This window comes from Acomys minous (assembly GCF_964271855.1).
Source record: "Acomys minous genome assembly, chromosome: 12".
NCBI lineage: Eukaryota > Metazoa > Chordata > Mammalia > Rodentia > Muridae > Acomys > Acomys minous.
The window spans coordinates 60,605,723-60,677,241 of NC_140493.1; the positions used below are offsets into that span (position 1 = coordinate 60,605,723).

The following is a 71,519-nucleotide window of genomic DNA, read 5'->3' on the forward strand; positions in this document are numbered from 1 at the left end:
CTGGAGTCCGTGGTCAGTTTCATTGTTTGCTTGTGGGCTTCATTTCTACCCAGTTTTTACTGTAGTGGAAATAACATAGTTGACACCATCTTAGGTCAGTCCTGTCTCCTGTCGGCTCTATGAAGGATTTAACAGCAATTAGCTCAGGGTGGGCTCTGAAGCACTCTTCCACAGAACAGAGCCCAGCACCTGATGCCCTTGGGATCGGTTTCTCCAGCCTCCGAGGCCTCCGTTGCTGCTGGCCCCCTGTGCCCACCTCACACCTCCCATCCATCCTTGCAGCGCAGACTCCAGCACTGGGGTGTTGCTCTTCCCTTTTTAGCCTCGGGTATTTGAGTCTGGCTGTTTTTACCTCTTAGCGTTCACATTTCTCTTCAAATTCCACTTCCTGTGATGCTTTGGGTAATAATGTCCCTCCCCCAAAAGGCTCATAGATTCGAATGCTTGGTCATCAGAGGGTGGCACTAGTTGAAAGGCTTAGAAGGTGTGGCCTCATTGGAGGAGGTGGCCTCCCAGGTTTCTAAAGCCCGAGCCAGGCTCTGCGTCCTTCTCTCAGGCAGTGGATCAGGCTGAGCTCTCAGCTGCCGCCCCAGCGCATGTCTGCCTGCTGCGCCATGCACTAAGCCTCTGAAGCGGTGAGCTCCCCAGTTAAATGCTTTCTTTTATAAGAGTTGCCTGGTCGGGGTGCCTCTTGACAGCAGTAGATACCCAACTAAGACCCCTCCCAAGGCAGCACGCCCGGGCCCCCACCGTGTCCTTCCACTCTTCCTTCTGTGCACAGGTGACAGTGTGCACGTGTGTTCTTCGGTTTGCTTATTACAGGACGGTCTAAGTAGCCGGCCAGCCCCACATGGGCAGGCACTGTTATCGTGATTGCCTGCCAATTCTCTCCAGGCTTCTAAGACATCTACGGGGCTGGTAGGATGGCTCAGTAGTTAAAGCAAGAGCTCAGGTGCCCAGGGCTACTGAAAGTCAGGTGGCCATGGCGGCGCCCCTGTAATTGCAGATGGGAAGTCAAAAAGGGGAGTTCTGGAGCAAGCTGGCTAGCAGCGCGGCCCACCTGATGAGTTCTGAGTCAAAAGAGATAACGTAGAAGGTGATTCCCAGTGCCAACCTAAGGCCTTGCTGCTGACACACACACACACACACACACACACACAAATACACACATACCACACACCATATACACACCACACATACACACAAATACACACAAATGCACACATACCACGCACACACACAGACACACATCACACACCACATACACACGCACACACCACACACAAACACACACACACTATACACATACCACACACATCCACACCACACACACATACCACAAACACACACCACACACACCTACACATCCACATACTCACACATCCACACACCCTACACATTCACACACTATACCCACACACCACACATACACACCCACACCCTACACACCCACACATACACACACACCCTACATACACACACACACACACACACACACAACACACGTCCACCCACCCACAGGCACACTGACAGTGCAGTACAACACTTAGCGGCATGGCCAGCCTCACTCTGGATGTCGTGCTCCCATCCAGGCTACACTCACCAAGCACCACACATGTGCACACTGACTTTGTATCTATTTGTTTTATTTTATATCCAAATTCTAATCATTCAGGCATCTAGTTAGGGACGAATTATTTCTCCTTTCCCACTTACGGTATGTGGTTTTATTCTTCTTTAAATGCAGCTTCCAATAGTCTCTAAGCCTGCAAGCTGGGGCCCTGGATTTACTGTGGGCGAAATATCTGCCCATGCCAGCTCATTTGACCCTCCTCTTTCTGCACTGGTTGTAGAAAACCATTTCTTTGTCTATCTGGAAAAGCCATTCATTCAATACAAACCAACAACCAAAGCCAACCTTTTCCATTTTTTTTTTTAAGAAATGAATTTTCTTAATATTTCTAGTTAAAATGGCTTTCCAGGCACAGTGATTTATAACTGACTGACCTGGATGCATTTATGACCCTGCATTCCTCGGAATACTAAAGCGATTTTATCCTTTAAGGAAACGGAGGAAAGGTCCTATTCACAGAAAAAACATTTAAAAAAAAAACTTGCTTTGTTTATTGGGACCATTAAGTATGAGCGCAAAGCCTTCACCAGGTTCTCATGTCCAAGAGTGAAGAGATGTGGTCGGTCTTAAACCGCACAAGGGCCAGCCCTAATGCTGTGACTCAGACTCAACAATTCCTGCCTGAGCATGATGCAGGCGTGCAATGCGCAAAAAGCCATGCCATGATGCAGAGCTGTCTTACTCTGCAAATCCCAGAACTGCAGAAGTCAGTCACCATACCCAGACACCCAGGAAATCGTTCATAATCTCGGACAAGTGTATTTCCACGCAACACAAAGTGTGCACGGAGGCCAGCAAGGTGGGTCAGCAGGTAAAACCACTGATGCCAAGCCTGAGTTTGATTCCCAGGACTACATGGTGGAAGGAAAAAAATTGCTTTTAAAAGTAGTTCTGTGGCCTCTACATGTACACCACGCCAAGGTCATGCCTCTCCCTACGCACACAATAAGTAATTTAGAATTTTTTAAAGTGTGTATGGCAAGAAAAAAATTAATTGTGATGCAAATAATTTCAAGATTCAAGACAAAGGTGTTAATATAAAATGCATATGATATAATATGTATTACACACACACACACACACACACACACACACATGCGCGCGCGCGCGCGCGCACACACACACACACGCACACACACACAGTGTGGGCGGGATATACTACACGGTATGGTTCATTGTATGCTGAAAACTGAACCTATGGCTCAGCGCACACTGAACAGACTTTGCCTCTAAGCGACCCCTGAGCCCATCAGACCTCAGAACCAGCAGTTGCTTCCAATCCACGAACAGGCTGCACATCACAGATTTCTGTGTGACTGGCACTCTCTGTGTTCTTGCAGGGAGCTGGGAACCACACACGGCTTCTGTGAGGCGCTTCCCAGTGGTCACGCCAGCTATGAAGGGAGAGCAGCAACCGGTTACTTATCTGGACTGGTAGTTCTTGGGGTTTGTTTTGTTTTGCTTTGTTTTTGTTTTTTCGAGACAGGGTTTCTCTGTGTAGCCTTGGCTGTCCTGGACTCACTTTGTAGACCAGGCTGGCCTCGAACTCACTGCCATCTGCCTGCCTCTGCCTCCCGAGTGCTGGGATTAAAGGCATGCTCCGTGGGTTTTACTGTCAGTTACAGACTGAACAGGCTTCTGTGGAAATGCAGGAAAGGTCAGGGGACCTTTTAAAGGATTAGACATGGTAGCACAGGTTTGAGTGGTGCCACAACTGTTGCTGGAACGCAATGGTTTTTGCACAGTTGTGTTTTTTTGTTGGTTTTTTGGTTTTGAGACAGGGTCTCTCCACATATCCCTGGCTGTCCTTGAACTCGAAGAGATCTGCCTGCCTTTGCCTTCTGCATGCTGGCATTAAAGGCGTGCGCCACCGCCTGGCCTCACAGTTCTCTTTTGATACACACACACACACACACACACACACACACACACACACACACACACACTGAGAAAAGGCTCCCTCAGTGCACTCTTCCGAGACAAGACTGACCCTAAGGCGACTGCTGCTGCTGCAAAAATTCTTCAAATAATAACTATAGCTTCTGTGGCCACAGCTTCCTCACCGCACTAGCAGTTCTGGCACTGAATGGTGCCAAAGTTAGCACTGAGGAGGGCTATGCTATGGGAGGGAATTGTAAACAAACCAACAAACCAACAAAAAAAAGCAAGCAGGGAAGACTTGGGAAATCGATTCCAATTTTAAAATCCAAAATAACCAAGTCAATTATTCATACAAGAAAAAAACAGAAGCTAAATATGGATGAAGAAGGGTACTACATGACTGCCACTCACATTTATACAGACGCTATCGCTGTGCCAACTGTCAACACCCTTTCCCTCCTGAGATCCGGTGTTGAGGACCTGGGCCTTTCTCGAAGCTTTTCCTTCAGCCTCTGCCACGATGCTTGGCAACACTTGGCCAGTAGAGGGCACTGCAGGGACGCCACGGAGCCTGGGCGTCCTTCCAGGCTGCAGCGTCTTTTGCTCTTAGGATTTGGAGGTCAGCAATGAAGACAGAAGAAGTAGGGTCACCACCCCGCCACCCCCAACTACCCCTCCGTCCGCAGCGTGGGGCGGTTTTCTATAGGGTTCCCTCATCACACCAACGCATGGCTTTACTTCACTAGAGATGACGCTGCCGGTCTCTCCTGGTCACAAGCTAACTCACCTGGACCCTAGAGCTGCCTACACAACTCCAGTCTGAGGCAGGAATGTCCTCCTCTCCTTTTTAGCCCCTGGGAGATCTTCCAGAATTCTCTTTCTCCTGTGATACTGCTGTAGGCTGACTAGGAGCCCGAGTTGTAATTCTTTGTAGTAAACACTACCCCTACAAGTTACTGGTGGATTTTGTTTCCCGACAGTGAATTACTGTCTGACCCCAATGCATGGAATTATCTGGAGAGATGAAAGAAATAAAAGAAAAGAAATATCTTTTCTTAAGATCTTAGGTTCATATCTGCCTCCATTAAAAAAAAAATTAACAAGGGAGGGAAAAAAAGCACGTTATTTAATATACTTTCTGTTCTGTGTAACTTGAGACCACCCAGTAGTGGGGACCTAAAAAGGCAAAGAAAGCTGTACCTATGTATATGTATGGCTGGGTTTAATGGAGAAGGGACTGTCAGCGTAGCTGCCTCTGGGTTGCTTAGCAACCTCTGACATCATCACAACCTGCCACCAGGTGTGTGCCAGAGGCCCAGGATATAAAAGGACAAGCCCACCTCATCTCTTCTCTCTCACTCTCTCTCTCTGGGTGTCTGTCTGTCTGTCTCTCCCTACCACTCAGGTCCCAACGCCCCTCCATTTCCCTTCTCCCTAAGTAAATCTCTCCACACCCGTGTCTGTTGTGTGCCATGTCATTTTTAATCCTAACCAATGGGGCAGTGGCAAGTCCTGTGCTGGAGAGCATCCACTGTGAGTCACAAGCAAGGTGTGTCCTGCGTGGCTTCCCAGCGGCCACAGAGAATACTATGAATAAATAGAACGTGTGTAATAGGTCTCAGAGAAACTTGAAAACGACGCTGTCCTGGCACAGCCATGAAAAGCAGTGTGAGAGACAGCAGCCACTCTCTGGCTCCTGCTATCTGGACCTCTATGGGGACACTTGTCTTTCTATGAATTTGAGATAACCTACAACTTGTGTTGTATTGTTATCTTATGGGCATGGCTGTGGATGTTTCGCCTCCATGGACGCCTGTTTGCTACGTGCCTGCTGCCCATGGAGGCCAGAGGAGGGTGTCAGATCCCCTGGGACTGGAGTTTCAGATGCCTATGAGCTGCCATGTGGGTGCCGGTCTCTGAACCCCGATCTGCTAAAAGAACAGCCAGTGCTCTTAGCCACTGTGCCAACTCCCCAGCCACGACCATTATTTTTAACGAGTCTCAGTATTTGAAAGTAGAGCCATGTCTTTGGCTGTACTCCACTCACTCCACACTGTCAAGCTCGCACGGCTGTCCCCAGCCACCACCATGATCACCTACAGGGACCTCATCAGCAATGACAAGCTGTTCCCATCCATGACTCGCTCCTTGGTGGCAGTGCTTCCGCTGAAGGCCCGGAGGGCGAAGGTACCGAAAGCACAGTCGTCACCGGTGTTGATATTGTCACGAACCATCACTTAGAAGAAACCAGAGGCCCACAAAAAGGCACATCAGAGATCACGTGAGATCACTCAAAGGCAAGCTTGAGGAGCAGAAACCACAAGAGTAAAGCCTTTCATGACGGGACTGCAGAGCAACGTAAGCACATGCTTGCTAATTTCAACAACTGCCAGTTTTTGTGTTTTTTTTGTGAAAACATGGCTCCAGATGGCATGGTTGCTGGACTGTCATGAAGATGGTGTGACTCCGTTCATGATTTTCTTTAAGAATGGCTCAGAGATGGAAAGAAAGTTAACAAATTGGACCTGTCACTTGTCACCATGACTGGCTGCTGCTTACCATCCACACAACACTAGTACTCATGACAAACTGGGCCAATGTCATCGTAAGCTTCTGGTTTGGCGGTGACTTATTTGGAGAGGAAGCACTGTGGTTTTGTTGTTGTTGTTGTTTTGTTTTTTCATTTTTTTTTAAAGAAAAAGCATGTCATGTAGGTTGTCTGAAAATAAAGTATATTTAAATTTTTAAAAAAAAGAAAGAAGGAAAAAAATTCTAGAGAGAAAGAAAGAAAGGAGAGCCATGGCCTCAGTCAGCCTCTCAGGGGTCAGGCCAGGGGCAGCAATGAGGCAGTGACAAAGAAATGCACACAGCTCAATCAACATGTCCCTGCCACATGAAAATGCAGGCCTTCCCATTTGTTCTCCTTCCTGCGAGCACGTGAGGCTGCCCCTGGGTCTTTCTGCATCTCCTAGAGGCGCCCACCTCATACTGCCTCCCTTGTTCAACTGGCCACCACAGCTCTAAAGTTACAGCGTGTGTGTGTGTGTGTGTGTGTGTGTGTGTGTGTGTAGGCCAGACAATAAGCAAGACCTTGCCGACTCCTTCTAACCTAGGGATCACAAGACTTAAACTCAGGCCGGTCACAAGCTTGGTGGCAAGCACGTTTCAATGTGCCCTTAGGGGGTCTCCCCTGGCCCTGGTGACCCCAGGATCACAGGAAGAGCACATTTGAGGCCCCCAGTTCACCCTTTCCTTAATCCCTGTCCCAGTCTCTGCAAGCTGGACGCTTTCCTAAGGACAGAGGCTCAGGCGCTACTTCACACTAAAGTGTTAATGGCCTAACAGCTCACCCTTATCAATGGGCGAGGCTAGAGTTTCAAAGCCAACAGTGAGAAACGTTGAAGAAAGGACTGGGAAACAAGAGGATTTAGGGTACTTAGCTCCTCCCAGGAAGGAATATGTTTACTTCAAAGACTTCCTTAGCTTTTCTGATCTTGCCAACAAAGCAAAACCAAAGTCTCTCTTTTGACAAGAATGGGGAGGTGGCTGAGCTCCAAGCTCTGGCTTCTGAGGCTCTGGGAGACCCAGGAGGGTGGGAAGCGTGAGGTCTCCCGCGTGGCGCTGTGGCGCTGTGTAGGCCACCTGCTGGCTTTCGCTCACCACTCTTGCCACTTTCAGTGTCTAACAGGGTAGTCCCGAAACACACCCAAATTGCTCTGTAACCCAGAGAAGAGCACATCTCCAACGGGTTGCTCAAGATTTCTATTTATAGATTAAAAAAAAAAAAAAGATTGAGTAACTCTTTGCCCTCGACTCTAACCTAGAGCTTTTCTCCCCGTTCAGGCAAAGGCTGCGTCTCTGACATCTTCAAAGCAGGCCTTGCAGTTGGAGTGTGTGGCCACCAGGGGGTGGGAGCGTGCTGTGGCTGGGAACAGCACGCAGGAAGAAGCCGAGCTCACCAGGGAGCAGTTAACCTTAGGCAGAGCCGGGACCTCCGCTCTGCTGCGGCCACAGCCGCCGCCGCCGCCCACCGGGAGTGACCCAGCGCCGCTCTGTGGGCTGAGCTCACCTCCGTCTCCACCTGAGAAAGAGAATCTGTCTTTAGAAAATAAAAAGCCTCAGCAGTGCCCGCACTGCTTTTAAAAACTGTGGTTATTTCTCTGTTGATTGATTGGAGTGGAGTGTGTGTGTGTGTGTGTGTGTGTGTGTGTGTGTGTGTGTGTGTGTGTGTGTGTGTGTATGTGTGTGCCATGCACGCCTGTGCCTGGTGGTCTGAGGACACATGCAGGAGTCAGTTCATCCCTTCCACTATGTGGATTCTGGGGACCAAACTCGGGCTGTCAGGCTTGGTGGCAAGCATCTTTACCCACTTCTAATACGCGTGCCTCTGCCACCTCACACTTCCTTCTGGTCTCCTTGCAGCCTTACCCTCGTGTGACATTTCTAAGAAAGGACGGCTACTCTGGTGGGCCTGGGATCCTGCCTCATTTACCACCTGGGTAAGTGCCTAGAGCAGTGGTTCTCAACCGGTGGGTCACGAAACCTTTGTGGTCAAATGTCCCGCTCCCAGGGGTCACCTAAGACCATCAGGAAACACAGATGTTTACAGTATGACTTCACAGTAGAAAAAGTAGTTATGAAGTAGCGATGAAATAATTTTATATTGGGAGGGGTCACCACAGCGTGAGGAACTGCATTAAAGGGCCGCAGCATTGGCTGGTTGAGAACCACTGGCCTAGAGGGACCTGGTCAGGGTGGGGCTACGGCTGGGTGCTGGAGGTCAAAGATGCTGGGGTCCCTGCTCTGCCCTCCCCGCTGGGACCCACAGGTTAGCTGCTGCCCTCTCCTCACCTCACGTGTCCTTCTCTGATCTCTTTCCCTGTCCTTCTTCCAAAGACAGCCAATTCCCTTTATTCAATGTGACTGTCCCCAGGACGTTGCCACAAATACTTAATTAGCAAACCCTGAATCCACAGCGGGGTACAGTTCATGGGGAACAGACAAATTAGGAGCCTTTCATGACGTTTTTGCCACCTGGTGGATACATAGCCTTTGATGACTTATTTCTGTAATCCCTGACTGAGGCAGGAGGATTGCTGTGAGTCTGTGGTCAGCACAGGTTGTAACAGGAGACAATAACAGCACAATCTATTTAAAAACATTTCACTTAGTAAGTTTTAACAATGAGGTAACTTTTCTGACACACGCATTACAGGCTTTGCTTCACAAAGAGTTTGTGCTTGCAGCCCTATGCTCAGCGCAATGTAAAAAACCAGTCAACAGCAAAAATAACAAACCATGGTTTAGGAAAACAACTGCGGGGGTGGAGGGTGAGGAAGGGTAGTCCGAGAAGCCAAAGCCTCAGAAACTCAGAGTTAGCAAGCCAGAGCCTCACCTTGTTGGCCCTCAGAAGTAGGAAGGAAACAGATTAATGAGGAAAACAAAAGGACCTTAGGACACGGTTTTATGTGACTCTGGAGCCTTCGGGCTGGGTCCCCCATACTGGACTCTTGCTTCCAATGTTGATACTTCTAGAAACAGGGCAACCACCTGGAAAAAAAGTCCCGAGTTGGGGAGACCAAGCAAGGCCTGCCTGTTGTCAGGCTTCTTGGCTTCTTCCTCGCTGCCACATTTCTTTTGCTTCCAAGGGCGGATCAGAATGCTTCTTCACTTCTTTTCTTTTCTCTTTCCTTTCTTTCTTTCTTTCTTTTTCTTTTCTTTTTTTCTTTTTCTTTTTTCTTTTTTCTTTTTTGGTTTTTGAGACAGGGTTTCTCTGTGTAGCCTTGTCTGTCTTAGACTCACTTGGTAGGCCATGCTGGCCTCGAACTCACAGCGCTCTGCCTGCCTCTGCCTCCTGAGTGCTGGTATAAAGACGTGCGCCACCACGCCCAGCCCTCTTCCTTTTTTCTTTTCTTTTCTTGTCTTTCTTTTCTTTCTTTTTTTTTTTTCAAGACAGGGTCTCCCTGTGTAACTCACTTTGTAAAGCAGGCTGGCCTTGAACTCAGAGATTTGCCTGCCTCTGCTTCCCAAGCGCTGGGGCTAAGGGCGTGCGCCACCATGCCTGACTTCTTCGTTTCCTTATGGACAGTTGGTACACAGAAAGATGGAAGAAATGCTCATGTAAATTTTATTTGGTTTTATAGCTGGTTTGGGGGCAGGGGGTTCTGGCTCCTCTGGCCCACTCTGGGGAAGAGGAAATCTGCTTTTAGCTCCACTCAGGGGTGGGAGTGAGAGACAGAGGGGCAGAGAGAAAGCTGGCTTCTGAGACCTGTGCTGTGAACTATTGTTTTCTGAGCCCTAGCCGAAAACATGCACATCACAGGACTCAAAGTGTTCACCTTCTTAATGCATGTTTGAAAATGCCCACCGAAGGCCACTGGGGCTGCAACTAGGCAAGGAGGCACATTTGTAAATCCAGAACTGCTGGGGCTGGTCTGGCACACTGTGTACTCAGATGCTGACTTCTGTGCCCCAGATCTGCTTACAGTCTGGACATGGCCACTGCCATTTCTATGAAGACTCTCCTGTCTTGGTGTTGGGTAAACATTGCTCCACAATTAGCTCTGATTGGTTAATAAAGAAGCTGAAAAGCGCTAGGCCACTGGTGGCACACACCTTTAATCCCAGCACTCGGGAGGCTGAGGCAGATGGATCTTTGTGAGTTCGAGGCCAGCCTGGTCTACAAAGAGAATTCCAGGGTTGTTACACAGAGAAACAAACAAAATAATAATAATAATAATAATAATAATAATAATAATAATAATAATAATAAAATAAATGAAAGAAACTGAAAAGCCTATGACTGGGCGGAGGAGATTAAAAGGCTGGCCTTCTGATCCAGTGAGGGCTCTCAGGTAGGGACCACAAGTAGAAAGAAAAGAGAAGAGGGAAGAAGCCAGGCATGATGGTGCAGGCCTTTAATCCCAGCATTCAGGAGGCAGAGGCAGGGGGATCGCTGCGAGTTTGAGGATAGCCTGGTCTACAAAGTGAGTCCAGGACAGCCAAGGCTACACAGAGAGACCCTGTCTCGGAAAGAAAAAAAGAAAAAAGAAGAAGAGGAGGAGGAGGAGGATCACAAAGAGCTTGTGATATGGCTGACCTGAGAGAACAGAAGCAACCCAGGAGAGACCACTATGACAAGGGGCTCAGGGCATATGGCTGAGACTAGCACAGCCGATTAGAATAGATCACTATCTGCCCAGCCCTAGTGCTTTAAAGCTTGTTGAATAAATCTAATAGGTCTCCATCTCATTATTGGGGAGCTAGAGTGGGTGACTAGAAAAGGCACCCTCAAATTATAGTATATTATTACACAGAACCTATGAGCAACCAGAACCAATGCACAAGAGTGTCTTGGGCCTGCATTTTTTTTCTCTCTCTCTCACATCAGCTCTCATCCCTGGCCACTCAGCGCAAAGCACATATCCAAATCTGTGACTGCTCTGAGCCAGCCACTCTCAAGGAAAGGCCATGGGATCCACCCAGGAGGGGGATAAGGTGCATCTGTGAACTGGCTGGCAGGATGCTAGGTGGGTAAAGGCACTTTAGGCCAAGCCAGGCGATGGGAGGGGTGGACCCACGGGGCTGGCCTCCTGTGAGCTGTCCTCTGACCACCCACAGTGTAGAGACAGAGAGGTAGGTAGCTGGGTAGATAGACAGATGATGGGTGATAAGACTCGCATCCACCGGCGCCAACAGCTTTACAGGAGCCATGAGGCACGGGCTGCCCATCTTCCTTGTCCAGGCCACTGCGTGCTTAGACTTGTCCTGCCAATCTGTTAAAGCATAGTGGGTTACAATGAAGTCCTAGGTGTGCAGACACTTGCTTCCCCTGAGAACTGGTAAAGGCAAATGGTGATAAATAAAGTTTGTTTGTTTGTTTGTTTTAAAGAAAGAAGGACGGATGGTGCAGGAGGCAGAAGATGCCATTTGGACAGCTGTCTGGATGTGGCTTTATCTTCTGGACGTCAGATGAGGACTTGAGGGGACCCTTTGGTGGCAGGGATTCACCATGTGACCTCTCTGAAGGCCTGTTTGAGGGCTTTTTTGAGAACCAAAGGACAGAGCCAAGATCCAAGGCGCTTTCCTTCACCTTCCCTGAGTTTCGTTTTCTGGGTCGACTTTCTTCAGGCATAAAAGATGCACCTCAGGTGGGTCACCAGGTCACAGGGACACCGTTCCATCCTCTGCCATGGTACCCGGCAGCAGTGGGATGGACAACTTTGAGTCAACTTCTGCTAACACGGTTAATGGCGGAAACACCAGTACAAGAGAACTGAAGAGAACTTTCAAGGACAAGCCGAAAGTTGGACCCAGCCAGGCTGGCCCAGTCCTTAGAGACCAGTGGAGAGGAAGCCGCTGCGCTTGGGTAGCGAGGAGCTCCATCCACACTCACGTTTAAAGAGCTCAAGCAACAACAAGTGCTATTTGAGAATTAACAGAAACATTTTTAAAAAATATTTTAAATGAAAATTTTCGTTATAACTGCACCTGAAGTATTTATAAATGACTCGTTACAGCCCCACTTTGTCACAGGATTTTGAGTTTGATGTTGGGAGCACACAATAGGACCATTATAATTGTTTTCTTTAAAGTTGTTATAATCCCTGTATTTTCTCCTCTCCGCCCCCCACCCCCACCCCCGGCCCCATACAGTGCTGGGACAGAGAAGACTGACTCTTAGCACCAACACGGATTTGCTTCCCAGGGGGTTGAAAAGCTGGGTATGTCAGCCCACTGTGCAACTAAATCACTGTGAACTTCACCAGAAATTGTCCCATGCTTCTCAGTATTTAGGAATGAAAGACAGGTTTGTCCATGATGATACGGGTCTGAGTTAGTGTAAGTTAAGGATGATTTCTAGTCATGTGTGGGCACTGGCAACGTCACCTGTGTGTCGCTAGGCTTAGGTTTTAAAACTCTGTAATCTGGGTCTCTGTCATTCTCTGTATTTCCTCACTTCTTCTTTTCTGTCCCCACCTACATGGCCTCAGCCCTCAGTCTGGACGATGCACGTGTCATCATCCTGACTGGTCTATTTTTCGTTTCTGTAACAAAATAACTGGGGTTACATCGCTTCAAACGATAAGGTCTTTATTTGGCTCACAGTTTTAGAGGCAGAATGGTGCCGGATCATGTGACTCCATCTAGCAAGGGCCCTCATGTTGTGTCACAACCCGGGGGACGAAGTCATGTGACAGGAGCACACACGAGAGTGGGTGTGAGCGTGTGGAAGAGAATAGGGAGACAAGGCGGGGACCCCACTTTATAACAGCCTGTCTCGAGAGAAATAATCTAGACTCCATAGACAGAAACAAACTCCTCCTAAAGGCCCCACTTCCCCACGCTGCCACCCTGGCCACCAAATATCAGCATGCGTGTCAGTGGGGACAAACACATCCAAACGACACGGCTGTGGCAGCACCAAGGATGAGGTCCAGGATTGTAATCTACTCCCGCAGTGCTGGCCAGACTTACCTCAAAGAGAGAAGGACGACAGTGAAGAACGCGTGTGAGGTGCGGGGGATGGGGGATGGGCCCCGAGAGGTCCCAGTACAGGGTCCCAAGCCAAATTTGCACAGGCGGCTCTTCCACAGTGAGTAGTGGCTTCTAGTTTTACTACCAGTGGCAACAGCCAGCACTATGGAAAACTCCTACTGTGTGCCAGGCTCTGGGCTGGAAGCTGCGTGGGTTTTCATCTCAGATACGTGTTACAAGAAAATATGAAACAGCCACTAATATTATCTACACTTTACCTATGGGGCTCAAAAGAACCTTGGTAACTTGCCAACACGGATGGGGTAAGTAGTAGGACCAGACTTCACACCAGTGCTGAGGAAGCCCTTCCTCCCCAGGAGAGTCCTGAAACCACGCCCTTTCCCCTCTTCCTTGGCTAGCGACTTAAAACTACAGTGTGCCTGGGTGTCCTGCTGGACTCCACCAGCCAGTGGCTTGTCGTATCAGCCTGGGTGAAGAAAAGAGGCGGGTTCAGAGTCTGCGGTTGTGCTTCAGAGAGGGCAACAAGCTGCTCAGAGGCCTCTCTGAGGTGCTCAGGGTTGCCAAGGTGGATGCTGTGACTGTATCGTAGTCAGCCAGGCCTGGAGGCACAAGCCTGTGATCCCAGCTACTCAGGAGACAAAGGTGCTATAGACTTAAACTCAAGGCCTGCCTGGGCTAGACAGTGAGTTCAAGGCCAGACGGGACAAGTTAATAAGACCTTGCTTCAACGTAAAAGTCAAAACAGGTTTGGGAGTACAGCTCCCCGACAGAACACTTGATTACCATGCACGAGGCCTTAGGGTCAGCCCCCAGAACCATAAGCAAATAACAAACACTAGATTTTAAAAGTTGCCACTGCTGGAGCCCACCATGCCTGCCTGGCTACATGGCTCGCCAAGCTCGGCTGCATAAACCCAAAGACCTGAGTGCAAATCCTAGGTTCAGTTCCCGGTGTGGGACTGTCCCCTGAAAGTTGTCCTCTGAGCTCCACATACACATGTGCACACCTTCCCTCACACACACATCACACACTCGCAATAATAATAAGGTAAATTTTTAAAAAAATTTTTTGAGACAGGGCTTCTCTGTTGTAGCCCTGGCTATCCTGGACTCTCTTTGTAGACCAGGCTGGCCTCGAACTCATAGTGATCCACCTGCCTTTGCACATGGAGAGCTTTTCCCAGAGTCACTGTTCCACAGAGAAGGGCTTGGACTTAGCCAACTCAACAGAGTCAGCAGAACCCATTGCGTGTCCATCTAGAGAGGCAGAAATAGAGAGTGCAAGAGGGGAGGGAGAGGAGGGAGAGGAAGGCGGGTTCCTCTTGGCCCCGGGGTACAAGGCATATGACATCCGTGATGAGAGCTCAGAGAGAAGCCGCCACCAAAAACACGCTCTCTCCGCTGAAAATGTCATCCAGCAGGGAATCCTGCCTCCCGCCGTTCAGTGCCGACTTCACCCAAAGGTCATCTGCTGTCAGGCAGGCCAGGTGCAAAGGCAGGTGGGAGGGGTTCTGGCAGGCCGATTCCCTTCTGGTTTAGCTGGTTTCTGCCTAAGTAAATAAGGTGTGGTCGAGTTCCCTTTGATATCTAAGCGATAGTGGCATATCCTCCGTCATCCTGAAGGGACAGTGACAGCAAACTGTAATATAAGTGGGATAGTAACAAACTCCCCCAGAAAACGGGAGCCAAGAGATGCATGGTATCGGGGTACGGCTCAGGCATTTGGCAGGGCCTGGTGAGAATTGACTTTACAGATGAACAGTCTGGTGGCAAAGCGTTGAGGATCCATGTTGCTGGATGGGGCACTGACCTATGAGTGGCAAGGCTCCTGGCCCAAGCACCCGGAAGATACCGAGAAGGAAGTTCTCAGGTGGCAGACGTGTGGCCCCAGGGCTCTGTGGTTTGTTGTACAGGACAGAAGACACTCCCAAGGATGCACACAAAAGGAAGTGGGATGCAAGGCCACACAAGCTGCTATAGACTCGGGATGGGACCAGGACAAGGACGGGGATGGCTGTGCTGACACAGGAGGCAGCAGCCAAGCCACCAGTTTCACCTTTGTCTTTAACAGGTCAGGCTGCAGGAACAGACCGGCATTAGCTGGGTGACCTATGAACAACCAAGTCCTTACTGCTCGCTATTCAAGATCAAGGTGCCAGTAGAGCTGGTGTCTGCTAAAGTCCTGGTCCTCAGGCGGGCACTGTGCCCTCACTTCGTCGGAAGGAAAAGCACTGTCCTCTGCCCTCTTTCAGAAGTGTGCTGGTTCATCTGCGGGGGCCCCACTGCCTCTGATGGTCCATCTTTTAATACTGCCTACCATACTGGAGATTAAGATCCAACGCCCATGAGTTTAGGGGAACACAAGCACCCAGCTTACACCAGGGCGCTTGTGTCACATGACTTGAACCCTGACTCCCACAGAGAGAAGGGGAGGGTAAAAGGTGGGCGACCCAAGTTAGCACGGATGGTTCTCAAGAGTTATTCAAAAAATGTAATCTCGTTAGGGATCAAATACTTAGAATCGTGTCACACACACACACACACACACACACACACACACACACACACACCTCATAGAGGTCTACCTCAGGAGTGCTGGGAGTAAAGGCATGTGCCACCACGGCCTGTTTTAAAAAACCTTTCTTTCTGTTTTAAGGTTTTTCTTTCTTTCTTTCTTTCTTTCTTTTCTTTTCTTTTCTTTTTTTTTTTTTTTTTTTTGAGACAGAGTTTCTCTGTGTAGCCTTGGTTGTCCTGGACTCTCTTTGTAGACCAGGCTGGCCTCGAACTCACAAAGATCCATCTGCTTCTGCCTCCGGAGTGCTAAGGTTAAAGGCACACGCCACCACACCTGGCTTAAATCTTTCTTATTAATTTAATAATCTTAATATTTTTCTCATTCTTACTTCCCAGCATTTTCTAACTGTACAACAATGTAATTTACCAAGAATGAGTTGATCTCTTCCTTTCAGTCTTTTTCCTGCTTTTCTTGCTTCTGTAGAATTGGCGATGACACGCCAACACATACTGGAAGTGATGGTGACACGTGGTCCTCATGGGAGTGCCGCCGTTACTACACCAAGTTTGCGAGGTCGCTGAGTGTTCCCAGAGTCGCCTCTGCTTTTCGCTCACTTTAAAAGTAGCACGAGTTGGATTTAACCAACCCCCTTTCCAGTGTCTACTGAGATGCTCGGCTGGCTTCCCTCTGTTGATCTATGCGAGTACTGAACTACAGGAGTAGATTTCCTGGTGTTGAATTGCTTGTGAAGATCTAAAATGAATCCTACTGGGTCACAATGCACCGTTTGAAACACTTTATCTAGTGTCATTGCATCTATGTTCATAAGCTTTGAGAGTCCTGCATGCCAGGACAAGGGCTTTGGATTTAGTTGACGAAGAAGGATAGGGCATAATGAAGGTTTGGTTGATAGTTTACCACCTGGAAAAATCTCCTCGTGACCAGTGACTGACTCTCTCTCTCTCTCTCTCTCTCTCTCTCTCTCTCCCTGCCACCGCCTCCACACGCCTGTTCTAGACAGCGTGTTTAATGACTGTTGTAGAGATCCGGTTACAAAATCTTTCATTTTCTCTTACTTGGAAGTCACTGTATTTTGAGTAACCAGTGTTTCTTTTCATGGTTGCATTGCCACTCTGTTTTTGCATACAGTGGTTTGCCAAGAAGGAGCGTGGAACAATTGGAATTATCAACTGTCCTGGGAAAGATGTGTCCCCAAAGCCTCCTGCACAACATTTGCACACAAGCAGGGTGACTGTGCCTGCTGAAATCTCCTGGCATGTTTAGGCACCCTGCTCTGCTGTTAAACTGTACATCAGGTCAGTGTCATGTCCCTTGCTGTTTCCAAAGCAACAGCATCACTCTATGCAGAGGAAGGCACTCCCCCCCAACCCCCATTGCAGCTAAAGTGCTAAAAGGTTGATAAATTTGAGCCCCCCCCCCCAAATTGGGAAACATATTTATTGGCCCTTGAAGATTCCTGGGGAAAAAAAGGCCCAGATGTCCTTTCGAGGTAAAAAGTATAGATAACTCCAGGTATGCAAAGAAGCTGCCTGACCCTGGCTTTGTCCTTGGGGTCCTCACTCTGGAATTCAGGCTCCCATTTCTCCAGAAAACAGATTATACGTGCTCAATAGTTGATTCATTCTAGTCTCATTTTCCTTGATAAAAAAGGTTTAGCTGAGTCCACAGGCAGTCAGCCAAAAACTACATTTCCCAGCCTCCCTTGCAGCCAAGTGGCTGTGTGACTACGTTCCTCCTAGAAGGCTGTAAACAGAAGTGATGTTTGCTGCTTCATGGGCTTCTGTTTTTAAAACCCTGGTACACACTCCCCAGTACAGTTCCCGCTTCCCAAGAAGGGGAAGCTAGGGTAGAGAAGAGTGGCCCCCACCACCTTGCTCTTCCCCTCCGCCCCTCCCCCATTCTCCCCTCTCCCCCCCATCTCCTGTTATGGAGGCAGCTACCCTACTGTAGGGGAGAGTTGTAGTTTCGCAGGTGGGAGACCAGGCACCAGCAATTGAATCTCTCTGCCACGTTTGGGGACGTATCCATCATCATATTAGTGTAGGCCAGGCTCGTTTCCTGGTGAGGAAATTCTGACGACCTGTAATTGCCTATGAGAAAGACGCCGAAGCTTAGCCATTATTCCTCTTTCTCTGGTTGGAGTCCTGGAGAGAGGGGGCAGGTAAAACTCAATTGTGGGGGGTTGGGGGGCAGTGAATATTAGTTATATAATAGGTAAGTATATTCGCTGGGCTAGGGCATAAAGAAAGGCTGATAAATTAACTGACATTACCTAATACAGTCTCAGACATAATAACATAAAGGGGGAAAAAAATCTAAATTACAGCCACAAGGGGAACGTTTAATATCACGCTAACTAGATTATTGCAAAACATTAAATAATTCCAGTGGAGTTCCTGCTTCCCTGCACTCAGATTAAACAACACGTTCTTAGCTTTAATTATAGCAAGAAAACCTAAATACCAGTTCAGGCTTAAAGAGTAGGCTCTCTGGGCTGGCGTGCTTGCCAAAAGCTCCCAGGAGAAATCACATACAGAGACTCTTGTTGAGAAATATTGGTAAAGGGCATAAATTTACAAATCAGTGAAGCAAATGGAATTTTAGCAAATGAATGAAGTGGGCAGAATTTTTTTTTTCGAGACAGGGTTTCTCTGTGTAGCCTTGTCTGTCCTGGACTCACTTTGTAGACCAGGCTGGCCTTGAACTCACAGCGATCCGCCTGCCTCTGCCTCCTGAGTACTGGGATTAAAGGCGTGCGCTACCACGTCCGGCATGGCAGAATCTTGTAGAACGGCCATTCTTATCTCAGGGAGACGCTCTCAAACAAGGTCCAGGGTGCGAAAGGCTGAGAAGACCAAGGAGTTAGAGTCTATGTGCAATCCGCACACTGAGGTAGAGAGGTGGGAGGTGGAAGGTGGGGGTAGGGGTGGGGGTGGGGTGGGGGTGGGGGTGGGGGTGGGGGTGGGGTGGGGGGTGTTCCCAGAGCAGTCAAGCAGACAAAAGACACACGGGGCACACGATGTTCCCAGTGCACAAAACACGAGTGGCAGAGCACTTCAAAAGTAGCTTCCCCATCCATCAGCTCCCCTCTCTCCGCCAATATACCGGGAGTCAAAATAAGAAGAAATCAATCTGCTCACAATTCAGCCGTCTCGGAAGCCAGCGAGTTCTTAAGACACCTTATATGTAGTAGAAAAACAATCAACAAGTAGTTACTCGTAATTAAAGCATAATTGTGTGATTGCTCATCCTGCTTTGGAGAGGCTGTAAACACTCAGGAAATACTTGGTGAATTAAGGCCAAGCCACCAGCCTTCTGGTCCCGCCTTACTTGACTCCTCCCCCTCCCCCTCCCCCATCCTCTACCACCTAATATTTCCTTTCCAGTTGTGTTCTAGGGTTGCTGCTCAGACTGCAACCAAGAAAGTTTGAGAAATGTTTCACGCTGGCCGTGGTGATGCCAGATCTTGAGGGGTGGAGGCAGGAGGATCACGTAGTGAGTTCAAGGTCAGCCTTGGATATTTCATGTAAATCAAGACAAGGAAGGGTTGGTGGAAGGAGAGGGAATGGGAAGCAGAAAGGGGGGAGGGGGAGGGGAAGGGAGAGGAAAATACAGAAAAAGAAAATGTCACCAGGCCCCAGAGGGAGCTAGGAGTGGGCCCTGCAGGGGAGGACAGTGGGAAGGAAGCTGGGTGTCACACTAAGCCTCCTCCGACCCCCCTGAGCAGGGTCAGGAGGTGGAAGCTGCTCCAGCAGACTGAGAGAGGAGTGGGGTGGCCCTGGGAGGAGAAGCTGGGGGCAGCAGGAGGAGCAGGGTGGTCCTGGCAGGAGAAGCTGGGGCAGCTGGAGGAGCAGGGTGGTCCTGGGAGGAGAAGCTGGGGGCAGCAGGAGGAGCAGGGTGCTCCTGGGAGGAGAAGCTGGGGTAGCAGGAGGAGCAGGGTGGCCCTGGGAGGAGAAGCTGGGGACAGCTGGAGGAGCGGGGTGGTCCTGGGAGGAGAAGCTGGGGGCAGCAGGAGGAGCAGGGTAGTCCTGGGAGGAGAAGCTGGGGGCAGCAGGAGGAGCGGGGTGGTCCTGGGAGAAGCTGGGGCAGCAGGAGGAGCGGGGTGGTCCTGGGAGGAGAAGCTGGGGGCATCAGGAGGAGCAGGGTGGTCCTGGGAGGAGAAGCTGGGGGCAGCAGGAGGAGCGGGGTGGTCCTGAGAGGAGAAGCTGGGGGCAGCAGGAGGAGCAGGGTGGTCCTGGGAGGAGAAGCTAGGGGCAGCAGGAGGAGCGGGGTGGTCCTGGGAGAAGAAGCTGGGGCAGCAGGAGGAGCAGGGTGGTCCTGGGAGGAGAAGCTGGGGACAGCTGGAGGAGCGGGGTGGTCTTGGGAGGAGAAGCAGTCCCCTTCAGTAGACCAGGCCCCACTTTGTGGTTGAGCCACAAGAGACTTTTACAGGCCACTTTCACTGGGGCCTAAACAATAGGATTTTTGCTTTGTTTGGGTTTTTTGTTTGTTTGTTTTGTTTTGTTTTTTGTTGTTGTTGGTTCTTTTAGGTTTTTTTTGAGACAGGGTTTCTCTGTGTAGTTCTGACTCTCCTGGACTAGGTTTGTATACCAGGCTGATCTCAAACTCACCAGGATCTGTTTACCTCTGCTGGATATGCCACCGCACCTGGCTCTAGCCAATTTTTTGTTTTGTTTTGTTTTGTTTTTGTTTTCCGAGACAGAGTTTCCCTGGCTGGCCTGGACTCACTTTGTAGACCAAGCTGGCCTCGAACTCGCTGCGATTCACCTGCCTCTGCTTCCTGAGTGCTGAGATTAAAGACATGAGCCACCACCGTCTGGCTTCTAGCCAATTTTTAAAAAGTGACTAGTTCACATAAAATCCAGAAATCTTAACCGTGCATGGTGGTGGACGCCTTTAATCCTAGCACTTGGGAGGCAGAGGCATGCAGATTGCTAATAGTTTGAGGACAGCCTGGTGTACAAAGTGAGTCCAGAATAGCCAAGGCTACACAGAGAAACCCTGTCTCAAAAAAATAAAAACAAACAAACAAACAAAAAATCCAGAAATCTTATCAATGCTGAGCCTGTGCTCTAAGGCAACAAAAGTCCACTTGGAGTCACAGCTTCCTGATTGGACACCTAGGCCCTAAATTAAGCCTGCTAGGATTTACCGGGGCAGCACGATCCCAAACAGTGGCAAGGCAAGGTGGAGAACATGACATAGGAGACTTATAAAGTGGTCAGGACACAAGTAGCCTCATTCTTGCCAGATTGTCCTTGGTTTATATGGACTTCTAGGCCCATCTCTGGGGCTGGTGGTGCCAAAGTGTGCTCTTGGAGCTCTGCAGGCAGCGTTAATGCTTCGCTTCTTTCTAGTAAATTAGGAGATTATGTGGGAAGGACAAATGGGGTTCTCACTGGTGAACTTGGTGGCTTCTGCCCAAGATGGCCCTAGTCATCCCTAGAGTTGAGTCCTGGCAGTCCTGGTCCTCACCACCTAGTTCTTTTGTGTGTTGGTTTAGTTCTTGTCAGGGTCTGATGTACACCACACTGTCCACGAACTTGCTACGTACCAAGGACAGCACTGAATTCCTGGTCCACCCGCTTCAAGCACTGAGAAGCAAGAGTCCGTCCAGATTATGCAGGGATGGAGCCAGAGAGCAAGGCTGTGAGCTGAGACAGCATCTGGGAGAGCTTAGCCCCCTCAAAACACACTCTTGCCACCTCTCCTTGGCCGAGTGGCCTTTAGAGGCCGGACCCCCTGGGTCCATCTGCCACTTCCTCACCGTGGCTCGCCAAGACATAGCCCAGTATTGCCCCTGTCAATCTGAGGATTCTGGAACAAGCCAGTTCATTCTGTCCCGTTCTCTGAGTCTACTCTGATCGTGAGTCTCCACTTCTTGGGGCTCTCCTGAGCTTGCTTACCCCTGTATCCTTTCTCACGTGCCCTAAGGGTAGGGACACTGTCTGCTGTTCTCTGGACCAGCGCCTGGTACATCTGCCAGGGGCTCTACAGAATCGTGGCCCTGCCTCCTTCCTCTGCGACACACTAGGTCCTAAACTCTCCAGTTCCCCTCCTCCTTTCACACCTGCCTGGGAGTTGGCCAGAAGAGACAGCCATGTCCCCTTTGTCATCAGAGCATTCCCTAGGCCTTACTGTCTCCGTTAGGATGCTTCTTTTCCCCTGGAGGCCCAGACCATCGCAGCAGCAGCGCTGGAGAGGGTTTCTTTTCTCTGAGGCTCTGAGGGAGTTGGCTGAAGATGTCAAGTTGGGCTGGCCAGGAAAAATTGAACGCAAGCCAGGCATTAATCCTGAATTGTTTCATACCCCACCCCAAAGTGTAAAAAGAAATGCTGTGATTGACTTTAATCTTACTGCGTTTAAAGCAAATATATTTAAAGCGTTAGTGTTTCGATGTGGAATTCGTTGGTTCGTTTGCTGTTGCTCTGTGTCTTCCTCCAAATCTCAGAGTATGTTTTATGTTTAGAGTCTAAGCCACTTTGAAATGCTCAGTGGCATGTGGCTTGTGGCTTCCCGATGGTCAGGAAGACTAAGTCCAGAAAACGTTTGTGTTTGGGGAGGGTCTCTCCATGGATACTGTTAAAATGTCACCTGCTTACGTGCATCTTGGTGACTTGAGGGCCAAATGCGTGGCCTTGAAGATCTGGCCACGAGGAGGAAATGGCAGCATAGGCAGAGATGCGATTCAGGGTGGGGCAGGTATGGGGTACAGTAGGAAGTGTCACCACCTCCTCTCTCACCAACTGCCTCAATTATCTTTGATGCGTCTCTCAAGGTTCCAAGGTACCAGACAGAATCAAGGGGCAGCTGTTAACCAGATGTGATGGCCTAAACCTGTGCTGCCAGCATCTGGGACACTGAGACACAAGGGTTCTTTCAAATTTGAGGCTACCCTGGGCTACCGCACGAGACTGTTTCTCAAGAAAGCAGAGGTAGCTGGGGAGAGACTTAATTGATAATGTATGTACCACACACGCATAAGGACCTCAGCTCAGGCTCAGGATCCACTGAAAACCCAGGCCTGGTGGTTCATCCCTGGCAAGCCTGGTTCTGGGGAGGCAGGGACAGGTAGGTCCTCAGATACAACTGAGAGACCCTGCCTCAAAAACCAAAGTGGACAGCATGCTAAGGAAGGGCCCCTGAAGGTGACGTTTAACCTACACACACACCCATACCCACACACACATACACCACACACACACACACACACACCACACTATACACCACACCCACATATACCCTATACACACATACATACCACACTATACACCACACACACACCACACCCTACACACACATATATCCTACACACACATACACATACATACACACACATATACCCTACACATACACACCAAACCATACACACACAGCACAACACACACACACCATACCACACACCCTACACACACATATACCCTACACACCACACACACATACACACCACACCACACACACCACACCACACACACATACACCACACATACACACACCACACACACACACCCTACACACATACACCACACCACACCACACACACACACACACACACACACACACACACGCACACACACACACAATCTCTTCCAGGGGGAGGGGAGACCAAGGAGCTGACAAGGGTCAATGGGAAACTGTCCCCCACAATAGTTGGAGCTAAGTGAGGACCAGGCTCTGAAGCTGAAGATGGGAGATAGCCATCTCTCAGGCCTATTTCCCATAACCTTGCTGACCTCTCCCAAGCCCCTGAATGCTGTGTGTAGCATCACTGTCACTCGCCTTGTATCCGATAAGTGTGCATACATCTGTGTCCAGGGCAGCCTGGAAGGTAATTGCAGTGTTAGGAAGCCAGGCCTCGCTTTAGACACTGCCATCAAAGGTCTGTGGGGTTCCCCGCCAAGCCTTGAGGAGCTTCTCCCCGCTTTTTATTGGAGAGGAAGCACGAAGAAGGCAGCAGCTGCCCATAAACAGTGAGTCAGAGAGGAAGCCAGCTCCTGGGCATCTCATTACCATGGAGCTAGAATGGTGGCCCTGAGAACCCTTCCTAGTGGACCAGTGTCACACCTTACCTCAGGGCATGGCTCTGCTGCCAGCTGCTCAGGTTTGGAGCTGCCTTCTGAGTGAAGACCCAAGGAGGCTCCCTGTATCCCTTCTTACTCCACAAGGTGGATGATTAAGACCTCACTTCTTCATGAGTCATACTGTTGTGGCTAATCAAGATTTATTTTATTTTTAATCGGCACAGGATCATTCTTTTTTTTCAAGACAGGCTTTCTCTGTGTCCCCTTGGCTATCCTGGACCCGATTTGTAGACCAGGCTGGCCTTGAACTCACAAAGATCCACCTGCCTCTGCCTCCCAGAGTGCTGAGGATTACAGGCTTGTGTGCTCTTAAATAATACTTTATCATGTTTATTTTTGTCTTTGCCAGCTGTCATTTCTGTTACCTGAACCTTGCTTGCTCCACTGTGCCCTTTCAGGTTCTGGCTTCCTCTTGACTGCGGTCTGAAACATTGCTGTGTCTTAACTGTGTCTAAACATTTCTCCTGAATGTTCAGTCTCTTTACTTGCTTGCAAATGTGACTTTTCTGGGTCATAGGGAGCCTCTCTGCCTTTTTTATTTGATACCATCTTTTAAGGATATTGGAGAAAATAACTCCAGCTTAGGCTCTGGGCTCAGGGAGCTTCCGGGAGGACACACAAAGCTGGTATTATTTGCCACATGAAATGGTCTTGTCTTTTGTTTGTTTTGTTTTTCACTAACCTCTGGGCAGGTTCACAAATACTTTTTTTTTTTTTTTTTTTTTTTTTTTTTTTTTAGTTTTTTGAGACAGGATTTCTCTGTGTAGCTTTGGCTGTCCTGGACTCACTTTGTAGACCAGGCTAGCCTCGAACTCACAGCGATCCACCTGCCTCTGCCTCCCGAGTGCTGGGATTAAAGGCGTGCGCCACCACCGCGCGGCTTCACAAATACTTTTAAAGAATGCATCCATCACTTACTGTCTGTACAGGAGAAATGGAAACCAAGGGTGCTTTCCCCTCTTACCTGCCTTTTAGATACATCCGTCCAGTGGAGAGGAATGAGGGCCACTTGACAACAGGACCGGCTTGACTGTGATGCGGCTTTGGTGGACTCAGGAACCCTTCTGCTTTCTCTTTCCTCAGAGTGTCTGTTACCCTCATCTGTGTAAAACTCTAAGGACCATGAGGGCTTAATAGCCGCAAGACTGAGCCTGAGCAGCGAGGGTTTCCAGATCTCCAGTCAGGACAGGGCAAGGAGCGTAGTGGCAGCGGGCTAACACCACGGCAGGCAAAATACAGGGCCAGGTCATAAGCTGGCGCAGAAGATGGAAGGAACGTGGAACACGGCATCCTGCGGTTCCTGAGCAGTCACCTTGTTAACCTCCTGTCCAGAGATACAAACTCCTCCATTCTGGGGAAACACCTGAAACTTGGGAGCAAAGTTTACACAAGAGAGAAGCCGTGTGTAAGTTGCCCCTTTCCAGGAAGCCTGTGAGGGTAGAGTTAGCCCCGGAGAGAGCTCTGCTCTGTCACTACCCGTGGAGTCAGCCCCTGCCTCACCTGTCACATGGGAGGGAGAGTGGCATTGTTTGTTTTGTAAAATTCCCTGAAACCCTTTAATGAGAAGTTCTTCAAAGGACAGAGTAGTATAATTAATTACCTCTGTGCCAATAGAAGCGGGCTTGCTGTAGGTAGGGCATGGGACAGTCACGGTGTCATAAGCCGTTTACCACAGTAAACAAGACAGGTAAGGTGCAATGGTTCATCTTTTCTGTCAACTTGACTGGACAGGAAATCCCCTAGGAGACATAAGGCTGCCTGCATCTGTGGCAGTGTTTCCAAAGAGGGTTACCGGAGTGTGGGTGGCACCATCCGGTGAGCTGGGGCTCCAGACTGAATAACAAAGGGAAAAGGATGCAGCGCATCAAACCACCTCACATTCCTGCCGCCATGATGGATTGGCAGTCTCCCTCAAGCCGTGAGGCAGAACAAGCCAGTCCTTGCTTAGGTGGCTTTTGTCAGGTAGAAAAGGATTCAAAACGAACTAACAAGTCCTCGGAGGAGATGATCTGAGGAAACCGAGGCTTAACTTTCCGAAGGACTGTGCACGCCTCAGGGGCCTCTCGTCGCCTTCTGCCAACAGCTGGTCTCTCACAGGGACAATCTGGCACTTCCCAGCTGTCCCCTGAGAAGAAAAGCAGGTGCCCAGTACCAGTGTGCCCTGCTCTTTCCACAGGTGGAGCCAGTTCACAAATGTGACCTCTACAGGCTCTGTTTCTTCACAATTAAACTTTATTATACAACCCAACTAGCTTACACAAGAGGGAAAAAAGGTTAAAGGGGGAAAAGTGTGAACCTTCCGGGATCCGTTCCACGGGAAGGGTCCTTAGGTGTCTCTGGCCTGCGTGCTGGTCCAGCCTGTTCACTGATCCACATGTGCTCAAGCCCGGTCTGAATCTGCTGCCACTCTCTCCTCTCTGCCTGCCTGTGTCACGTGGGAAGGGCGGTCTCCTTTTCCCATTGAGGGTTGATTAGAAAAACAATAGTCCAGGTGGAGTCCCCAGGTCTGCTTCCTGAATTCCAGGCCCAGGATGGCTCCACCCAGTCTATCTTAAGGTATCCATGATGTGTCCAAGGGTAAAGCTTGGCAAGGCTGCTTTCACCTTTGACAAAGCTTACAGTCCTTCTCACAGACCTCCCTGTGACAGCACTGCCTAGGGGTGCTCCAGGTGACCGAGAGCCTAGACCAAAACACACTTCCTCCTGAAGGGCTATGGGCTTGGGTGTGTTCCAGTGTGCACATGTGTAGGCACACTCTTGCCACATTTCAATCTGACTTAAAGAAGACAAAAACTGACTGATTGTGATGGCGCATGTCTGTAACCCTGGTCTAGGTGAGTGGATTACCATGAGTTTGACGCCAGCCAGAGCTACATTGCAAGACCTTATTAAAACAAACAAAGGAAATTAAATTTAAACAATGTAGTCCAGGCAACCCCCCACAGTGTAAGTCGGAGCTTAAGCAGGAGTCTATATGTTTGTTATTGATATAATAAGAAGTGGTCCCAAGTCCTTTTGAAATGGAAGTCTCTCCATTGGACCTAAGACCAGACAAGAAATTGAATAATCAATCAAACAACACTGACAGGGGCTGAGTGTGTAACTCAGGGTTAATATGCTTGCCCAATGCTTGTGCAGAACTGAGTTTGATTCCCAGTGGCACAAAGAGAGAAAAATATAAATAAAAGAAGACAGAAAAGATGGTCAGTAAGTCTCTGGAACCAACACAGTGAAAGGAGAGAAATGAATCCTGCAAATTGTCCTCTGACCTCTGACATGATGTGGTATGTGAGTGTGTGTGTGTGTGTGTGTGTGTGTGTGTGTGTAAAATAAAATTTCATTTGTATTTTTTTAAGAAGAGAAGAACTAAAACCAAGTTGTCACTAGAACCTGAATTATTATTGGCTAATGTTGCTACATCTCAGCCTGCTCTCAAATATGGCTTCTTTTGCTCTTCTGAGGCCTGCTCAAGTAGCCGCAGCAGAGACCAATGTCCCTCTGAGTTCTCAATACCCTGGCATGACTTTGCAATTTGATAACTTAAAAAAAGGAAGGCGAGAACACGCAACACAATTTCAAAATCCCTCGGGCACTGGCTTTGTGTTTCTCGGATGCCATGACATGAAGGAATGCGGGACTCTTCTCAGTCCCCCCCTCCCCCGTGGTCCCCACACTAGCCAGATGCTCTCAGGCAGCTCACAGTCCTGCTGCCACACCCCACGCCGACGGCCCCAGCCCCCCAGAGGGTCCTTCTCTGCACCCTTCCTGAAGTCTCCAGAGGGAAAGCCCCAAAGTAGGTCAGGAAGATGTGAGAGGCAGAAAAAAGCTGGCAGGCCGGGCATGGTGTGTTCTTTTGTGTGTGTGTGTGTGTGTGTGTGTGTGTGTGTGTGTGTGTGTGTGTGTGTGTGTGTTGTGTGGTGAGAAGGGAGTTGATAATAGACACGGGTTAAAATGAAATAATTCCTGACTTCGTCCAAGTGTTTTGGAATGGGAAAGGAAAGCTAACACTGACGTGGGGAGGTTACTGCTAGGCAGGTGAGGCTCTGAGCTCTGGGGGGAAGAAGCGCCTCATCCAAAGACTGCAGTGTGGTCGCCGTCACTTCCAGTCCCACCTGTTCCTGGTAGGGCTCATACTGGAGATAAAGGAGGAGTAAAGGATGGACACCTGCATCCATGGGCTGCTGAGAAGGTCCTGTGAACAAAACCTGGTCATACTAGCATGAGCACTGGATTTTAACCATCATGCGTTTAAAACAAGTGGGAATGCACGGTGGTTGCTTTAATTCTAGCACTTGGGATGCAGAAACAGGGGCTCTGGGAGGCAAGCTGCCTAGCTAGACTGGCCAGAACCGGTAAGCTCCCAAGAGAACTTGGCCCTGTAAATAAAGTGCAGAACAATCAAGAAAGACGCCGAGATTCAACTTTGGGCCTCCACACGGACACATGTGCGTGTACGCCTACCTGTTCACACATACAATCTCACACTTTGTCACAGGATAGGATGCAAAGTACAGCGAAGCTGTTCACTTCACAGTGACCAGGAAATGCAGGAGAGAAAGGAGAGTATTAACATACAGGCAGTTTCACTAGCCAGCTGTCGGGGACCTAGCTTAAGGCATGACCTGGCACCGGATGTGTGCGGCCAATAAAGGGACCCGCCCCTCAGCTCTCTGTTCTTGGTGCTCCCTCTCTCTGTTCCCTTTGCATGTCCCCTGTCTCCCCCTGTTTCGCCCTCTCTCCCCTTCTCTGCCTCTAGCCCATCACCATGTTCTCGCTCCTCCCCCTCCCCCTAATAAACACCCTTTACACCAGATCTGTTGCATGGTGTGATTTCTCAGGGGCATAGCTTGGCTTAGCCCACAGGTACCCATCACTCACCCCCTATCTCCCCACCCCTGCACCTCACCCCCACCACGCTGCATTAAACCTCCTGCTGTGGAGGTTTGAATGAGAACGCTGCAGAGCTCATATATTTGAACGCTTAGGGAGTGGCACCATTTGAAAGGATTAGGAGGTGTGGCCATGTTGGAGGAAGTGTGTCACTGGGTGTAGGCACAATTTCCTTAATTGATTCCTCAATACCTTAATATTTTATTATGAGCATATTAAATGAGCCTACCTTCTTTACACCCCGACAATTGTTTTCCAAACAATAGAAAAAGGATATTAAAGGACACAATAATGAAACCTTAAGGATATTAAGGATATATTCTCCTGGTGTAGTCAGTACGACCTTAGCAAACCAGCAATCCCACCAAAGTTGCTGCTGGAACCTGGAGCCTCAGCTGGAGTCTAGAGCCTTGAAGCTTTCCCTGGAGCAGTTCGTATGTCCATGGAGCAGTTCTCTCTAGGAGAGTCTCTTGAAGTGTTGATGAACAGCCAAAACAACCCCAAGTCTTTTCTCTCTTGTTTTGGGCATATGTACATGTGTGTGTGTGTGTGTGTGTGTGTGTGTGTGTATGTATGTAATGTATATATACTTGTATATGTACATATGTGTGTGTGTGTGTGTATATATATATGTGTGTGTGTGTGTATATATATATATATATATATATATATATATATATATATATATATATATAATCCTCTCAGAGTCTCTACTACGATGTTTTCAGCTGGCAACATCCAAGCTCCCCCACGAAGTGGTTCAACATCCTGCTCTCTCACTAGTCTATTCCCCATCCCACACTTGGGATCAACACAGAAACATGTTTATCTCCTCTTTAACTGGGGGTGGGCTTTGAGGTTTTAGAAACTCATACCAAGCCGGGAGCCTTTCTCTCACAGCACCATGTCTGCCTGCGTGCTGCCACGCTTCCCGCCATGGTGACAATGGACTAAACCTGTGAAAGTGTAAGCCCGCCCCCAGTGAAATGCTTTCTTATGATCATGGTGTCTCTTCCCAGCAATGGGACACTGACTAAGACAAGAGCCCACTCCCCACTGATCTAAAACCTCCTCTAGGCCCCGTCTCTTAAAAGCGCCATCTTAGCCAGTGAAAGGGAAAATTTTTAATTAGCATTAAAGCAACCAGAACAGCAGAGCTCTCTAACTCATAAGTGCAGGTCCACAGGTATGCTAGCCCAAGGTCCCAGATGATAAGTCACAAAGAATGGGGAGATAGGAGACAAAGGCCTACTGAGTGTTCCAGGGACCGGCTGGCCATAAAAGATAGGGAGAATACACAAGGACAAATTCCTGAGAGAAACAGGTACCGGACATGGTCGAGACCCCTCATCCGATCTTATGGTGTCTGCTTAATCCCCCCCCTTCAGGCCCAGGTTTGAGTTTAACCAGATGTGTCGTTAGCTCAGATAAACATCTACCCTCGGGTTCCAAGAAAGACAGGAACCAAGGACTGTTCCCATGTGATTAAGTCTGAGCCTACCCCAGATCTGCCTATGCAATTTGCTGATGTTCAAATGTTTGAAACAACCAATCGTGTGTGGCCGCGCCAAAACTTCCCACTCCCCCCGACCCTTGCCCATATAAACCCCTAACCCCTGGGCTTCTGGGTCGACCCCTCTGTCTCCTGCGTGAGATACGTGTCGACCCGAAGCTCCGCCAATAAACTGCTTCATGTGTTTACAGCAAGACGGTCGTTTGTGTGTCTTTGGGTGCACGCCAGCCCGAGGCTTGAGTGAGGGTCTCCCTTCGGGGGTCTTTCAGCCAGTGTAATGGCAAACTCCTTTAATCCCAGCACTTGGGAGGCAGAGGCAGGTGGATCGCTGTGAGTTCGAGGCCAGCCTGGTCTACAAAGTGAGTCCAGGACAGCCAAGGCTACACAGAGAAACCTTGTCTCGAAAAACCAAACCAAACCAAAACACAAGAACAAACAAACAAAAAAATCCCCATCTTCCTCAAACCAGGCTGAAGACAAACCTTTAACACACAGACCTTGGCCGACCTTGGGGACACTCCAGATCCAAATTATAGCATTCTCCTGTTCCTGCTACTTTTTCTCTTACCATGCACTGCTGAGGGGCGGAGGGGCCCATTTGAAACTTCCCCACACTGTGGTACCTCGCTTTTGTGACAATTTTTCTGGGCAGGGACATATGAACAAAATGTCTGCTCGCCTGAGACAGGACAATGGTTCAAAGAAGCCATTCCGCCAAGTCGAGGTAGTAAGCCCATGTGTTTCTTCCTACAGATGTGAAGAAACTGATTCGTGAAAACTGCACCCCCAGAGCTCTCTGCACAGTTTTCAGGCAGCTGAGCCAACAGCAGCGGCTCCTCGCCCCAGGAGTTGTTAGTGTGGGCTAGCCTTGAGGAGGGGACCGCTGGATCTCATGTCTTCCTAACTTCCTAGGTCGCTGAGCGCTAACCTAACTCTGACCTTCCTCTTCCTCTGAGAAGAGACACAGCCACATGGCAACCCCACAGAACCAAGCAAGGACACCTCCTCATGCTGTGTTACCCCCTTACTAGACACCTCCTTCTGCTGTATTACCCCTACCTGGAGGCACAAATAAGTGTGGCGACAGGAGAGTCCTCAGGGTGGGTGTCCCTGGTCAGGCTCCAGGTGCAGAGAGCACTGCACCACAGCGCCCAGCCATGTGGAGAAGGGCTCTGGGTCATTTTAACCGTTTCTGTGCTGTGTCGCCTTAGGAAAGGTCCTTAGCCTTTTGTTTTGTTTTGTTTATAGCCATCTTTTTTTTTTTTTAAAGATTTATTTATTTATTATGTATACAGTGTTCAGCCTGCACATGTGCTTGCATTCCAGAAGAGGGCACCAGATTTCATCACAGATGGTTGTGAGCCACCATATGGTTGCTGGGAACAGAACTCAGGACCTCTGGAAGAGCAGTCGATGCTCCTAACCTCTGAGCCGTCTCTCCAGCCTGGCCCTTAACCTTTACATTGATGAAACAAAAGTGACACTGCCTCACTGGGCTGATAAGACCAGGGACAGGGCTATAACTGCTCAGCCTTCCTCAAGGGACTTGTTCCCAGCACTGCAGACAGGGCTTTTCTTGACCCAGACAGTACTCAGTCATGAAGAGGAACAGGGCCATGCCGGGTCCGAGAGCTTGGCTAGGTTTTACTTCTGAGCTCAGCTGTCAGGAGAGTGGACAAGATCAGAACAGCAGCTTCTGGGCCCCCTGTGGTGATGATGACACAGGGCCGAATGAGAACTCGGCCTGTCCAAGGGTGTGCCTTTGAAAAGGCATTTTCCTATGTGTTTTTCTTGGAGTTTTGACTTCCGTTTTTTTCCCTAGGCAATTGCAGCAGACACCGGTCTCTCTGCTTCTCGCACAGGCTCACTGGCCTCTCTGCTCCTTTGGTGGGTAAAGGTGTATGGTTGAGTGGCATAGCCTTTCCTCACACAGGACCCTGCTTATCTCGGCAAGACCCTTTTGTTCTTCCATTTTGGAAAGCCAAATCTGTCTGTTGAGCATAGAAGTGGGTTAGTAAGAGCTCACTGCCTCCTCCTGACTTACACTGCTCTCCTACACACACATGAATACACACACACACACACACACATATGAATACACACGAATACATACACACATACGAACACACATTCATGAGCACACACACACGAACACATATACATGAATATATACACATACACATATATGAATACACACACAGACACACATGAATATACACACAGGAGCACACATTCATGAACACACACATCACACATGAACACACACACATGAATACACACACAAACACATACATGAACACACAATAAACAGACATGCATGAATACACGCACATGAACATGCACACACATGAACAAACACATGCATGAACACACACGAACACACGCATACATGAACACACACATGAACACACACAAACACACACATACACACACACATGAACACACATTGCAAACTATCTTCCAGTCTTGCCCATGAGGTGCAGTGTTCAGGATAGAGACAAGGCCTGCACAATGTGGACCTCCCTAGAGCTGTCCACCCAAGGGATGGTTGCTCCTCTGAGGAGGAATTTTCCTTTTCCTTTACTCCCTTTTGTGAAGAGGCAGATGAGGCAGGGACATCTCTCAGCACTGAAAGGTGGCTCTGAGAATGGCCTGGAAGTAAGTGGGGTCCCCTGGGGACCTTTACCTAAAGCAGCCCGAGCATCCTAACGGAGGTCAGTGTTGATGCTCATAATCAATCAAGTGTGTATGTGGATGCACGTATGTTCTGTTCATACGAGCTGCCGTGGAAACAGCTGCCCTGCGTTCCTTTCATCATCCGGTTGGCAGAGAGTAGAGAGTGGCTTTCACAGGCCTTTCCAGAGGGGAGCGTAAACGTAGCTGTAGTGTTTGAATCAGAGTGGTCCCCACTGCCTTACAACTGGGTCCCCAGTTGGTGGACCGGCTTGGGAAGGAGTAGGGCTGTGGCCTTGCTGGAGGAGGGGTGATGCTGGGAGGGGGCCTTTGAGGTTTCAAAAGGCTCCACGCCCAGCCTACGCTCTCTGCCTCCTGCTACGGTCTGAGAGGTGAGCTTTCGGCTGCTCCTGCTGCCACGGCTTCACCTCATCGTCACGGACTCTCTGAAACTGTAAACCCAAACAAATGCTCCCTTCTGTAAGATGACCTGGTCACGCATTTCCTCACAGCAGCAGACAGTAGCTAAGACACTCAGCGAGTCCCGCTGCCTGCTCTTCAGGCATCTGGATATTAACACTTCATTTGTGGCATCAGGCTCGGTGAGTGGCTCAGGAGAGAGGCTCAAGAGACGAGACCATTTCATGAACACATTCTTCCTTTGGGGTACTCTCTAAAAATATTATTGTTTCTTAAAATTTTACAATTGGGCTGGGCGGGGTGGTGCACACCTTTAATCCCAGCACTTTGGAGGCAGAGGTAGGCAGATCTTAGTGAGTTTGAGGCCAGCCTGGTCTACAAAGTGAGTCCAGGACAGCCAAGGCTACACAGAGAAACCCTATCTCGAAAAACCAAAACCAAACAAACAAATAAAAAACAAAAACTTTAAAATTGTTATCCCAAGGCCTTATCTCAAGATCTACCAGCCTTGTGGGGCCTGTAGCTTGAATATGCCTCAGAGACCATCTGTCAGGGCTGTCCTACCTGAGGCTTACAGGACTCAGGCACCCTGGATAGCTATGAATGCAACTTAACACAAATTGTAAGCTTAATGTAAACGTTATGCAGTGTGTGCATTTGTGTGCATCTGTGTACACATGTGCTTGTGTGTGCGTGTATGTCTGCCTGTGTGTGTGTGTGTACGTGTGTGTGTGTGTGTGTGTGTGTGTGTGTGTGTGTGTGTGTGATCTTCTCATAACTTTGGTGCAGGATTCTCTCTTGTGAACTTTGTAGGTGATATGGTGTCACAATGACAAAGGTATTGATCCCTAACGTCACATGTGAATGAACAGGGCCCTTACCAGCTCTCTTTAGGGGAAAATTTTCAAGGAAAAGGGAGTTTGTGTTTAAAGTTTTTACTGCATTTTGGTTTATTTATGATGGGGCCTCTGCACTGTGCCACAGAGCACGTGAGGAGGGAGCCAGAGAACAGCTTGCGGGAGCTGGTGTTTTCCTACCACTGTGTGGGGCTTGAAAATAGAGGTCAGGTCACCAGGCTTGGCCAAGCAATGCCTTTACCCATAGAGACATCTCATAGTCCCAAGTTTAATTAACACTTACTTTTTGGTGACACCCTGAATATTGTTCCTTCATGTAGCTCAACTGTGATGAACACTTCCCACACATGGGCCTGTGCTATGTAGGACGTTAGGTGGGCCCTTGGGGGCATGCTAATGTTTCTAGCACCTTTAACCTCCCCAATATACCATAAGGCGGGTGTTACTATCCCCATCTTACAGATGAAGAAATTGAGGCTTAGGGAATTAAATGCAAGAAGGTCTAGATCCTGTGGCTTTTCTTGCTGTGTAGTAAGTATTCACAAAATTAGTAATGTCAACAGTACCCGTTGCTGGCTACAGTACCTATAGCTGGCTACAGTGTTGGGTTTTTTGTTTTTGTTTTTCGTTTTTTTTCTCTGCAGTCTTAGGTACATGGAAGGCTGAGACAAGAGACTTTTCTTTTAAAACAACAGATCACTGTGGGTTTGAGGCCAGCCTAGGCGACATAATAATACTGTCTTTAAAAGAAAAAGTCAGCCAGGCCTCAGGTCCTCTTGGCTTGGCTCTCAGAAGCCAGCACAGCCACTGCCTGCCGTGTGGCCATATCTGTGGTACTGCACATGGCCTTTCATGGCCAGCAGGAGACCTTATCTGATACTTCACCTTCCTCTTCCCAAGGAAGTGCATATTACCTTCCTTGACGGGGTCATCTGATTGGGCCAGACCTCCAGGGAAATCTCCCTTGGGTTAACTCAGTCAACTTTATCTCATCTATAAATGTATTTTTACTTCATCTTTGCTGTATTTTGTGACCTACTGACTGGAGCAAAAATTCTGTATGTTCTTATATCCTGCCCACATTCAAGGGACAGACATTTCACCACAGGACAGCGGCTTGGGGAGCATTGCAAAATTCTACCTGGGTATCCACCTCGTCCTTGGTTATTCAGCCTAAAGTTACAGACATTGCTTCTCAGCCTAAGCCGGTAAACAATCACACACACCCAAAGAAGGAAATAAACGCAAAGTTCGAAGAAAAGTAAAAGGGAAAACAGTGTCTGTGGTGCAGATGGTGGGGTCGAGGAGGCGACAGTTAGTGGGAGACTTGAGAAGTAAGGTTTCAACGGGATGGTCAGGAAGATTTGCCCCCTTGGCTTTTGTGTCTCCATTGCTAGCACTTGTCTGAGAATCACGGTACACCCTTGACAGCGTTCGCCCACCGCGGACCATATGAATATTTTCTATGTGAAGAAAGGAAAAATACATTCTAGACACAGGGAACGTTGTGTATAAAGTCCAGAAGTGTGACGCCGCATTTTAGAAATGTCGGTTACTCTTTAAGCATGCAGGCGGAAGAAGAGGAAGCACTGGCTCTGTTTGAGAACTGTAGCTCCCAGGGAAAGCATAATTAGCCGGGAAGGGAAGATAAATGGAGTAGGAACGTTCACAAGAGACAGTGCCGGAAGCTGTGTGGTCCAGGTGAGAGAGGAGGAGGTATCCACGGAGACAATGGAGGCGGGGCAGATGGGAGCAAATGCTGATGTAGCAGCACGCTTGACAGAATTTGAGGGCAAGGCAGTTGTGGAGGATGACCACAGAGGGTGTCTAGCTTAGGGGAAGACCACCAAAGAGATGGTTTGAGCAGGAAGACAGAGAGACAGCAGAGGTCTGAGGTGCAGGCCATGTGGGCAAGAAATAAGTGGAGGTAGGGAGAAGGGCAGCCGCAGAGACCAAGGATGCCCTGCCCTGTGCTAAGGCCTATATTCCGACAAAGAAGGACGGCCCAGGGGAGAGAGCTCCGTCCTGACCTCTGGGGCTTCATGGAGGTCTCCAGCTTAGATGGGCAAACAAATATGGAGACAAAAGATGACGCTCGAGTGAAATCTTCTAATTTGATGACTTGACTAGGACTCCCTTGGGAACATGTGATCTTAGGAAAATATTGATGAGCAGTTTCTAGTCATAAAAGCACCATGGTACCTGTACCCTCCTGTTAGATGGCTCAGAAGGGAATAGACACCAGGGAAGGGGAGGAGGAGGAGGAGGAGGAGGAGGAGGAGGAGGAGGAAGAGGAGGAGGAGGAGGAGGAGGAGGGAGGGAGGGAGGGGGCTAGAATGACAGCTAAGTGGTTAAGAGATTGTCTGTTTTTCCAGAGGACCTGAGTTCAATTCCCAGCACTCACACAGCAGCTTACATCTCTCTGTAACTCCAGTTCTAGGGGATCCAGCACCCTCGTCTGAACCCCAGGGATCAGGCATCAATGCGGTGCACAGATATACATGCAAGCAAAACACTCACTCACATAAAAATTAAATTTTTTAAAAACTGGGATAAGTCATGACAAGGAACAGTCACATAGGTCCATGCACAGGGCAAGAGAAGACAAAAAAAAAAAAATCACAAGTCATGGTGTGAAGGTATGGTCTTTAAACTCACAGTTCCCTAGGAGCACACGCCAAGGAAGGTGGGCAGTGTTCCATGGTCCTAAGCTGCTGTGCCCAGGAAACCCTTGCTGGCGTTTCCGTGTCTTGAGAAATGAGTAAGACCCACCCACCAGTGTGATTTAAGCAAACATAAAACTGAAATTAGCACAGAGAACAGACCATCACAGATTTCCTCATGGCATAGCAAAGAGTTGTTTTCACTGAGAGCCATTCTTTTTGGTGGGGGAAGACTTTGGGTTAAAATGTATCCTTCTCTTTTGAGCTCTGTAGTGAAGAGACTGGAGCCACACATTCACCAGCTCTTCCTGGAAGTCGCGGCACGCCTGTGACTCCTCTCCCTGTTTTCTCATAACGTGAAGAACAAAAGAGTGTTTTTCATCGGGGCGTGGGGGCGGAAGGGCATTTCACAAGAAGGAGGGTCACCGTGGAAAAACAAACTTTTAAAAGGAGACAGATCTGCTTTCTGTTCCCTTTTCTCTCCTGGTCCTCAGACTCCACCAAACAAACTGAACAAACAGGAGCGACCGCTCTGCCCTGCCAACGCTTGGATGCGGTTCAGGACTGCCTTAAAGTGGACAACATACTTACTTTAAAAAAAAAAAAAAGCAGATTTGGATAGAGCCAGGCATGAGCACGTCGCCGTCTCCCAGTCATGGGACTCATTATCCAGGACTCGAGGCCAGGAGCGACCACTTAGCCGGGGCCTACATCAGCTGAACCCCAGAGCTGAAAAACCAAGCAGTAAATTTCCAGTTTTCCTGTACCCTGAAAGCCAGTGTCTTGCTGAGTAGCTGGCCAGGTATTCACATTCCTGGTAACATGGCAAAGCATCAGACACACACACACACACACACACACACACACACACACACACACGAGTCCTCTTGTTTCTCTCATCCATGACCCCCTCCCCCTTCTTTTGGGATGGCATCTTGGAAGTGAACGCAGCTGAAGACATGTTGGTGAGATGATTCCTCCTCACTCGCATTCTGTAAGGAGGTGCCTGAGATCGGGTTCGAACAGCAGTCAATGGATGAGAAAATAATTTGTGAGAACTTAGAACAAAGAGGCAAATAGGATGAAGAAGAGAGGCCCAGTCTGAGGGAAGGACAAGAGGACCAAAGCCAACAGCAAGGGCAGCACTGCAGAGATACCCACCAACCCCATAAATGTGTGCAGCTTCTGTGTGCCTGTTTAAAAAAAAAATAGGAGCAGGAGAGGTGGCTTGGTGCTAGGAGTGGTACCCCCACTCTTTTTTTTTTTTTTAAGATTTATTTATTATGTATACAGTATTCTGCCTGCATGCCAGAAGAGAGTACCACATCTCATCATAGATTGTCATGAGCCACCACATGGTTGCTGGGAATTGAACTCAGGACCTTTGGAAGAACGGTCAGTGCTCTTAACCTCTGAGCCATCTCTCCAGCCCGGTACCACCATTCTTAAGGAGTAGATAGATGAGTTTGGCTCCCAGCACCTATGTCAGGCACTCACAACGGCCTGTACCTCCAGCCTCAGGAAAGCCAACACCTTCTGTTGATCTCCACAGACTCTAGATATTGGACACGCTCCCTCCAAAGGTGGTGTAACAAGGGCAGAAGGCTCCTTGTTGGAGCCTCAGAGACTTCCTGTTTGTTTCATGGGAGCAATGGGTTAATAGTGTCTGAGGCCTGGCACACAACGGTGCTGGGAAGGAAAGGCAGATAAACATTCTTGCACATGTGTGAGCTGAACAATGCTTTAGCGCTTCTGCAAAGGTTGAGGGTCAGAGGCCAAGCACCAAGGACTCTGCCATTGGAGTGTCCCAGATCCACAGTGGCTGGAGTTGAGTCCCAGCTCTTCCTTCTCCGTTGGGGACCTCTGAGAGGTAAGACAGGCGCGCAGTTCAGGTTGGGAGACAACACGGTCTCAAACAGATGCCCAGAAGTCATCAAGGCTTGCTCACGCTGATTCTGGTTTTTTTTTTGTTTTTGTTTTTGTTTTTGTTTTTTTTTGGCTGGGTAAACAAGTGCTGACTTGACTCCAACCTCTATACAAGGAAGAATTTGTAAAGCACACCTGTGAGCAGACGGGGTTGTCTTCTGCTGTTTGACGTGAACCCTTTCACAAAGCAAAGCTTTCACCCAAACCATCCCTTTGTCCTCGTGTCACCTACTCGGCAGAGAGACACCATTCACTACAGAGGCTGGCACTGAACTCACCTTTGGTTCTCGCCTGGCTTTACAGTTGTAGATTTTGACCCACATAAGCATCGCTTTTTTTCAGGCCTGAGCCACAGGGGTGCAGAAGGCCAGATGTAAACCATCCTCACGGCTCCGTGTTCCCAAGCACCCCTCCTTCCTGCCCAGTAATATGAGGCTCCCCGTGAGTGAGGAGTCTCCAGAGAAACAGAATGAGTGCGGGCAGAAGGTTGTTATGGGATTGGTCCATGTAATCACGTAGACTGAAAAGGGCCACTGATCTGTGGACCGGACAGCGAGAGAAAATAGTGACATGGCTCAGTCAAGAAGTAGGAAGTTCGAGGTTGAGAGGCCAGCACCATAGGCCTGAAAGCCCCTATAGGGACACAATGTGGGAGCTCAAGGGCCGAAGAACTTGGAGTCTGAAGTCCCAGGGCAGCTACAGGAACAAGAGAAAAGAGACAGGCTGAGAGCTCGGTCCCCTCTCCCTGTAGAGGATGCTCCCACTGAGGGCACGGGCTCCTGCACTTCGCTGACGCACAGGCAGTCTTCTCTGGCGTTTCAGGCTCTCTCCACCCAACAAAGCTCACGGCCACAGTTAACCATCAGTCTCTTCTGCTCCCCGTGGGTCTCAGCTGCTTGCTCTCATGGTGGTAGATAACTCAACTGCTCTGGGAGCGAGCTGCAGTACCCGCCCTCCATTCTAACAGGAAGCAGGTTCCAGCACCATCCCCTGACTGGCTGCTTTCTGTGAACTTTCTCTTTCCTTCAGAGCAAGGTGTCTCAGTAGGCTGACTGGCCATGTGGTCAGGGCCTCAGCAAAGCAGCGTGGCCTGCAGTGGGGAGGAGAGGGAGCACTAGACAGTTTAGATGTAACTTGACATTTAATTCAACTGTGGATCAGAGTAGAAAACAAATATTCATGTGTTCACCCAAGGGGGCAGGGAGGACGTTTTTTCTGATTTTTTTAAATAAAAAATTTAAAACAGGTTATCACTGTGTAAGTTGGGGTAGTTTTGAGCTCACGATGTAGCTTTGGCTGGCCTCAAGTGCACAGCAATCAATCCCTCTGCCTCAGTCTCCCAAATGTTGAGATTACAGACAGGTACCACCGCAAATCTCTTTGAAAAAAATCACCATTAAAACACCTGTTTGTAGCCCGACTCGGTGTCGTGTGCCTGAAATTTCAGTAACAAGGAGGCTGAGACAGGCACACACATGCACACATAAAATAATAACGATGATGATGATAGTTATATGTAAATATATTTATAATATATTATACATAATTATAAGTATAATAAAGCAATACTGTGTAATGATTATTATTTAGTGTTATTTAATAGATTTAATGAGAAGCTTCATAGCTTCCATTTTGAATTCCAAGGCTACCTATATACAGCTCATTAAGTTGTATAGACTTTGGGTCTAGTTAATTTGGAAGTGTGATTTTTTTTTTGCAAGGTTTCTTAGTCATAAAGCTTGTTAAAATAAAAAAACAATAAGATAAGGAATCATGGAAGAAAGACAGGAAGCTAAAAGGAAGGAAGCAAAAAGCGGCCAGCAAGATAGGTCAGTGAATACAGGAGCTTGCTGCTAAGCCTGATGACTTGGGTGCCATCCCTGAGGCCCACATGGTGAAGGTGGGATCCTACCTGCCACAGGTGGTTCTCGGCTTCCGCACGTGCAGGTCTGTGTCTGCCTCCACGTGTCCAGTGCTGTGTCGGCCTCCACGTGTGCAGCGCTGTGTTTCTCTCTGCCTCCCAACTTCAACTCTTGCTACACAGAATAACTTGTTTGTTTGTCTGTCTTTTCGTTTGTTTGACAGGGTCTCATTATGTAGACTAGGCTGGCCTGGAAATCACAGAGATCTGCCTGCCTCTGCCTCCCTAGTGCTGGGATTACAGGCGTGCACCACAATGCCTGGCAAGATAAATTTCTTTAAATATAATTTTTTTAAAGAAAAGAAGAAAGGATAAGATTGGATAAACATAAACAGAGAAACAAAAGAGGAGGCCAGTCTATATTAGTCATGTCGAGGCACACAGGCATGGTACCACAGTCCTCTGGCCCCAGCACTCTGGAAACTGAGGCAAGAAGACCATGACCCGGAGACCAACGTGGATAACATAACAAACTCAACTCAAAAGTATGAAAGCCCAGCAGGTGAAGATGTTTGCCACCAAGGCAGACAATCTGAATTTCATCCCAAGACCCCACATGGTAGAAGGAACACAACATCTCGAAGTTGTCCTTTGACCTCCACATCCATGTGTGGTGACACCAGTGCGTGAACGCATACTCATGTGCTAACAAGAAACAATAATAGTTTAATGAAATTAAACTAAATTGTTTGTTTGTTTGTTTGTTTGTTTTTCGAGACAGGGTTTCTCTGTATAGCCTTGGCTGTCCAGGACTCACTTTGTAGACCAGGTTGGCCTCAAACTCACGGTGATCCGCCTGCCTCTGCCTCCCTGAGTGCTGGGATTAAAGGTGTGAGCCACCACACCAGGCCACAAAAGCTGTTACACAGAGAAACCCTGTCTTGAAAACAACAACAAAAACAAAAACAAAACAAACCCCAAGCAAACTGAATTTAAAAGAAGACAATGTAAGTTGGTTAAGCCTCCTATGGTTCAGCTTACTTACTAATGAGCTTGCACAGCATGCACAGGGCCTGGACTTGATGCAACAAGGAGGAACAGTAGGTTGTGCACATCTGTAATCTCCACACTCAGAAGGCGGAAGTCCAAGAATAAGAAGTTCTCTGCCATCCTTGGCTACATGATAGCAAGTTGAGGCCAACCTGAGACACACGGGATCTTGTCTCAAACATAGCAACAAAAGACGTAGTCCAAAAATAGGCACTCAAACCATTAGATTCCTGTGGTGGTTTGGATAAGGTATTTTGAGTGTTTACCAGGGAGTGGCATTTCTTGAGAAAGATTGGACATGTAGCCTTATTGGAGAGAGTGTGTCACTTTCAGGGTAGGCTTTCAGGTTTCAAAAGCCCACGACAGGCCCTCTCTCCCTGCTGTCAGCGGATCAGGGTGTAGAGATCTCGGCTCCTTCTCCAGCACCATGTCTGCCTGTGTGCCGCCATGCTCCCCACATGATGATAGCGGACTAAACCTTGGAAGCTGTAAGCCACCCCAACTAAACGCTTTATAAGAGTTGCTGTGGACATAGTGTTTCTTCACAGCAGTAGAAAAGGGACTAAAGACTGTTCCTTTGGAAAGCACACCTACTCTGCGCTTGCTCAATAGGATGTCTGTGGCCGCAGCAGCTACAGATGACCTCCTTTGGGTACCTGGGCTCTTAACTTCACTGTATCTTGGCCTTGTTTCTTTTTCACAGTTCTATGGATTAAAGATGCCCTTGAATATATGAGGCTAGACTCATTTACTGAGCTATGTCCCCAGCCCTTAAGTTCCGGTTTTCTACGTTTTAAAAACATTCTATGCAACATTATTAGCAATATGCAAATTAAAAACAAAAGCCCAAACTGCCGGGTGTGGTGGCACACGCCTTTAATCCCAGCACTTAGGAGGCAGAGGCAGGTGGATTGCTGTGAGTTCGAGGCCAGCCTGGCCTACAAAGTGAAGCCAGGACAGTCAAGGCTACACAGAGAAACCCTGTCTCGAAAAAAAAAACAAAAAACAAAACCAACAGCCCCATCAGACTCATGTATCTTGTAAACGCACCTCTTTCTTGAGGAACCTAACTGTCTAAGACACTCGAAAGAAACTCAACCAGGATTACAGTGTGACTTTGCAAATAAATAGGTTTGCGATTCCGTATGTCTCAAGTCTATCAGTTAATTAAATGTGTCTCTCCCACGGCCAGCTGAGTGCTGCTACCCCTTCTACCACCTCGGCTAAGGCCACCAGAGCAAGCCGGGAGGTAATTTCAGACCCAGGCTCACAGCTGTGCCACTATGTAGCCACTACGGGCAAACTTGAAAATGACTCACGCGGATAGTATTGACATGTCATCTTCCTGCCGCTGAGCGCGTGGCTCAGCTCTGCTGACACGCTGGCTTCTCCTCAGCCTTCTCTCTGAGCCCCAGTTTTGTGATGAGGTGCCCTGCTGCATGGCGCCACTTCAAGGCTCAGTCTCTCGTTAAATGAGGCTTATGCAAAGGATGGAGGCCTCAGATGCCAGGGTGCGCGCTGTCTTGCTGAATCATTTAGTTATTTTTTTTTTCATTATGACTTTCTGTGATGCAGTATTGTATTGTTCCAGGGTTTTGTTTCGTTTTTTTTTTTTTTTAAATCACTGATTATATAATGAATCCCAATTCTGTGCCTTCAAAATTGGTCTGCACTGTTAGAGACAATGGGGAGGGGTCTGTTGCCTCAGCACCCCAGCGCGCCAGACACTCTCTGGACTCCACCTTCCCCTCCTCTGCCACCAGGCTGGCTGCTCTTGAAAGAGCAGTCTAACATTTACCACCATTTGCCAGGGAACGGGTGAAGAGGCTCGACAGAACGCTGCCTTCGTTTTGCACAAAGAGAAGATTCCGGGATAGTTGGACATTTTCTGCTGTGTGAGGCAGCAGCAGCTAGCTACCTCCAGTGGGGCTACCTGTGGCCACCGCTCTAGTTTCCTCTTCAAAGTTACATTTTATTTTATCATTTTGTGTGTGCTAGAGGCTAGGGATGTATCCCAGTGTGTATTTGTGGACAGGGTAGGTACATCTTTTTGGTTTTGGTTTTGGTTTGGTTTGGTTTTTTTGTTTTTGTTTTTTGTTTTTTTCGAGACAGGGTTTCTCTGTGGAGCCTTGGCTGTCCTGGACTGGCTTTGTAGACCAGTCTGGCCTCGAACTCACAGAGATCCACCTGCCTCTGCCTCCCGAGTGCTGGGATTAAAGGTGTGCGCCACCACTGCCCGGCTGGACAGGGTACGTCTTGCTGGAGTCCGTTCTCTTCTTTCACCATGTAGGTACCAAGACTTAAACTCAGATCATCTGAGCTGGCTTCAAGCATCTTTACCTGCTGAGCTATTTCGCTGGCCCACCTCACTCATCCCTAAGTGCTTAAAGTTTGTGGTTTTGAGCCATGTGTGGCGATGCAGGACTTCAATCCCAGCATTTGGGGGGCAGAGGCGGCTGGGTCTCTGTGAGCTGGAGGCCAGCCAGATCTACTTTGTGAGAAGGTCTCAAAACAAAGTCAGCAGCCTTTACCTCAAGATTAAGGCTGCAGCTAGCTGTGGCCATGTCTGAAATTCCAGCACTCAGGAGGCTGAGGGACAAGCTCCCGAGTTCTAGCTTGGGTCACACGATGGGTTCAAGGCCAGCCTAAGCTATAAAGGAAAATTGTTTCTAAAAGCCAAGAGCCGAGGATGTAATTCAGTGGGAAAGTGTACTCTTTAGGCCCCCCACCTCCCCACACATACAAGATTAAGGCTAGCATGTAAAATACACACTCCCAAGTACAAGCAGGTTACAGATAAGCGTCTTCTAGTTTATGTATGTATGGGACATATTTAGGATAATACGTATTTGTTGTCCGTCTGAAATTCAAATTTCCTGACACTTTTTGATTTTACTTGCTGACAGAGGCACTGTGACAAGAAGCACATCCTGTCCTCTGGGCCTGTCCTGCTACGTCTCCAGAAACACACCCTGCAAGAAGATAGGGGGGGGGTGGTAAAGAAGATTGGGGCACAGGAGGCAAAGGAAGAATCTGAATCACAGGTGTGTGTGTGTGTGTGTGTGTGTGTGTGTGTGTGTGTGTGTGATATTTACATGTATGTGCCTGTGTGTGTGTGTGTTTCTGTGCTTGTGCAAGTATGTCCCTGTCTGTGGTGTGGGTATGTTTGTGTGTGTGTGTGCTCACACTCCTGCGTGATGGCAGAGGAGAGAGTGAGTGGTACTTGTGGCCCATGCACACACAGGTACAGACGTGCACGCGTTCAGGTGTGCCTGTGGTGCTCCACCATTCTCCGCCTTACTCCTTTGAGGCAAGGTTGTTGGGATTTGGTCAGGTGCTGTGTATTCAAACGCTAAACACTGGGCCCCAAGAACTGCTTGCTGCTCAGATGAGCGCGCGCACACACACACACACACACACACACACACACACACACACACACACACACCTTATTATGTAAACCTTGCTCCTCAGTTTAAAGTTACTTGGTTAATAAAAATAGCTAGAAGCCTGTAACTGGGCAGAGAAGTAAGTGGAGCTTGGGTTCCCAGCTTGGCATCAGCTGGGGACCATGAGGTGGGAGAGGAAGCCGGAGAGAAGGAAGTCGCCATGGGGCAGTACAGACCACGAGCCCTCGGCCTTGCGACCTGGCCTTACGGAACAGAAGCAGCCCAGGCAGGAACAATTAGGGCAAGTAACTTGGGCTGTGTTGCTGGGAAATAGCAAAATTGCTTAGAGGGTTGATACCTGCCCAGTCACTGTGCCCTAAAGTTTATTATAAATATAAAAAGTCTCTGTCTCGATTACTTGGAAACTAGCTGAGGTGAGAACCCTCTAGAGCCTAGTAATTATTCCATAGCACAAGGTTTCTACCCAAACGTCACATTTTTTCTGACTCTGCTGGCTGCCAGCAAGCCCCAGTGATGTTCCTATCTCCCTCAGCACAGGGGCTGAGGCAGATGCCTGGGTCTACTCTTGGCTTGTTACGTGGGGGTCTGGGGGCTGGATTCAGGTCCTTGAGACTACAAATTAAGTGAGTTTTGGTTGGTTGGTCAGTTTTTTGTTGTTGTTTTGTTTTGTTTTGTGGGCTTTTTAAAGACTGGTAGCCCTGGTTGACCTGGAATTTGCTATGTAGATCAAGCTGACCCTAAAGTCACTGACATCAGCCTGCTTCTGTCCCCTAGATACTGGGATTATATGCACATGCCACCCTAGAAATGTCTCTCCAGTCCCAGAATTTGTTCCTGTCTAAGTCTAAGTGGCAGTTACGTTCATGACGTTCATAAATAGGATCAAATCTTTCATGTAGATAGCTGGTTTTCCCCCTGAAACTTTAAGTCCTCTGCAGGTAAGGATGGAGGGCCAGGAAAGGAGCTGCCTGGGTCAGCGGAGGTGACCCCGTGCCACACGCAAGGTGCCACGTTATCTCTTGAGTCTTTGATTCCCAATGGGAAATTCAAAGGGTTGGATTAAAAGCCCTCTGAGGTCCCGCTTGAAGCTAAAAGTTGAATGATTCTGCATTCCAAATGCCAGAAGCTTTCAAAATACATTATTGAACAAAAAAAAAAAATTTTTTTGAACACCAAGGATTTAAAAAAATTCATCCTGAAAATGTCAACAAATTCCCTCCCATCTGAGTACAGATGCCATCGCCCGAGCTTCTGCTGTTAAGCTGAAGATTCCGTGCAAACTTGTCACCTAATTAGTACCCAGGTAAAAGGCTCGCCTGGCAGAATATTCTAATGGAATGTTCTGCTTGTCTCTTGTTTCTGAACAAGCTCTGCAAGATCCAGAATTCTAAATTTAAGCTGTAACACAGGTCATGTTATGCGGCCGACTGAAAGTGATCTTGGGTACAGAAAGTCAGTGGCAGGCAGCCTTCGCTCTCGTGAGGTTTTAGTACTGAACTCGGGACCACAAATGTCCTAGGGCTACCCCTAAACTATGGCCCCCACTGAACTACATCCCCTAAGCTGCTCTAGCTGACCTTGAACTTGCTCCTGTCCCTGTACACCTGGAATTTTAGCTCCTTCTGCCTCAACTGCCACAGAAGCTAGAAAGATAGGCCTGTGTCTGTAGTGAGAATTTTGGTATCTTTAAAATCCCAGATATGTTATGCAAACATGTTTTTGTTTTACTCCCAGGGGTGGGATATAGGGGCTGCCACAGCACAGATTATTTGTGGGTGCTCTGGTGGGGGTGGGGGTGGGGTGGGGTGGTGATTCTGCCAGCTGGAGCTAGTTTAATTCCGGGGCCTCTAGAGAGGGTGTAAAAAGACCAGAGCCCCAAGAGAAGAGGCACGGCTGGTCTTCCTGCTGGGTCCTGCTGCTGCTGCTGCTGCTGCTACTGGTTTGTCAGGTGGCTGTGAGAAAAGAGCCGATAAGAAGAAATTGGAGAGAATCTGAGGAGATGAAAATTGGACTTGCCTCAAGGAACTCAACACTCCTTATCAACAGGAAGTCGTCTTAAAAGATCTCAACGCCCCCTCTCTCCGCTAACCTTCTGTCCCTCCTACCTGGTGCTGGAAGGGATTGTGGTGCAGAAGGGTGGTAGACAGGAAAACCCAAAGTAGCGTAAACAAATACACCGACAACGTGTGTCACCAGGTGAACGGAAACGCCGCTAATCCAGCAGTACAGGCTGATGAGAAAGACGCTCAGGCGAGCAGAGGTTGCACTCTTTTCAAATGATTCATCAAAAGCCTATGCTGTCTGCTCCCCACCCCGACCCTCAGGCCCACCCCACCTAGTATCCTTCTGGCTGCATTTCATTTCTCTTTGACTGTTTTTCTGGTTTCTTCTTCTTCTTCTTCTTCCTCCTCCTCCTCCTCCTCCTCTTCTTCTTCTTCTTCTTTTTTAGGGTGTTTTTGAGGTGAGGGTTTATGTAGCTCAGATTACGCTTGCATTCACATGTAACTGGGGCTGACCTTGAACTCCCGGGTCCCCTGCTCCAAGGGCTGGGATTCCAGGTGTGCACCAGCGTGCCCAGCCTTCCAGACTGCCTTTCTATCCTGTTTCAGAACCCAACTTCCAATTTCCTGCTAGACTCAAATATAGTCCTACTAAAATTCCCTGTCGTCGCCCCTCTGCAGGCTGCTTGCTCTGTTGGCCGATGGTTTTGGCCGCCACCAAGATTGTTAGCAAAAACTAGAAGGCTGGTGGTGACCCTCACTCTGAGCCCCTCGGCTCTGCTTCCCACGCCTCTTCAGCTCACATCCCCTTTATCCACACTCCAAGGCTTTCCCACCCACTCCCTCCAGACCACAGCTCCCCTCAGTGCTGGTCCAGGTGCCTGCCGCTGCTCCTCCCCCGCCCCCCTGTACTGAACTGAACTCATTCTCCACCACAGAGGCCACTCCCTCCCAGGCCTTTCCTTGTCACTAATGCCATCTCCCCATCCATTGCTACTTCCGAGTCTGTGGAAACGGCCCCTCCTCCCTCCTCGCCCTTCTGGATCTGTTCAAGTGTCAATCTGGGCAGGCTTCCCTGACTAGTCACTCCCCTGCCTCAGTCCACCCAAGACAGAGCAGACAACTAATTCCTCCTTGTGTCAAGTTCCTCGAAGCTTTGTTTCCAAAACCCTGCTTAGGAGCAGCCACCTCTGCAGCCCGGCATGTTCCTCGAGTCCTGCATGGGGGGGGGGGAGGGGTTGTCCAGTCTCCATAGGCCTCAGGCTATAAACATCTGGGGAGGGGCGCTCATTAAGAACGGGACGGATCGTCTTCCCAACAGTGGCCAGCAGGCTTATGAGAATGCTGTAATGAAACTCAATCTTATTTTCATATTTATTATTCTATATAACTAATATGCTAATAAAAGCACATTAAAAATAAAATACGAATGACTTGCTTTTGCCCTTCTTTACCAAAGAAGCCTTGCAGGATACAGAGTTCCGACTTGGTAATTTAAGTTCCTTGCTGGCTTTCGTCATTGGCTTCCGGCTTCCTTTGCTACAGTTGAGAGTCTGGTTCTCAATCTGTGGGTCACCACCCCCTTTGTGATTCTAACAACCCTTTCTCAGGTGAGGTCGCCTGGGACCATCGGGAACACGGGTGTTTACATTACGATTCCTAACAGTAGTGAAATGACTTTCTTTAATCTTATGGTTGGAGGTTGCCACTGTGCTAAAGGGTTGCAGCATCCGGAAGGCTGAGGACCGCTGGCCTGCTTGCTTCTGTCCGCTCCACTTGCTTTGTTTTTTGAAGATCTTGCTTCGTCTTGGTCTGCACAACTTAGCTATGCTGGTTCTAGGTCTTGGTCTCTTTTATTTACCTCCCTGCACAGCTTCCGTGAACCTGTGGGTCGAAGGAGCGTCAGGTAAGCTCGCAATGCTTCCCAGCGCTTGTCTCTTCAGGTAGCTATTTTCGATTTTTTTTTCCTTCTGGGAGACCAATCAGAGGACCGCTGGGCTCCTCCACCCTGCAGCTCTCCACGCCTCTCCCCTTCTCTTCCGTGTTTTCTGAATGGTCTCTGCTGCAGCCTGGCTAGTCTCTACTGACTGGCATGGCTGTCCTCTGACTCTTCCTTCAGCTGCGTCTGAGAAATTGAACGTTTCCCTTGAGTGTCACTTTGCGGAGCTCCATTCGGTCTTTTCCAGCTCTGCTGGGTTACTGTCACGGGTCCCCGGCCCACATTATCTGTCCTTTTTTTCTTTTTTTCTTCCTTTCCTTCAAGTTGAATAAGCACAGTTGTCTTCATAGACTCCAGCTAATCATTTCAACCTCAGAACTGAGAGTCTTTGCAGCTCTTTTTCTCTAATTCATTCTCTCTCTGCCTCTGTGTCTCTCAGTTTTAAAAATCACACACACACACACACACACACACACACACACACACACACACACACAGAGCATTGTGTAGAGGAGCAACTTGCAGAAGCTGGGTCTTTCCTCCAATAATGTAGGTCCTTGGAATTTAACTCAGATCAAGAAGCCATCTCACTAGCCCTGTTTTGTCTTTTGCCTGGGGAGGATATTTTTCCCCCTGTGGGGAGCTGCTTTTGGAGAAAGGGTGTCACTGTTTAGCTCTGGCCAGCCTGGAACTCACTGTGTAGCTGGGTTTGCCTTGGGCTTGCTGCTATCAGTCCTCTGGTGTTGCCTCCTGAATACTGGCCTCCCCACCACGTGCCACCAGGGACCAGTCCTAGCTAGCTGGCCTCCCCACCACGTGCCACCAGGGACCAGCCCTAGGAATCATTCTGATGGATTGTTTTTGGCAGAAATCACCTTTACTTGCCTGTACCAGGTGGCCAAGCACTTTTTATGGGTTCTTTCTTTTCCTTTTTTGTATGTGGGGTCATGTTCTGTAACTGGCACAGGTCTGGTATTTGCTGTGTAGCACAAAATGACCATCAAACTCATAACAAACCTTCTGCCTTAGTCTTTCTTACAAGCACTCAGATTATATGTTGCCATATACCTGGTTCTCCTAGTTTCTTTCTATTTAAAAAAAGAATTGCCAGGCGTGGTGGCGCACGCCTTCAATCCCAGCACTGGGAAGGCAGAGGCAGGTAGATCACTATGAGTTCGAGGCCAGCCTGGTCTACAAAGCGAGTCCAGGACAGCCAAGGCTACACAGAGAAACTCTGTCTCGAAAAACAAAAAACAAAACAAAAAAATATCAGTCGGGCAAGGTAACAGACACCTTTAATCGCAGCACCTGGGGAGGCAGCAGAGGCAGGAGGATCACTGTGAGTTCAAGACCAGCCTGGTCTACAGAGTGAATCCAGGACAGCCAGGGCTACCCAGAGAAACCCTGTCTCGGGGGAAAATAAATAAATAAATAAACACACACATATATATGTTTGTTTGTTTATTTATTTGAGATAGGACCTTTCTTTGCATCCCAAGCTGACCTAGACTTCTCTATACAGTTGGAGATGACCTCAAACTCTCAGCAATTCTCCTGCCTCAGCCTCCCCTGTGCCAGGAGCATAGGCATAACCACTACACCTAGGCTTGAGGTTTCTTTTATTTGGTTTCGCTTATTTAATTTTTTGTGCAGCACAGCAGTCTGGGTTAGAAGCTGTGGGAGCGCCAGGCACAGCCAGGAATTCTCCAGCCCGCTCTGCGCCTCCTGGTGACTTCCCGGCCTGGTGGTGAACCTCCTTCAGTCACCCTCGTCCTGTGGGGTTGATCTGTGGAGGGGATTGGGGTGACCTGAGAGGCCCCCAGAGGCAAAGCTCAAGTTACACAGGCAGGCCCCGGGATACAATCCCCAGCTTCCTGCCCCTTCTTTCTTCTGAAGTGAGGCTTTAGCTTTTACTGTTTTGTCTGACCTTTGCTACCTGTAAAAAGGTGGGTCAGAGGGTAAGGGCCTCGGCACCCAGCCTGGTGACCACAGTTAGACCTCCAGGCCCCATGTGGTGGAAGGAAGGCTCTCCCACAAGGATCAGCTCCTGAGAGTTGTCCTCTGACCTCCACGGACTGACACACACACACACACACACACACAGACTAAGAGATAAGACCTGCATGGGAAAGAGAGACAGTGAGAGACTTTTAAAATTTATTGCTTTATTGTAGTGTTTCTGGGAGCTTCCTTCTGGGCCTTTTCTGGTCACTAAAACCCTCATCCCAGAATGTTTTCCTGATCGTCCTGTTTCTCAACTGAACTTAGAAAGCAGAAAGCCCGTCTGACTGTGCTCAGAAATGTGACATATGGAAAAAGCAAGCATATGTTTCTTTAAAGTCTTCTGTACCTCAGGAAAGATTCCTGGCCAGGTTCTCTTTTAAAAAAAAAAAAAATTCAAATTATGGAAACTTTTTTTAGGAACAAATTTGAAAATATCTAAGAATTTACTTTTTAAAAAAATGCAGTTATCTAACCATGATTGGGTTATTATTAATTTTTAATATTTTATGTAAAAATTGCTTTTCCAGCAAAGTCTGCCATCCAGGAATCCAGGAGTAAGAATAAAATTACATAGTCCAATTACACAGCAAAAACATTGTTATTGTTATTTTTCTTTCTTAAAAAATACTTTAATTTTTATTTTATGTGCATTGGTGTTTTGCCCACATGTATATCTGTGTGAGAGTGTCAGATCTTGTAGTTACAGTTTTGAGCTGCCATGTGGATGCTGGGAATTGAACCCCGGGTCCTTTGGAAGAGCAGTCAGTGCTCTTAACGGCTGAGCCATCTCTCCAGCCCCCATTGTTTTTCAAGACAGGGCTGCTCTGTTGTTGTTGTTGTTGTTGTTGTTGTTGTTGTTTTGTTGTTTTGTTTTTTTTCCCAGCTGTCCTGGAACTCACTTTGTAGACCAGGCTGGCCTCAAACTCAGAGATCTTCCTGGTTCTGCCTCTCCAAGTGTTGGGATTAAAGGTGTGCACCACCACGCCCAGATATACCAAAACATTTTACCTTACCTTTGAACTATTAAACAATGTAATCTCAAAAGTTACCAAAACCATAGGTGTAGCTATTATTAATACAGTTAAATCTATACTACAGATGTGACTCTTGAGTTGCCAGTGCCCACATCTGTTTTCTTTCTTTCTTTCTTTCTTTCCTTTATTTTTGTTTTTTCAAGACAGGGTTTCTCTGTGTAGCCTTGGCTGTCCTGGACTTGCTTTGCAGACCAGGCTGGACTCAAACTCACAGAGATCTGCCTGCCTCTGCCTCCTTAAGTGCTGGGATTACAGGTGTGCGCCACCATGCCCAGCTCAGCTGTCCTTTTTCTAAGTCAGTCCGCCAAACTGCACACCGTTGCTCACCCATCCTTAAATCTATATTAAGACATTTCCCTAATAAATCCCACTATTAGTTCATATTGAGTCAATCTAATATTCTTGTCAGAGCCTAAGAATCCCGCCTGTGGCTGGCAGGACGAGCACAGGTGGATAAAGGCGTGTGTCATGCAAGCCTGAGACCTGAGCTCAGTGCCCATGTAAATGCAGAAAGAGAGCTGACTCTGCACAATTGTCTTCTGACTTCCACACCTCTAGGGCCGGGTGTGAGTGGCACACACCTTTAGTCCCGGCACTGGGAAGGCAGAAGCAGGTGGATCTCTGTGAGTTCAAGGCCAGCCTGGTCTATATAGCAATTTTCAAGCCAGCCAGGGCTACATAGTGAGACATTGTCTATGAGAATCCCACTTTCACCCCTCTGACTTAGCAACTCATAAAAGGAGACAGAGGGGTCACACTGCCAAAAATGCAAGGGCTATGGAAACAGGAGGCTTAGGATTTGAGGCTAGCCTGGGCTACTCCTTTGGGACCCCCACAACATGAAAACTCTCTCTCTCTCTCTCTCTCTCTCTCTCTCTCTCTCTCTCTCTCTCTCTCTCTCTGTCTTTCTCTTTCCCTCTCTCTCATCTTCCTTTGGGTTTTCACCTGAAGGCTCATATGGCCTGTAAAACTTTTATTTAACTGTTATGTTTCCTTCCTGTTGTCTGTCTTTGTCAAGTTTTATTTCTGACCCCAGGCAGGACTCCAGGAGAGGACAGGGAAAGTTCATTTCTCTATAGAATCATTATTATTATTACTGAGACAGGGTCTCACCTGTCAAAGACCTCCGACTTGCTATGTAGTTGAGGCTGGCCTTGAACCCACGTGCTGGGATTCCCCACATGCCTAGCCCTTCTCGTTACTTTAGCACTAGTGTCATTCAAGAATCTTAAAGCTGGCTGGGTGGTGGTGGTGGTGGCGGCGGTGCACGCCTTTAATCCCAGGACTCTGGAGGCAGAGGCAGGTGGATTGCTGTGAGTTCAAGGCTAGCCTAGTCTACAATGCGAGTCCAGGACAGCCAAGGCTACACAGAGAAACGATATCTCGAAAAACAAAACAAAACAAACAAACAAACAAAGAATCTCAAAGCTGGAAAACCCAGCCCCAACTTATTACTATAACACAGCTCTGCAACTCAATACAACCCTCCTCCCTTCTTTTTCTTTTTTCTCTTTTCTTTCTTTTTAAAATTTAAAGACAATGCCTCACTATGCAGCCCAGCCTGGACGATAGTTCTCAATTCTCCCGCCTCAGCTACCCAGACTGCTGGGATTACCACCACAACCCAGCGTTTCCTTGTCTCCTCCCCTTAGACTCCTAAGTGTTTTTAAATTTGTAAGGTTTTCCTATCTTAATTCGTAAACGGACTTAACAACTGAACTGTAGGTAAAAGAGTTTCCATCTGCTTTAGGAGGTCCTCTGCAAACCCTGCTGGCTGATGGAAAACTGCCCTGGCAGGACTCGGAGGTTCTTCTGTATGAGGAGGCGGAACAAGAAGATCCACCAGCCGTGTCCGCCCAGCAGCAGGAACTGAACACATGGGGAAGCAATTCCATAGGCAAATCTGTACTGACTCCATCACACAGGCATTTGGGTTTTAGTTGACTATTTAGGCCAAGCTTTGCTTTATCCCCTTGGCTGGCTTCGAACTCATGGCAGTCCTCCTGCCTCAGCCTCCCAAATACTGGTTTTACTGGCATGAGCTATCTAGGCAGCTCGCCTATAGGCAGCCCATCTATATATGCCTCTGTCAGCCATGGCCTTCCCCTCCACTGAGTGGCCCCTGGCAGGCTATCTCCTGGGGCATCTCAGGTGGCCAAGACAAGGTCACAAAGAGCGTTTTCATTGCTTCTGGCTTTTACTTTATTTTATTATTATTCGGTGATGTTTATTTTGATTTTTTTCTTTTTTTGTGGGTTTTTTGAGACAGGGTCCCTCTGTGTAGTCTTGGCTGTCCTGGACTTGCTTTGTAGACCAGGCTGGCCTCGAACTCACAGCGATCTGCCAGTCTCTGCCTCCCAAGAGCTAGGATTAAAGGCGTGTGCCACCACGCCCGGCTATTTTGATTTCTTAAGACCGTTTCTTTAGGCCCAAGCTGACTTCAAACTCACTGCGTAGCTGACGGTGACCTTGAACTCCTGAGCCTCTTGCCCCAGTTCTTTCTTGCTCCTCCAAGCACCGAGATTACAGATGTGAGCCACTGTGCGCGGCTGGGACGCTCGCTCTCTGTGAGCGACTCTAATGTACTTTACAGATGTGAATTCTCTTAAGGAAACCACAGTGGCCGCGGTCAGGAAATGGAAGCCTAAGCGAGAAAGCTAATAAGACAGTGCCAGCTGCTCCAAATGAGTTTAATTTTGTAAGTCCTATGAAATATAGGGTAGATTTTAAATGACTTGCACACGTGCTGGTGCGCTGGCATCCATCTCTAAGAAGTCAGCAGAATGGCAGACGTAGTGGATGCTTCGAGGTCTGTGGATGTCTAAGCCAGAAATAGCAAAAAAAGATTCAAAACCAGAGGTCCCAGCTTTGCATGGTTCCTAGATGAACTGTGGGCTGATTTCACCAACAGCGTTTATATGCGCTTGAAAATGGAAAGTTGTGGACTGAGGGTGAAACTCAATGCGACCAGAGTCACTTATTAGCACGTGAGGGAGTCTGAGTGAGATCCGAGCTCAGAAGCAAACAGAAAAACAAAAGACAAACATGAACAATAGGAAGAGAAAAAGAAGGAGACGTGGATCGCTGAGTCAGCCCAGCGTCGCCAGAACCAAGTGCACATTTAAGCCACGTCAATTTAATAAAATTATTCAAGATATAAATCATCCATAAGAGGCCAGAGGAGGTGGTTCAAACTTGTAACCTCAGAACTTGAGAGGCCGAGGCAGGAGAGGCAGGGACAGCTGATGTTCGGGCCAGGCAGAGCTACGTGAGACCAGGTCTCAAAAAAGTAATTAAATGAACAAAATTGTAAATAAAAAAATCATATATATACTCACAGCATAGTAGCCCGTGTCTGTAACCCCACCATTCAGGAAGTCGAGGCAGAAGGATTAGATTCAAGGGCAGCTTGGACTACAAAAGACTTTGTCTCAAAAACAAACAAACATGAAACTATACACACTAAACCCCATTCCTTCTTTGATAAAGCTGTTAAAATACTGCTAAATATTTTGTTAAGTACTAATTGGTTTGATCCTCACCCCCATAATACAACAACAATAAATAAATAATAAAAGCAATAACCCCATTTACAGGTAAGGAAACTGATGCACCAGGGAGCAGGCCCAAGGTCATACACTTAGTATTCCGCTTGTTTTGGGACAAGGTGTTGCTATGTAGCCCTGTTCTGGTAGTAGCTGTAGTCCAGACTGGCCTCAAATTTGGGGCAGTTCACCTGCTTCTGCCTCTCGGGTGCTAGGATTAGCAGCATGTGTGATGGTGACGCCTCGTCCCAGCTGGGCTCCGCCGAGAGAGCAAAGCTGACCTGAGACCTGGACTGTGTTTCACAGGGGTAGCTTGGGGGTCGGATAAAGCATCATACCGCAAACAAGGGTAGCTATGGGTTCGTGCCAGCAAGGAGGAACTCACTGGGGACCACATCGCTCAGAGAGCTGGCCCAGGGGTGCGTAACGTTTTTATTAGACTTGGAAAGAGGCTCAGGCTGATCACATTTACAGATGGCAAAAGGCTGGGTGGGAAGATGGTTCATATAGTAAGTGACAGAATCGTGACTCAGAGAGGTCTTGGCACATGGAAATAACAGACCGGAGCCAACCAGATACGATTTAATAAGGGCCCGTGGTCAAATCTACACCCCAGTGCCAGCAGCAAATACATGTTGGCACGTCGGTGTGTGAGCGCGAGAAAAAAAAAAAGTAGTTCCTTTGATAAGGCCTCCTATAGATTGAGTTCAAAGTCACACATGTAGGGAATAGGGAAACGGTCCCAGCAGAAGAGCACGCTGCTCTTACAGAGGACCTGGGGGGGTCGGCTGCTCCTGGAGTCCTGGAAGACTCGCCCCAGCCTAAGAACCAATCAGTCAGCCTCTCCGGGACCTCAGCTTTAAACAATACCAGAAAGTGAACCATGGGGTCACAGGAGGAGTGTCACCAAATTTGACTCACATTTAACGGCCACAGAAGCAACTTGGAGAGCATTGGTGTAAATCACAGGACTTGCCCAGTAGGAACTGACGGGTGCGAAGCGGCAGGGCCGGGGCTGTTACCCTGAAACAGTCCTTCTGTTGCGGAATGAAAGGTTAAGAGATTGCACCTGTCCACTTTTGCCATCAGAAATATAAAGCAAACTGGTACATATGTCACAGTGACATGTACCTCTTATCTGTCACCTGGCCTGTAGCCATCAGAAGACCCCACTGACTGGGCGGGGCACCCTTACTTCAGAATTGCTCCATGTAGGGTCTGGCATGGTGGCACAACGCCTTTAATCCCAGCACTCGGGAGGCAGAGGCAGGTGGATTACTGAGTTCGAGGCCAGCCTGGTCTACAAAGCGAGTCCAGGATGGCCAGGGCTTCGCAGAGAAACCCTATCTCAAAAAAAAAAAAAACCAAACCAAACAAAACAAAAAAAGCCCTGTGTAAAAGGTTGGGTATCGAGAATTGACTAAAACTCCATTTTTACTCTATTTAAACTCTACTTGAAGATTGTACCCCTTCCAAATTCCAGGATCCATTCTGTCTAATGACACCCCGGCGTCGTGAATTTTATTGTCGCAGTTCTGTCCCCTCCGGAATAAGTTGGTGTAATTGTCCACACTTCTGCTAAGAGAAGAGTTCATATCCTTGACTTCCAGGCAGCGCATGAGTCACTTACCTACCTGTAGAGTGCCTGATTTCCTGACAACCGGTCAGTCCTTCCGCACTGCCTCACTTCCTGGCCCTTCACACCTGTTTGAATGAGCTGGCGGCGGTACACGCCCAGCAGTCATTCCTGAGCCCTGTGCTCATAAAGGTGGGGATTTCCAAACAGCAGCTGCTGTTCGTTCCTCCTGTTGCCTGTGTGAAACACAGTGGCTGGGAACGCAAGCAGGTTTGAGTGCTGTCCTGACCGACTGTGTGTGTGTGTGTGTGTGTGTGTGTGTGTGTGTGTGTGTGTGTGTTATGGTGCTAGAGACTGAACATAAAACCTTGTACATGCAAGGCAAGTGTTTTACCATTGAGCTCCAGCCCCAGCTGGGGGTACATGTAAGATCTTGTCTCAGTAAATGTCAGTCACCCCATCAGTACCACAGCGGTTATGGCGAGATTAGCTACATAAGATAAGGCGTGTAACGTGCTGAGTGTCTTGCCTGGCACACACAAGTGAGCAATACGCAATGCACATTTACTGTTACAGCTGCTCTGTATAGTCCAGAGCAGATCCATGATCACTGAGCTTTCATTTCAAGTGAGTTTATTAAGCATACAGCAGGCAAAGGGTGAAAGAGTAAGTCGGAGGAGTAGGCAGAGAGAAACAGCACAAGATACCCACTCATCATGAAACTGTGGGTTTACAAACATCCGGCAGAAACCAACCGAGGAAGCCTAAGAAAGGGAGTCGGCTAGTGGCAGCGTATTCCCCCCTCCTACCACGCCCCCCCTGCTCCCCACCCCCACCTCACCCCCTCACAGTCACCCCCCACCCCCGAGAGGCTTCCCGGTGAAAGCGCAAGGACAGAGAAAGTCATCAAACCAGGTGTTTACAACCGTCCAGCAGAGACGGACTGGGAGAGCTAGGCAGTCAGCTGGATGCCCACCTGAGAGTTTCCTTGACCGAGGGTCCTCTCCGTCCCACTCACAGATGAGCTTCTGTGGCTTCTGTGGCTTCTGGGCTGAACGCCCAACTTCCTCTTCCATGCCAGACACCTTTACACCATAGGGAAAGCACCAGCTGCCTCTGTTAGGAATGGTTCACCTCCCGGGTGTTCTCAAGGATGCTGTGGCTTTGGTGTCTTTTCCCATGGGCTGTTTTGGAGTTCTCCTCTCTCCCTCCCTATCATAGAGTTCAGAAGACAAGAAGTCCTAGAGGGACATTTTGAGACAAACAGGCTTGAATCTGAAATGGGAGGAAACAACCACACTTGCAGAGCCAGCTCCTTAGTGAGCTCAGACAGCACAGACACTTTATCAATATACACAGTATGTTCATGTCATACTAAAGGAGATTTTTAAACCTATTAAGTTATTTTTTACCACACAAGTGGACTGCTTTAATACAGTTGGGGCCAAATGCAATTTTTAAAAAAAGTTAGTTCACTCTAAAGGCTTGGCTGTTTAACTTTAGAGTCTTATCTTTTCGCCTGGTAGCTTGGCTATCTCATATTCAGATGCAAGATCCCTTTTTATATACCCTTTTTAGTGTTTTTACTTCCCTCTTTGTTTTAACTCTAGTTTTTATTTTTAACATATTTAAACTATGCCTGAGGTTTTTTGTGGGTTGTGTGTGTATGTGTGTGTGTGTGTGTGTTTTTACTATACTGTTCTCCTCTTAAGGATTTAGAACCCGGTTCTTTAGGCATAGCTGCTCCTCAGTGCTCTGGAGCTGGGTAGGGATGCTGATAAAAGGGCTGGGTGGGCCCCTCCCCCAGGTTCACATAAAGAGAGGCCTGTGGCATTGCTTTGGGGAATACAGCAGCCCTCATAGGAGGAGGTGTTCACAATGCTCCTGGGTGGTACCCCTTAGTCAGCCTTATCTGAGTTGTAAGGCCTGGAATTCGGAAGACACCAATCCCAAATAAACAAGGACCAAAGACATGAAGCAATTAAGATGCGGTCTTCACAAAATCTGTCTCAGGAAGAGTGGCCAGTATCTTTGTTGAATAACAATTTTTTTAATTATAGAAGAGACAGATCTGGGTAGCAATTTAGTGGGGAGGGCTGGCGGGAGGGATGGGGTGTTCAAGAGAGTCTTTGCCTGATGAGCAAAATACTGATCTGAAGTTCCTTTGGGGTCCCTTATGAAAATAAAATGTATATTCTCAATTGATTTGTTACTCTAGTAACTTCCATGCTTTTCATTTTTGAGTGTTTTCTGGAAAATAGGGCTTAATCTTGGAGAGGTGAGCAGCGAGTCATGCTATGAAATTTGACCAGTTGTCTCTTTTTAATTGTTTACACTTTTAAGCTTTAGTTGTCTTTTGCTTTTTGGTGTTTAAGACTATCTAAATGAAATGGGTGTGGTGGCTGGCGCATGCCTGTAATCCCAGTGCTCGGGAGGCAGAGGCAGGAGGATCTCTGTGGGTTCAAAGTCAGCCTGGTCTACAAAGTGAGTCGAGGACAGCCAAGGCTACACAGAGAAACTCTGTCTCAAAAAACCAAAACCAAAACAAACAAACAAAAAGCTTTTAGTGTCTTAAGGAGAGAGGTCTGTCTGTCAATCACACCATCTACAGTGATGAGGTAGGCTCCTTCTGACCATGCTGCTCCTTTGAAAGCCTCAGGAAGTCTGTTTTCATGCCCCTCCACCCTGAGGATGTGTGCTGGATAGGGCCCAGTCTCCACAGACTCCAGAGCCTGCCACTGACCAAGCCAATCGGTGATTTAGCAGAGGTCCCCATTCTCTCTCGGGGAGGTGCACTTGACTTTGGGGAGCAAGAACCAAAGTATTGTCTGTGCTCTCTGTTGGCTTCATCCCTGCAGGTGGAGGCCTCTTGGCTTTGGCTGCTGAATGCCTTCATCAGTCTTATAAGTGTAACTTCTATGTAATATTTAGAAAAACTTACACAAAAATCCAACCATTTAAAATAAACCCTGATTTTGCCAAGATTTAGTTTCCACCAGTAGTTAAAGCCCAATGAAATTAGGAAAAATATGAGTACTCATCTTGATTGGATGTGCAGTTTTATTTTTTAATTAATTTTTCTCATGTGCATTGATGTTTTGCCTACATGTATGTCATCTGTGTGAGGGTGTAAGTTACAGACAGCTGTGAACTGCCCGGTGGATGCTGGAACTTGAACCTTGGACCTCTGGAACAGCAGCCAGTGCTCTTAACTGCTGAGCCATCTCTCCAGCCCCATTAAAAATATTTTTATTATTATTTACATGTGCATGTGTATGTTATGAATATATAAATATTCATATATATTGATAAGATAATAAGATGCCAAGTGACAGATAACATATTTTATGAAGTTTATTGAGTACAGGGAGAGAAGGAAACAGGGGAGGAGTACGAGAGAGAGAGAGAGAGAGAGAGAGAGAGAGAGAGAGAGGTGGGGACCGAGACAGAGGAAGAGTGAGAAGAAGAGAGAGGAAGAGGAAAAGGGCGTAGAGAGTGACCACGAGGAAGGTTTGTCCTTTTATGTATGTAGCCCTGGGCAGGGCGCGCCCCTGTGGCAGGTGGGCAGACTGAAGCAGAACCCTAACAGTGTTTGTCTATATTTGTGCAGGTGCCGGTGGTTAGAGAAGTCCCCTGGAGCTGGAGATGGAAGCAATTGTGAACTGCTTGGTGTCAGGACTGGGAATTGAACTCAGGTCCTCTGCAAGAACAACATAAGTTCTTAACCCCTGAACCAACTCTCCAGCCCAGTTTCGTTTTTTAAATTCTTTGTTTGTTTGTTTGTTTGTTTGTTTTTTAACATTGCCATGAGCACGTCAATGTAACTTTAGGACTTTTAATAATCTCTGATCATTAAACATACGTCATAGTCAACATACACCATCCTCCAAAACCCTCATGGGACTTGCTGGGGTCTTCTCCAACTTGTTTAGGCATCCTGATTTTGTTTTTATAAGGCCACTTATCTTTTACCATACTAAATTTTTTCTTATATATAGTCTCTTTTCTTTTTAATGATTCTTATTTTTTTAAGCCAAAAATTTTTACCTCAAACATATACTTCCTGCAGAAGCTCTGCCCTGAGATGCTAGCTCTTCTGTGGAGAGAAGAGTCAATGAGCAGCTCTGGCTGCCAGTCTAAGCCTCCCCAGTCAGTTTCCAACAGATAGCAGTTAGCACCTCCGATGAGGATATTGGCTTTCCACTGCCTACTGCTCAATACTCATAAGCCTCGCTGGAGAGGACACTGACGCACCTGACCCACCTGACACACCTGACGCACCTGACACACCTGACGCGGGGAACTCCAGCTGGCTGCTCCGCTAACTCAGTCAGTTCCTGATGGATGGTGGCCGTGAGCCCCAATTTGATGATGCTTTGCTATGGGCCGCGCCTCTTCATCTGCCCCTCACTATTTCCCTTTTAATTTGGTTTCTATAAACTTAATAACCTACTGGCTACTGTAGTAACCCTCATACAGAATACAACTACACGGGCATTTGATTACTGAACTTCGCATTGATCCGAAGCTGGAAAGTGAAACAACAACAACAGCTGGAGATAATGTGGGTTGCTCTCTTAAATATCAGCACGAGGAGGCAGAGACTAGTTGCTAAAGTGCTCGCTACGCCGAGGCCCTGAATCTGGATCCCCAGCATTCACCTGAGAAGATGGGTGCACTTCAGTCCAGGGCCTGGGAGGTGAGACAGGAAGCTGCCTGCAGCTCATCCTGGAAGGTGAGACAGGAAGCTGTCTGCAGTTCATCCTGGGAGGTGAGACAGGAAGCTGTCTGCAGCTCGTCCTGCAAGTGATCTCCAGTTTCAGTGAACGACCTTTTGGGTTGTTTGTTCATTTGTTTGTTTGTTTGTTTTGGGTTTCAAGACAGGGTTTCTCTGTGTATGACTTTGGCTGTCCTTGAACTTGATTTGTGGACCAAGCTGGCCTGGAACTCAGAGACATCTGGCTGCCTCTGCCTCCCAGCTGCTGGGATTAAAGGCGTGTGTCACCACTTGACTTAAAAAGGTAGAGGACAATTGAGGGGGACACCCCATGTCAACCTCCTCCATACATGTGCACACATGTGCTTAAGCACACACACACACACACACACACACACTCAGATGTTCACAAATACACTCCCACAAAGAATGGAGAGACTGGTTTTCTTTGTTGGTTTGGTTGGCTGGTTTTTGGTTTTTTGAGACAGGGTTTCTCTGTGTAGCGCTGGCTGTCCTGGAGAAGACTTTTCTAGATGCATTATGTGTGAAGAGGAAGAGAAGAAAATAATTCCAAAATAAAAACTCATAGATTTAGCCTTCTGAAAAAATAGATGTTCGATATGAAAAAAAAAATACATAAAGGCCTGAGATACAGAACACCTGTGTGTGGCCCTGAATTTAAGCCCTAGTACTGAGCAAAGCAAGCAAGAAAGATAAAGACTAAAGAAGGGAGAAAGAGAAGGAACAGATGATAAATGCAAAAAAGGATAAACAGGGAAGCTCTCTGTGCTCTAAAACACAAAGAGTTAAGTCCTTTGTAAGACTGAGACCTCTAGAGAGATCTCTAGTCTATTCCCAGAGTCCCTACTAAGAGACAGAATCCATTGTAGATGCAAATGCATAGGAATTTATTGAGCTGACGTGATGGGGTCTGCCAAGCTCTTTCAAGCTGGAGACCCTGAGAAGCAGAGGCATGGGCCTTTTATAGGTTTTAGACAAAGAAATGAGTTTTACAGTGTGTGATTGGTTGAAGCAGTCACAGGGGCGTTAGGAACTTTCTTAGTTGGGAGGGGTAAGTACATTCCTGGGAAAGTGGAAAAATTTGTTTTTTGTTTTGTTTTGTTTTGTTTTGTTTTTCGAGATAGGGTCTCTCAGTGTAGCCTTGGCTGTTCTGGATTCACTTTGTAGACCAGGCTGGCCTCAAACTCACAGGAATCCACCTGCCTCTGCCTCCCAAGTGCTGGGATTAAAGGCGTGCTCCACCATGCCTGGCGGAAAGTGGAAATTTTAAACGCAAGCTGTAACACAAACTCGCTGTCCTTGAGTCCAGCTGGACTCTGCCACACACATAGTGATCTGATATGACTGTCTGTCCTTGGTTCAGGCTGGACCCTACAGAAGCTGTCTGTTCTTGGTTCAATCTGGGCTCTCCAAGCGGAGGTGATTTACAGACTTTGGCCTTAATGGGGGTCCTTAAGGGAGGACTGGGTAGGCCAGCTTCTACATTCTCCCAGACCTTGGCCTTTATGGGGGTCCTTATGGAGTGGGGGCTGGCTTCTTTACCTTAATGTATAAAGATCTTTTAGAGGTCCTTGGCAGAACACTGTCCGTGGAGCACGAAGTCAGCCTCTTCCTCAGGACGGCTCTGACTGTTGCAGGATACCCCAGTTTGGGCAGCAGGGGATCCCAGCTGCCTGTACCTGCCTCCCAGCTGTGTGTAGTTGTACCTAAGCTGGCATGGTCTCATGGTCTAAGGAGACATTGGAGCATACAAAAGGTTAGCAGAAGAGGCGGGACTTACACAGCTGGGGGACGTTGCCACCAATGCTGGGGGACACTTTCTGGTGGTGTGGCTGGTTTGGGCTCTCCCCTACTCCCACTAGGACTAGTCTTCTGCCTCCCTTTGGTTGTTTGAGGTAGGGTAGCCCAGGCCGGCCTTGTAGTCAGCCCTCCACCCTCAGCCTCCTCAGAGCTGGCATCACAGGCATGCACCAGCACATGGAGCTTTCGAGCATTGCATCTTGAGGCAAAGAACAGCACATTTCAAGAAGGACTGTCACCTCAGAAGCCACACCACCCCGAGAACAGGGCGTTAGGGTTGTGAGAAGCTACCTGCAGAGCTGTCTACAGACTGGTGAAATGCTGCCCTGTGGCCAGGCTTGCCATGTGCAATCACTGAAGGCAGCCTCCACACAACAGATAGCAGCCACTGGGGAAAGACACGGAAGCTTCAGGAGAGCCCTGACTGATTGTTAAAAAAGGAATGGTGCCTTTTAGGGGAATGAACTCTCTGTACCTGGACATAGTGAAGCTTACAGCACCCCCCCCCCCCACACACACACACACACAGCGAGCCGTTCAGTGCACCAGCGCTTGCCAAAGATCATGGCCACCACTTTTTCTCCTTTTTACCATCTGCCTCTTCTTGTCTTTATTCTTTTTTTCTCCTTAGCACACATCACCACCTAACATTTTGTGTGCCTCACTTATTTTTTTTTCCTCTTGTCTATGTCATTTTCCTTCCCCCCAACGCAGACCCCCCCGAGGACACCAAGGACTCTGGCTGTTCTGTGATTGTTCTATCCCCAGTTTGTGGGACACGCTTGGCACACAGTAGGCGTTCATACTACATGAGTAATGATCAGGGTATTGTAGAAGGTCCCACCCTGGCCGACAGGGGAGGATAATTCTGGCCTTACAGCATCAACACCTTGAATTTCCCAAGGCCTGAGGAGCACCTACAGCGCCTGTGTGTGAGAATTATGGGCTGTCTCGAGAGGCATGTAGCCAGCGCATCCGGGCCTCACATGCAAGATCCCTGAGTGAGGAGAAGAAGTGGCCAGTGCAGAGCCAGAAAAATCTGAGAGCTGTGGCAGGAAGGAAGGTTTGAGTGAGGGGTGGGGGTGGGGTGGGGGGTCTGGTTCCGAGGCACACTGGGAAGGATCTCTGGGGCAGGAAATGGAGCCTTCAGCACTTACTTATGGTCCCTGAGACCTGAGCTTCACAGCAGTGTGCAAAACCAAATGTGATCACGGCCCCCAAAGCCACATACGGAAGTTTAGCACACAAATATTTATCCCCCTTACAGTGACTATTGTGTTGTTTAAACTTAAAAAGTAAGGTTTGGGGGCTTGAGTGATGGCTCAGCGGTTAAGAGCACTGACTGCTCTTCCAGAGGTCATGAGTTCAATTTCCAGCAACCACATGGTGGCTTACAACCATCTATAATGTGATCTGATGCCCTCCCTTCTGGCCTGCAGATGTACATGCAGGCAGAGCACTGTATACATAATAAATAAATAAATATTTTTTTTTAAAAGTAAGGTTTAATGTGCGTGTGTGTATGTGTGTGTGTGTGTGTGTGTGTGAATGTATGTATGTATGTGTGTGTGTGTGTGTGTGTGTGTGTGTGTGTGTATGTGAGAGAGAGAGAGAGAGAGAGAGCGCACATGTAGTAGAGGTTATAGGAAGGAATCCTTTTTCCCCCTCCTATTGGTGTGAGCCGTGGGGAATCTATGTCTGAACTTCGATCTTCAGGCTTGGTGGTGTTCACCCTTACCTGCTGAACCCTCTTGCTGGCCTGCTGTTACATAGTTTGCAGTCATTTTGTGTAGGATTTTGTGGAACTCTGTAGGTTCTGGAAAAGCAAAATGAATTCAGAAAAACAAAAGTTCTTCTAGAGACAACCCAGCCCAGAGCTCAAGGGCCAGAAGTCCCAAGTGGCTGAAGCCTCAATCAGAGGCACATTTATTTATTTATTTATTTATTTATTTATTTATTTAGGCTTTTCAAGACAGGGGTTCTCTCTGTGTAGCCATGGCTGTCCTAGATGTGCTTTGTAGACCAGGCTGGCCTCGAATTCACAGAGATCCGCTTGCCGCTGCCTCCAGCGTGCTGGGATTAAAGGCATCAGAGGCACTTTTGAAATGCGTGTTGGTGTTGAGGGCCATGGAGGGGAGGGGGAAGCAGGGCTGTAGGGTGGGCAGAGGCCAAGCTCTTGAGAGGTGTTGCAGTACCTAGGTTGAAAGATGGTGACCTAAGCCAGACGTGGTAGCTCACCCTCTAATTTCAGCTCTCAGAGACTAAGTAAAAAACACTGCCATGAGTAGGAGGCTACCAAAAAACGGCCTGGAGTTCACAGAAATCCACCTGCCTCTGCCTCTCAGGTACTGGGATTAAAGGAACGGGCTTTACACCCAGCTCTGTTGAGTATTCAAAGATAAAATAGACAGGATATTGCGGTGGATTGGATGAGGGGGGTTTAGGGTAAATCTGAGATTTTTGGCAAGTGCAATTGGCGGTGGGTGGGCAACTGCGGTTTTCTGTGTTCAAAAGCTGGGGAGAGGCAGATTCTAGGCGTGGCTCCAGGTGAGGCTCCAGGCGTGGCTCCAGGCGAGGCTCTAGGGTCAGTGTGGAACCGAGAAACCAAGGAAGATGGAAAGCAATGAGATGGGCACATCAGCTTGGAGTTCAGCAGAGGTGTCAAGGACACAGCTGTCAATGCAGGAGTCACCACGAAGAGGTGGCCCTACAGCCAGTGTCTGGATGAGAACACCCAGAGTGAGGGGCCGACAGAGAAGATGGCGTCCTGGGAAGGCAGTGTGTGTGTGTGTGTGTGTGTGTGTGTTCTGCTTAGGAGGAGCCCAAAGGATGGACAGTGAGGAGGGAGGGACCAGAGGAAGGGCACCACCTCAGGAGGGGGTTTCTGACAGGACAAGTACAGGGACAGGACCTCAGCCTTGGCAGGACGCAGGTGAGTGACCACTTTGCCAGGAGCCGATTTTTGTGCAGTTAAGGTGATGAAACATTGGTCTGGTTGTGTTTGGAAGAGAGCAGGCTAAATGCTGTGTGGTGGTCTGGATCTTATCATACACGGCCATGCATTAGTGGGAAAACCTGAAATCCAAATAAAATCTGGCATTTAGTGAACATTCTGGTGCTCATTTCTTGCTTTTGTCAAATGTGCCATGGTAACAGAAACTGTTAATATTAGAGGAGGTTGGATGTAGGGGGTGTGGGAGCTCTCTGAACTACCTCTGCAACCAAAGGAGGGAGGAGAGATGGAGGAGGAAGGGAGAGGAAGGTGGGAGAGAGGGAGGGAGGGAAGGAGGGAGGGAGGGAGGGAGGGAGAGGGAGGGAGAGAGAGAATGAATGAGGGTTCTCTGTTCTTTCAGGATAAAATCATTTGACTGTGGGTGAACCTGGTCTCAGTTTCAGCTTTGGGGCCAGTGGTGATGGCACAGGACTGTAATCCTAGCACTCAGGAGGCAGGCAGATCTCTGTGAGTTCGAGACCAGCCCGGTTACAGAGTACAGGACAGTCAGGGCTGGATTACACAGAGAAACCCAGTCTCAAAAAAAGAAGAAAAAAAGTTTCTGCTCTCAGGAAGGTAGGTCAGCAAGCAGGTTCCTTCCATGTTTTCTCTTCCCAGACCCTGACTTCCTCCATAACGGAAGTGTAAGGAGAAACAAGCCTTTTCTTAAACCCCCATACCCCTCTCCCCAAAAGAAAATAGTTTTCAACTCTTGAGCTAGAAAGATGGTTCTGTCGGTAAAGGGGTTTGTCTCAGGGCTGGACTGCCTAGGACCCACAGCGTAGAAAGCAAGAGATGATGCCCAAAAGTGGTCCTCAAACCTTCACACCTGTCCTGTGGTGTGCAGAAGCGTATGTACACACACAAAGCAAATCAATTAAATTGTCAGTTCTTTCTCCTTCTGAGAATTATAATCATAGATCGTAGCACCACCTCGAACTCTGTCCATTTATACAATTACGACTGACAATTTACATTGAAAGAAAAAAACAAAAATATACAGACTTTCAGTTCCTTGGCTATGATTCATTTTCAGTGCTTGGCAGTGTCTGCCCTGTACTTGATGGTGTCTGAAGCTTGATTAGTCATTAAGACTTTAATGTGGGTGAGTTTATCACGGCTTCCTGACAGCGGGGCGGCGAGAAGTCAGAAAGCCAGGGCTCGTGACCTCATAAACTAGTCTCGGCCTGGAGTGCTTTAGCAAGGGACTTTATGGATGCATAGACTTGGCTTTCGTGGTTTTTTTTCTTGCGGTTGATGCTTTTTCCTCCCCATCCTCCTCCTCCTCCTCCTTCCTTTCTTCCTCCTCCTGTACCAATCTTTTCAAAAATTAGCAAAATTGGAGCAGAGGTTCTCTCCCTTGGTGGGCCCAGACACTTTCAGGATGTTTTCTGTGTTTACAGCTAACTATTGCTGGCACCAGCCCAGTGGCAATCCGCTGCGGAAAGCCTATCTGAGGCCCCCAGATGGCCTCACCAGCCTGAGGGGGGCTGAGAGCTGCCCCGTTCCCTCTGAAAACTCACATGCTGACCTTATCTCACCGTCCCAGAACCCTGAACTTGAGTTTTCTCGTGCTGTTATTTAGACGAAGAGCGTTGGGTTCCCAAGACTAAAGGAGGGACTCCTGAGATGTCACGCTTGTTTTTAGTGGGTGGCCATATATATTTATAAATACAATGATGAATGTCTTATGGGCATTCATAGTGAACATATGCTGAACTGATTGTATATTAAGTAACAAATTTGAAATGTGTCAAAATAACAAAACCTTGGACTCTTCTAGAATTAAATTACCCCAGAGAGGCCCTGCTGGGGTATGCCCAGCTGCTTGAGAGAGTGAGGCAGGAAGATCACAAGTTCAAGGTCAGGCTCAGCACCTTAGCAAGATCTGTCTTAGGATGAAGGTAAAAGTAGAGTTGGGGATGCAGCTCAGTGATGGTGCCCTTGCCCAGTGTGCGTGAGTTCCCGATTTCAATGCCTCCAGTTCAAGAAAAAGAAAAAGAAAAAAAAAATGAACATTTCAGTAATGTAACTTCTGAATTGCAGAGGGAAATATATACTAGTCTTTTACTAAGTATACAGTCTTATCTAAACTTTAACATATAATTGAATTCATTAACACATCTGAAAACCGAAGTCTACAAAATATACACAATTGTTTTTTGTTAGGAAAAAGAGCCAACTGTCGTGACCTTTTCAGATCTCTCCTGCAGTGATGGGTTCTCTCCGGCAGCTGTGCACCCACGCTCTCCTCTGCTTACAAGGTCTGTCACTGCCTTCAAGGCAAGCGAGGAAAAGAAAATGAGAACCTGCCCAAGGCCTCATTAAAAAGAAACAAAACTTTTCAGCTGATGAGGTGTTCTGCTGAGACGGAGGCACAGGCGGGATCGCCCCTGTAGCTCTACTTCATTTGTGATTCCAAACGCTTCCGTTTTACCTGGAACTGGTGACTTTTCCTGAAGAGACTTTTTTTTTTTTAAAGATTTACTTATTTATTTATTATTCTGCATATAGTACTCTGCCTGCATGTACACCCACAGGCCAGAAGAGGGCATCAGATCACATTTTAGATGGTTGTGAGCCACCATGTGGTTGCTGGGAATTGAACTCAGGACCTCTGAGCAGTCAGTGCCCTTAACCGCTGAGCCATCTCTCCAGCCCCCATGAAGAGACATTTACAAAGATCTAGTCTCCCTTCACAGGGCACCAGTGACAGACTAGAGAAGCCACCCCATCCAAGTCCGGTGTGGTGAACCAACAAGCTTAGCTTAACTTATGGGACAGGAGCATTGGTGACGCCACGGCAGACACATTATCTAAAAGTCACCTCAGCCTGGTGACAACTCAAGAATGCCACACACCTGGACCTTCAGGACCAAGTGGTGGACAAATAATCTTTGGGGAGGAGCCTTGGGAATCTGGTGGCTTTCCGAGCTTCCTGGGCCTTGTGGGTTTAATTGGTCTCCATAATTGTATGAGCCTCCCTTCCCCTTCCAGAAAGAAATGCTTAGTTCAGAGGAAACCATTACAGGCCATAGGGAAAAGATGGGGGTGGGTAGGAGACAGGTATTGACTCCAATGTGAGCAAAAGGCTGCTTTGGCCTCAGTGGTAAAGAGGAAGACAGATCTCTAAATTGCAACCTCAGCCAGAACGGGCTTTGTGGGAATGTGACAAGGCCCTGTACTCAGAAGGGCCCCGTGCTGTCACCCTCTGCTCAGTGGTTGCTGATCAAGAGGGGCTAAGGTTCTGTACAAAGTGTATGTCCAGTCCTGCCTGCTCTGTGTAGTGCTTTGTGGAATGTTTGCAGAAGGCGAGGAGCCTGTAGGAGACACCCCAGGGGAAAGGACATGCAAGCGCCTAGGCTTCATGGTGACAGAGTTCGTGTGTGAGAGCAAGGCTGCTGTACTGTGCTTCTAAGGGTGTCATTTACCCTTAAGCCAACTTGCAGTTCTGTAGTCTGCAGCCTGCATGTTTGCACATGGTGGACCAGAGAGGACAGGGCAGATGGGTGAGTGGTCACTGAGGTCAGAGTCAGGTGAGCCAGATGGCGTAGACCACTGATAGACTTCCAGTTTATTCTAATCTGAGATAGAAAGCCGGTGAGTGTTAGACAAAGGGGAAGCGACTGGTTAGGGGCACACACAGGTTGCACATAGCATCATGTCTTCAGCAAGAGGATCGTAGCTTTAGTGTCAGAATGGATAGGGCAGTCAGGATGAAAGTAGGGAGAGCATGCATACTCCAGCTAGCAGTGGTGGCACAGTGCCTAGTTTGGGGTGGTAGGATGTGAGGATGTGAGATACAAAGTGGTTTGACCTGTACCTAAGAACCACGCATAGTGCTCATGTCTGGATGCCAGTTACTCCACCTTGTTGCAGCTACTCCACCTTGTTGCAGCTACTCCAGCTTGTTCTGCGTCTTTTTTTTTTTTTTTTTTTTTTTTTTAGTTTTTCAAGACAGGGTTTCTCTGTGTAGCCTTGGCTGTTCTGGCTTCACTTTGTAGACCCAGTCTGGCCTCAAACTCACAGCGATCCGCCTGCATCTGCCTCCCAAGTGCTAGGATTAAAGGCGAGTGCCACGCCGCCTGGCATTCTTCTGCGTCTTAAGCAAGCACCAGCTCTTGAGGCCATCCGCCACGCTAGAGCTGTTGGAGTGTGCACACTTGTACAAGAGGTTTAGGCTTACTTAGGTTAGACTGCACAGCCAGATCACAAACAAAACAAACTTGAAATTTGTGGCTATATTTCTTTTTGGTTATCGAGTGTCTCTTTTATATCAATAGGAAATGAAGCTGTTTTTTTTTTTTAATATGAAAAGTGTTCAAGACAAGAAGTGCTGTATCATAATGACTGCGTTCCCATAGTGATCTCACAAGATATGCAAAAAACCGGGGCCACTTTGCAGTCAGCACACGACTATGGGTTGACAATAAGCCAGTCGGTGGATGCTGAAGGCTGCTGTAGCTGCAAATTGCTTCCACCAGGCAAAACATCGCATGCATCAGAAGCAGAGAGCTAAAAGCAGCCATGGAGTTCGGCTGCCTTCAACACACCTACACGCACAGCCGTCTGAAATTTCGGGAAAAAAAAAAAGGATTGAAAACAAAAACAAAAACTGAGCACTTTAGAAATAAGCTAGCTCCAAAATTAAGCTTCCCGGAGACATATGACAGGATCACAGCGATGTAATGTGTCCCTTGACTCTCGGCCGTCTTCCCCAATATCAAGCTGTCTACACTTTACAATATGCAGAGGGTAGGGTCGGGACTGCATAGACCTGAACCTCAGTCTCCTCCCTTAGAACGGGAGGAACGCTTTCCAGTACATGGTAGGCAGGAGCAGCATCAACTGCTTACATCTGGGCTCCTGGGCAAGACTTGCCACAGGGCCGAGGGAAACAGGGGTCTGAATACTAGGAAGGAAAGAGATGCCCGTAAACCAGGGTGCAGCATCACACTTAGCCGCGGGTGGGTCCACTCACGCATACGGGAAGAGGAGA

The 71,519-nt window shown here is 48.2% G+C and overlaps 1 protein-coding gene and 2 long non-coding RNA genes across 3 annotated transcripts in view; 2 read left to right on the plus strand and 1 right to left on the minus strand.

Moving 5' to 3' along the window:
• The window catches only part of LOC311609740 (uncharacterized protein), a 17,811-nt gene extending 5,768 nt beyond the window's left edge, over positions 1-12,043 (plus strand). The window contains exons 2-3 of the mRNA XM_084803078.1: positions 7,937-8,013; positions 11,406-12,043. Of these exons, the coding sequence (XP_084659204.1) occupies positions 7,937-8,013; positions 11,406-11,793 (465 nt within the window). The 3' untranslated portion in view covers positions 11,794-12,043. The remainder of the gene's footprint in view (positions 1-7,936; positions 8,014-11,405) is intronic.
• LOC311609754 lies at positions 2,943-7,647 on the plus strand. Its single transcript, XR_014783489.1, has 2 exons — positions 2,943-3,079; positions 7,358-7,647. It is a non-coding gene; the product is annotated as an uncharacterized lncRNA (long non-coding RNA).
• A 26,597-nt stretch (positions 12,044-38,640) lies between the features above and the next one.
• Positions 38,641-42,895, minus strand: LOC311609758. Its single transcript, XR_014783493.1, has 3 exons — positions 42,802-42,895; positions 41,478-41,634; positions 38,641-39,267 (listed from the first exon to the last, which is right to left on the minus strand). It is a non-coding gene; the product is annotated as an uncharacterized lncRNA (long non-coding RNA).
• Positions 42,896-71,519: the final 28,624 nt, after the last annotated feature.